The sequence below is a fragment of the Rissa tridactyla genome, chromosome 20 (genome assembly GCF_028500815.1).
Source record: "Rissa tridactyla isolate bRisTri1 chromosome 20, bRisTri1.patW.cur.20221130, whole genome shotgun sequence".
Taxonomy (NCBI): domain Eukaryota; kingdom Metazoa; phylum Chordata; class Aves; order Charadriiformes; family Laridae; genus Rissa; species Rissa tridactyla.
The window spans coordinates 6,169,385-6,239,489 of NC_071485.1; the positions used below are offsets into that span (position 1 = coordinate 6,169,385).

Consider the following 70,105-nt stretch of genomic DNA (forward strand, 5'->3'; position numbering starts at 1 on the left):
CACCAGCAGAGCCCTGTAGACCCCATAGGCATTGTGAGAGCCTCTATTGCCCCCATAGGCACCAGCAGGGTCCCTATAGCCCCACTGGCACCAACGGAGACCCTATAGGCCCCATAGGCATTGTGAGAGCCCCTATAGCCCCCACAGGCACCAGCAGAGCCCTGTAGCCCCCATAGGCATTGTGAGAGCCTCTATTGCTCCCATAGGCACCAGCAGGGTCCCTATAGCCCCACTGGCACCAATGGAGACCCTATAGGCCCCATAAGCATTGGAAGAGCCCCTATAGACCGCGTAGGCACTGGACATGTCTTTATAGCCCCTATTGCCCCATTGGCACCAGTAGGGCCCTGTAGACCCCATAGGCCCCAGCAGAGCCCTATAGATCCCATAGGCATCAGCAGGGCCCCTATAGCCCCATTGGCCCCAGCAGAGCCCTATAGCCCCCATAGGCACTGGAAGTTCTATATGGGAGACCCCATAGGCACGGGAAGAGCCCCTGTAGCCCCTATTGCCCCATAGGCACCAGCAGGGCCCTATAGACCCCACAGGCATTGGGAGAGCCCCTATGGACCCCATAGGCACTGGACAAGCCTTTCTAGCCCCTATTGCCCCATAGGCACCAGCAGGCACTGGAAGAGCCCCCATAGTCCTACAGCCCCCATAGGCACCCCCAGAGTGCCTGGGTGCATACCCGGTATCCCCCCCATAGCTGGTGTCCCCCATAAGACACATAAGGGGTACTGGGAGAGATACTGGGGGATACTGGGGGTACTGTGGGCACAGGGGGGATGCTGGGGGTACTGGGGGGTACCGGGGCTCATTGGGCACACGGGGGGTACTGGGGGTACTGGGGACATACTGGGGATACTGGGGGTACTGGGGGGTATGGGGGTTAATTGGGGGTACTGGGGGGATACTGGGGGCGATGAGGGTATGGGGGAGATACTGGGAACACTGGGGGTACGGGGGGATACTGGGCATAATGGGGGAACTGGGGGGGATACTGGGGGTAACAGGTAACTGGGGATACTGGGGGATACTGGGGATAATGGGGGAACTGGGGAGGATACTGGGGGTAATGGGGGGCCATTGAGGGTACTGGGAAGGATACAGAGGTACCAGTGGGGGATACTGGGGGTGCTGGAGGATACTGGGAGAGGTACTGGGGGTATTGGGGAGGGATCCTGGGGGTAATTGGGAGGGATATTGGGAGGACTGGGGGGATACTGGGGGTGCCGGGGAGGGATACTGGGGGTACTGGGTGTACTGGGGGTCGTCGGGGGCACCGGGAGCACCGGGGGATACTGGGAGCACTGAGGGGGTGCTGGGGGCTACTGTGGGTGCCGGGGGTGCCGGGGGTAATTGGGGGTTACTGGGGGTTACTGGGGGTACTGGGAGCCCTGGGGGTGCTGGGAGCCCTGGGGGTGCTGGGGTTACTGGGGGTTACTGAGGGATAATGGGGAAACTGGGGGTACCGGGAGCCCCGGGCGATACTGGGGCTGTTGGGGGGATACTGGGCGGTACCGGGGGGCACCGGGGGTTACTGGGGGCACTGGGGCATACTGGGCGTCCCGGGGGCACCGGGGGGATACTGGAAGTACTGGAGGATACTGGAGCTGTTGGAGGGCTACTGGGGGGCACTGGGGAAACGGGGTCACAGGGGCACTGGGGGCGCTCGGCGATACTGGGGGACAATGGGGAAACGGGGTCACGGGGCACTGGGGGCGCTGGGAGCTACTGGGAGCACTGGGGGGTACACGGCCGACCTGCGCGATGTCCCCGACGTGTGTGTCCCCACCCCCCCCCCGTGCCCGCTGCTGCCGTGTGCGCGGGGGGGGGCGGGTGTCACTGGGGGGGACACGACACGGGGACACACACGGGCTGTGCCGGGGGTCGCGCCCCCCCCCCCCCGAATTCACCCCCCCGGGGCTACCGCACCCCCATCCCGCATCCCCCCCCCCCCCAGCCCCCGGCAATTCGGGGGTCCCGGTTCCTGCCGCCCCCGCCCCCCGGGGCTGGCAACGGCCCCTCCGTGGGGCGGGGCGGGGGGGGGCGGCACAAAGGCTGTCACACACACACCCCCCCCCCCCCCCGGAGGGTGCCGGGGAGCGGGGCTGGGGGGGGGAACAAGGGGTGACCCCCCCCGGAGGGTGCCGGGGGACACACGCAGAGGAATGACCCCCCCGGAGGGTGCGGGGAGGGGGGAGACAAGGAGTGACACCCCCCCCACAGAGGGTGCCGGGGGGGAAACACAAGGAATGACTCCCCCGGAGGGTGCCGGGGGGGGCACGAAGGGTGACACACACCCCCCTCCGGGGGCGGGGCCGGCGCAATCGGGACCCAACGGCCCCCAGCTGGGGGGGGGGCGGGACTCCCCCCCCGGGCACAGCTGTGCCCCATCGCGGGGCTGGGCACGGCCCCCCCCCCGCGGCCTCTTAAACCGCCGGGGGGGCTGCTGGGAGCCACTGGGGGCTGCCGGGAGCCCTCGGGTGGCGCTTACTTGGAGCGACGGGGGGGCTCTCTGCTGGCTACTGGGGGCTCGCCGGGAGCAGTGGGGGGCTAAGGGTTGCCCGCTAGGCGCTGCTGGGGGCTTGCTGGTGTCAACTGGGCGTAACTGGGAGCTTGTCGCTGCCTCCTGGGAGCAGCGGGGGGGCTCGCCGCTGCCTGTCGGGGGCCGCTGGGAGCCTGCTGGTGCCTAGTGGGAGTCAGTGGGAGCCTCCTGCTGCCTACTGGGAGCCGCGGGGGGGCCAAGTGCTGCCTGCGGAGAGTCGACTGGGAGCCCCTGGGGGTTTACTGGGAGCGGGGGGGGGGCTCGCCGGTGCCTGCCGGGAGCTGCCGGGGGCCTGCTGGTGCCGACTGGGAGTAACTGGGGGCTTGGAGCTGCTTACTGGGAGCAGCGGGGGGGGGGCTGTTAGGAGCCACTGGGAGCTTGCTGCTGCCTACTGGGAGCTACTGGCCCCCCCCCGCCCCGGTTCTGGTGTGGTCTGGGAGTGCCGGGTGGGCGCCTGCAGGAGGGAGCCCCCCAAGGTAAGGAATGGCCGGGGGGGCCGGAGGGGGGGCCCTTCCCTTGTCCCGTGCCGATGGGGCTGTGCCTGGAGTTGGGGGGGGGGGCCCGAATTGGGTCCCCCCCGCCTTCCCCCCCTCCAGTGTCTTTATTCCCGGCTGGAAGGTCGGTGGCGGGGGCTCTGCTGGCGGATGCAGTGATGGAGCGGGGTGAGACGGGGGGTGGGGGGGGGTATGGCTGCTCCCCCCCGGGGCTGTGCTCGGCGGGGGGGGGGCTTGCTGTGTTCTCTCACCTCTTTTCTTTTTTTCCCCGCCAGGCCTCAGAGCAGCCCCCGGGATGGAGCCGAGCCTTGGGTCGGGACCTGCCCAGAGCCAGTTTTGGGTGGGGGGGGGGGGGCGCTGGGTGCTGCACCCGGAGTCGCCCCTTGGCCCCTCCAACCCTGGCTGGGTGAAGACCCCCCCCTGCTTTGAGCCCAGGGCTGTGGGGAGTACCCTCGGTGTGGGTCCCAGTGTTTCTGGAACCCCCCCCAGCGCTGGGTGCAGGGAGGCTCCAGGCACCCGGTGGTGGTGGTGGTGGGGGGGGGGATTATTTTGTGTATTTTATTTTCCAGGTGTTTGTGCCGGAGCAGCAGTGGTGCCGTTGTCCCCGCAGGTGCGTGGGGAAGAGTGCTGGGCCCCCCCCAAGAAAGAGTGTGTGAGTCAGGGGATGGTGATGGTGGGCAGCAGGGCGAGCTCGAGGGGGGGGGGCTGGCGGGCGCCGCGGCGGCCGTACTGGAATTTGAGGCGCAGGATGTCGGGGATCCACTGGATGATGAAGGGGGTGGGCCCCCTCTGCGTCGGGGGGCACACACACAGGCAGAGAGGGGCTGGGTTATTCCGGGGCTCTCTTATTTCCCGGGAAGTTGTGCTGGGGGAAAGTGGTTTGGTTTTGTGTTGTTTTTTCAGGGGCTGCCGGGGCCTGAAGCGGTGCCAGGGTTCGGTTTGCAGCCAGCTCTGGGTGTTTTGCAGCCCCCCCCAGGTGCGGGGACGGGGAGGAGGGAGAGCCGGGTGCCGGCCCCCAGGATTATTTCCTGGCAGGAAGGGCCCCTTCCAGGGAAATGGGTGAGTTTGAGGCGTTTGTGGGGGGGATGAGACCTCCTGGTGCCAGAGCTGTGAGCCCTTCCCTTCCCCTGCGTCCCACTCCTCATAGGGGTTGCCCCCCTGGTGTGTGTCTCAATCCTGTTTTTTTTTTTGAAGTTATTGTTAATGAAGGGACTTATTGAGGGTTACCTCTGCAAGGGGTTTCCCTTGGACCCCCCCGGGGTGGAGGTGGGTGCCTCAAGGCCCAAATGCCCCCCCCCAGTGTGGTTGTTGGTGGGTCCCTGGTGGAGGTTAGTGGTGCGGTGAGTGTTTGGGTTTGTTTTTTTTTTGGGGGGAGGGGTGGTGGAGGGGTTGCCCCTCTGTGAGGGTGTTGTGTTTAAGTGGTGTTTGGTTTGTGTTTCAGGTGACTTTGGGGGCCTGTGTCCGTGTGGCAGGTGCCTGGGGGAGCAGCTGGAAGCTTGTGGTGAGCGTTTGGGGTTGGTAGAGGGGCTCCCTGTCCCTGGGGGTGTTTGTTTTGCAGGCGCAGCAGCAACTGGAGGTGAGTGTTTGGGGGGGGGGGTTTTTTTGCCTTGGCCCTGGTGGCAGGGGGCTGTTTTGTGTGGGAGAGGCTATCTCAAGTGTTTGAGATTTTTTTTTTTGGGTGGGGGGGTGGGCATGGACACCGAGCTGTGGCAGCTGGGGGCACGGGGGGGTGGGACCCCCCCCGGGATGGGAGGGACCCCCCCGGGGTTGGGACCCTCCCCTGGGTGGGGGGGGGTGAGGAAGGGGGGGGCCCCTTTGGGCTTCGGGGCCCCCCTGGGTGGGGGTCTGGAGGGGGGGGCCCCTTTGGGCTTCGGGGCCCCCCTGGGTGCGGGGAGCAGCCTCATAGCTGGAAGAATGCAGCACTTAGAAGAATTCCTGGGAGGGGGGCCCCCAGGGCAGGCAGGCTGGCAGGAGGCAGCACTTAGAAGAAGAAGCCCTCGGGGGGGGGAAGGCCCTGGGGGCCCCCCCTGCTGTGGTCTGCAGCTCCCGCAGGGGTCTCGCTCTGGGCTCCTGGGGGGGGGCTGCTGCTGCTCCCACTCTGGGGGGAAGAAGCTGCCGGGGGGGACTCCTGGCCCCTGGAGGTCCTGGCTGGGGGGGGGTGTCCCAGCTTGGCCCCCCCTTAACCTTCCTCTGAGTGGGTTTGAGCTGCTCCAGGGGGCCGCAGGTCTCCACGATGCTCTCCACCTCCACCTTGGGGCACCTGAAGAGCTCGCAGGAGCCGTCCCGGGGCATCTCCAGCGGCAGCTGAGGGTAAGTGTGGGGGGGGGAGGTTAGGGGGCAGGTGGGGGGGTTAGGGGGCAGCTGGGGGGCTGCCTTCCCCCCCCCCCCCCTTACCTGCAGGACGTTGGTGATGTGCCCCTGTCCTTGGAGAAGGTGCCCAGGGGGAGGGCGTCCCGGGGGACGAAAGCTGGGGGGTGGGAAGGGTCACTCTGTGCCTCTTCCTTCCTTTTCTTCTCCCACTTTTCCTCTTGCTCCACTCTGTGGCTGTGGGCCCGGGCTGGGGGGGCAACTGCTGAGGATCAGGCTCTGCCCTTGGCCGGCTGCTTCTCCCCGGGACTCGGCTCTGGAGTAACAGCGAATAAACGGGATCCTGACTGGTGCCGGCCTCGGGAGAGCGGCTTTGGCTCATGCTGCGGGGGGGGCACGGGGGGGGGGCTGGTGCCGGGGGTCCCCAGGCCTCGCCGCTGCAGAGAGGACGACTCGTGCTCCCGCAGCGCCGACAGGATGGATTTAACTGCGCCCGGAGCCCCGAGGGGGTGGGTGAGTCTGGATTTACACCCCCAGGTAGGATTTACACCCGGGTGGGGGGAGAGAGAAGGTAAAGCAGCGAGGACGCTCGCCCGCACGGGGGGCCGCGACCTTCCCCTGGTGGGGGGGAAGCCTTTCCATCAGAGCCGGGGGGCGGGATGACACAACAAGGAATAAAGTCCTTTGGCTCTGAGCCTGGCTGGGTTTATTCGTGCAGCCCCGGCGGGGGCCGGGTTTGGGCCCTGCCAAGTGCTGAGAGGGGGTGCCCCGAGTCGGGCGTGGGGCTGGGGGCAGGCAGGAGCTGGCAGGGGGGGGCTGTGCACCCACTTACCTCTGGGTGCTATTTTCCTCTGGGCTGCAGCAAGGGGAAAAGCCGCTAGAAAGCAGCGGGAGGGAGGGAGGGAGCTTTTTCTAGGTGCTGCTGGGCTCTTCCTCCTGGACCTGGGGGCGAAGGGGTTTCTCAGGTGCGGAGTGTGTCGGCGTCTCACCCCTGGTGGAGTTGGGCAGCATCTTCTTTGCGCTCCCCCCGGACACCCGCTGCTGCAGCGCCTGGAAGAAAGCCTGAGAGATGTGGAACAGCAGCAGCTCCGGCTTCCCTGGGGAGCAGGAAGGAGAAGATGGGGGGGGGGTGAGGTGGGGGGCAGGAAGGAGAAGATGGGGGGGGGTGAGGTGGGGGGCTGGGGGGGTGGTGTTCGAGCCCACCCCTGCCCTGCTCAAGGGGTGAGTGTCTCCGCCGCTCCAGCCGGAGCACGCTTTATCACCTTTACAGTAAAGTATTTTCTCAAAGTCGGAGTCTGGTGCCTCTGGTCCTGGCTTGTGGCCCTGCTGCCGTGGCTCCCTCTGCCCCCAGAGAGGGTGGCCCCCCCCGGCGAGGGGCAGGGAGTTGGGCCTCCAGCCTCAGGGCTCCCTCAAAACTAGAGCCACTCCATTGTCCTCCTAAGCAATGCCAGCCCTGGCTCTCTGCTCCCCCCCAGTCCCTCCAGTGCCTCTGCAGCCCTGAACTGGACCTGTCCCAGTATGGCCCTGTCTCACCCTGGGCAGGGTCCAGTTCTGGGCTCCCCGGTTCCAGAAGGACAGGGAACGGCTGGAGAGGGGACAGCAAAGGGCCACCAAGATGCTGAGGGGACTGGAACATCTCTCTGATGGGGAAAGGCTGAGGGATTTGGGGCTCTTCAGCCTGGAAAAAAGACGACTGAGGGGGGATCTTATCAACGCTGATCAATACCTCAAGGGGGGGTGTCAGGAGGACGGGGCCAGGCTCTTCTCAGTGGTGCCTGGGGACAGGACAAGGGGCAACGGGCACAAACTTGACCGTGGGAAGTTCCATCTCAAGACGAGGAGGAACTTCTTTGCTGTGAGGGTGGCAGAGCCCTGGCACAGGCTGCCCAGAGAGGTGGGGGAGTCTCCGTCTCTGGAGACATCCCAAACCCTGTGCCACCTGCTCTGGGTGACCCTGCTCTGGCCGGGGGTTGGACAGGGTGGTTTCCAGAGGTCCCTTCCCACCCCGGCCACTCTGGGAGTGCAGGGAGGGGGCTGCCCCCCTTCAGCCTCATGGTCACTCATTGCTGCTGCTGCTGCGTTGTGGCAATATCATGGTGTTTAAGAGCCACAGAATCATTTGGGTTGGAAAAGATGCTGAAGATCATTGACTCCAACCATGAACTGAGCAGAACTGAGAGCAGCTCGTGGCCGATGCTGCCGGCAGTGTGCTCGCCTGCTCCCCGCACGGAACACGGCGCGGGGGGGATAGTGGGCAGCAGGATGGGTCTCTCTGTCTTAGGTGACAAACTTATAACACACTTAAGTTGCTTGCAAAGAGCTGCTTCCCCTCCAGCACTGTTTTGGGTCCCTCTCTTCAGGGGAGCAGCTGCCCAGCTCTCCCAGCAGCCCAGAGACACACAAAGTCCATCCCCAGTAAGGATTTTCACAGCCCCAACACAAGCTGCCGCCTCTCGGCTGGAGACCGTGCCCCGCTGCCGGCTCAGAAGCAGAGTGGTGCAGGCGACAGGTATCGCGGCCACGAGCCATCGCCCAGGGCCGTACGTGCCCAGGGAACGCTCGGGCCCTGCCTTCGGGGCACGCAGGGGGCCGGGGGGGAGGGCAGAGCGCTCCCCACAGCCCACAAAGTGGCCCCACAGCCCTTCTGAGTCGGGCAGCTCACCCGCCTTTGCCTCCCCGAGCTCGAATTCGAGCATCAACCACCTCTCAGGGAATTTCTCCCGCGCCTGGCTGCTGCTGAGCACTGAGTCCACTGAGTCCACTGAGTCCACTGAGTCCACTGAGTCCACTGAGTCCACTGAGTCCAGAAATAAATCCCAGGGCAAAATAGTTGCTCCAAACTGGGCAAAACCACTTCCCTCCCTGTTAACAGTTATTTAACGCTGCCAAGAGCTGAGCGACTGAGATGACAGTGCACGGAGGGGAGGGGAGGGGAGGGGAGCGGTGCAGAGAGGCTCCCCCCAGCCTTACCCTCAAACTGTCCACGCATGGTTTGATGGATGCATTGGGTGACACCGGCCAGTCCTGGAAGGAGAGGGTCACCTGCGCCTCGTCCAGCAGCTGGTTACAGCCTGCAAGAGAGAAAGGGCAGGAAAAGTCACAATCAGAATTAGAATCCGCACCCAAGTGAAGCACCAACCCGACGGGCAGGAGAAATAACTCAGAAATAACGACAGCCAGCCACTCGCCTCCCTGTTACCCCTCTCCCCCATAATCCTCACCCCCCTCGAGGCACTTAGGGATAACCCAAACCCAAGGCCTTCAAGCCTTAAACACGAGTTAAAGCCTCTCGGGTTCTGCTCAGACCCACGGGATAACAACCTGCATCTTCATAATCCAACCCAGCCGCTTTCATTAAGCCTTTCCTAGCCCGACGAGCCCGGATGCCCTAGAATTCCAGGGAAGAGCCAGATGCCTAAACCAGCAGCCTTCTCTCTACCGGACCCCGGTACGCTCGTGGCGTGCGCCGAGGGGCTTGCAGCTCGACCGGAATGGCCGCTGCCGTGGCCCGCTGCGGTCCAGTATTCCCCGTTCTACCCGCACCGGTTCCCCCAGCGGCGCCAGCCGCAGCTGCCTGTGTTAAACCGAGCCCCGAAAGGCAGCAGGACACCGAACGCGACCCCGTCCGTCAGCTCGATGGACGAGACGCCGCTGCCCCGGGCACCTCGCTCCCAGGGCCGGGAAACGCGGCACCGCTTGAATCCGCTTCCGAAGGCCCCTCTGCTCTCGGCGCCGCCGTACGGCGACACCCGGGAGCCGCCTCCGCAGCCCCCGGCCCCGGGAGCGGGACCCGACGCCTCCTCGCCCCCCGCCCAGAGCGCCGCAACCCCCCGGGCCGCGCGTGGGCATCTGCGGGAGCAACACGGGGAAAGAGAAGGGGTTTGTACCCCTTTCTAGGCCAACGCTAAAGCCGGGAGGAGCAAAAGCACTAAAGCACAGCCCCAGACCGCAACCAGCCGGGAGAGCGGCTTTCTCTGAAGGGCCCCGAGTCGCTTGTCGGGTTCCCGTGGCATGGGGCTGACCCTTCCCTCCCCGAACATCACGTCGGAACACACACAACCACCCGGCCGCCTGCTCAGAGACAAGGCACGACGCCGGTGCCCGCAACCACCTCCCCGGGGGGACCCCAGCTCCCGGCTCCTCCCCGGCCGGGCCGTGCTTCCCAGCAGGGATTTGCCACCAGAAACCACAGCGGCTCCGGCCACAACAAGCTCCCCCCCCGCCGGCAGCTCTGGCCATTCAGAGACGCTGCAAACACCGGCAAAAAACCAATGGAAACCGGCTCACAACTGTGTCTGACCCCATCCACCTCCTCATTGTGCCCGGGAAAGCACCTCGTGGCATTAGGAGACACCGACCAACACCTGCCCCCTCCCCAGCGGCACCGGCCCTACCAAAAGCCAACCTTTTTAAGCTCGCCGTGCCCAAAAATCCACCAAAGAGCCACCCTGGGAGGACGCCGGCATCGTCCTTCTCTAACAACAACCACGTCTACGGCCAACCGGAGCCACGCCGGACACACGGCTACCAGTAACACCAAGCTGCCCGAGCCCGACTGCCACCTCCTAGAGCCGGCGAAGGAGGGCGAGGGCTCGGCTGTCCCCCCCGCGGGGGTCACGGCGGCACAAACCGAAGGGCCGCGAGCGTCCGCCCGGTCCCCGAGCGTCCCGAGGCGCGTGGCCGAGGCTTACCTTGTCTCTTCAGCGAGGAGGCGACGGCCGGCTTCTTCAGGCTGCTTCTCCTGGCGTTGCCGTGAGCCGCGTCCTGCGCCAGGAGGGGGCTGGCCGCCCGCGCCCCTGAGGGATGGGTTCAAAGAGCGTCGGTGCACGAGTCCCGGGGGTCCCCGGGCACCCCATGCGGGATGGGACGGGGAAATCCCCTCTCTCCCCAGAGCCGGCTGTCACCACAGCTCTTAACATCGCTAACGATCCTTAAAGGACCCGCCGGACTCAGGGCAGGGGTGCGCCCAACACCCGGAGCCGCTCCGAAAGCCGCCGCCGGCACCGGACACGAGCCCGGCGGGTCACGGCGGGGCTGCCCCTCCGGCTGGACAATGGCTTACGGCTCCGGCCCGCGTCCCCCCTGTCCCGCAGACACTCACCCGGCGTGACGTCCTTTTTCCTCTTCTTGGCCTTGGCAGCAGCCGCCTCCCCGGCCTGCCCCGGGGACTCGGGGCTGCCCACCAGCTGCGGGACCGTCAGCCCTTTCAGCCCTGGGAGAAACAAGACTCCGGCCTTAAAAGCCCCTCAACCATGCGCGGCAGCACCGCGGGGGACGTGGGGGTCTCGTGTCCCCCTCCCCACGCCGGCATTTGGGCCCCAAGACCTCCCAGCACACCCCAGACATCCTAGGAGAGCCCCCAAAGCCCTCCCGGCCCCCCCAGACACGCTTCTTGGGGGGAACATCGAGGTGAATTCACTCAGGGCACTCTCCTCAGGGTGGATTTTCACCTTTGGGTGCCTAAAACCAAGGCGGCATTATCCAGGCGCGCCTATCGGGGCACACAACACCCCGGGGGACTGAACCCCAGAGGCTGCTGCCGTGGGGTGGGGGGGGGGGGTGGTGTGGTTCACAATGAGCTGGGCTCCCCCCAGCGCTGCTCCGGCCCAAGGGAAGAGAACACCCGGCTCCCCCCGCAAGGAGAGGAACCCGACTCACCCCGAGCACCCATCGGGATCTGGCCGCCCCCCCCACTTTGTCCCAGCTCCCGGGGGAGCGCAGGGAGCGCTCCGCTCCGCTCCCACACGGCAGGAGGGAGCTGCAGCCCAGGAGGAATCGCTCCCCAGGAAGCTCTGTCCTTGCAGAGGGAGGGGGCAGGCAATTAAACCCCAGCTAACGAGGCCCTGATGGCGAGCACATGCGAGGGCAGCCCCGGTGAAGCGAGGCAGGTGAGCAGGAGGGGAGTGGGCGGCATCAGCCCCACACATGGTTCCCCCCCCCCAAAAAAAATCCTCCGCGTGTCGCTTCCCCCACCTACCGCCGGCGTCGCAGGCGAGGAACTCGGCGAACTCCTGCGCCAGGCTCTCGTCGCTGGCGAAGGCGCAGAGGCAGGCCAAGAAGTGAACGCAGCGCGGCGACGGCGGCTCCTCCTCGGCCGGGCCGCCCTTGCCGGGCTTCGGAGCCTGGCAGGAGCAGGAGAACCTGTGGTCCGTCAGCGTCTTGGCGTTCACCTTGTGGGCGAAGGAGGCGTGCAGGTAGCCGAGGCTGTGCTTCTGGCTGGCCTTGCACTTCACCACCAGGATGGTCTTGGTGACGCGCTGCACCAGCGGCCCCGTGGGCTCGGTGGCCAGCTGCCAGATGGTTTGTTTGGTTTCGGGGGAAGCCTGCATGGAGTTGAGCACCGAGCTTTTCAAGGCCAGCGGGGTGGCCTCCGTCTGGCAGTTCAGGGCCAGTTTGACGTGCTGGCACTGGTTTTCCACCACCCCTTGCGTGGCCGCTTTCAGACAGGCCGGCAGGTAGCAGCGGCCGGAGCTGAGCTGCGTGATGATGGTGCCGTCCACCGTCTGGATGGCCGTCTCCGAGACCCCCAGCTCCACAAAGCACCGGGAATCCGGTCCCCGGTCCCTCTGCCGCACCGAATAAACCTGTAAGTCCGAGCCGGTGACGATCTTGACGGCGTCGACGCCGGGCTGCTTGCGGGCGCCGTAGCGGAAGACGGTGCCGCAGGTCTTGTTCTTGCAGATGAGGCCTTGGGTGCCGTTGTAAGTGCCGCAGCGGGGACATTTCCGGATGCCCCGCAGCGTGGCCTTCCCCAGGTCCGACAGGAAGGAGGGGACTTCGGTCCTCACCGACGCCGGCTCCATCCTCCGGGAGACCTGGAAGGGCAGAGAGCGGGGGGCGAGTTAACAGCCCGGGGAGGGACAGCGGGGACGCCGCGCTCGGCTGGTGACACCCACAGGTCCCTCTGCAGGTGGCGGTGGCCGTCCTCGGTCCCCAGCAGCCGCGGAGACGGAGGGGACAGAGCAGGAGAGGGGGAAGCGACGGACTGAAAGGACATGGCACGTAAATAAAGCTGGGTGGCCTGCCGCCATGGCAGGGGGGGATGCGCGGTGAGGGGACGCGCAGAGCAGCTCCTCGGAGGCACACCGGAGCGGCAGCCGCCATCCGAGGTTTGGACGGCGGGAGAGAAAAGCCTGCGTGGACGAGACAGAAACGGGGCGATTTCCCCCCAGATCCACCCGGGTCGGCTTTTGGCAGCAGGTCGGCAGCCGAGGAGCACGAGCGACTCCTGGCGAGCGGCCCCGGTGCCGCCGGACCCACAATCCTGCCCGGGTCACGGCATGACAGAATCGTTTAGGTTGGAAAAGACCTTTCAGATCATCGAGTCCAACCATCACCCCAACACTGCCCAAACCACCCCTAACCCACGTCCCTCAGCACCACGTCTGCCCGGCTTTTAAATCCCTGCAGGGATGGCGATTCCATCGTTTCCCTGGGCAGCCCGTTCCGATCTTTGACAACCCTTTGGGTGAAGAAATTTTCCCCAATACCCATCCTAAACCTCCCCTGGCGCAGCTTGAGGCCGTCTCCTCTTGTCCCATCACCTGTTCCTTGGGAGAAGAGACCGACCCCTGCTGGCTACACCCTCCTTTCAGGGAGCTGTAGAGCCAGGACAGAGACCCGAAACTCAGCTGATTTTTGGGAGATAACCCCGAGTGAGCGTGGATGGATGAAGGGGAGGAGAAGGGGCAGCACGCAGCGCGGCTGTCGCCTTACCCAGTCATTTCCAGTGTCTCGGTGGGGCTTCAAAGCCTCAGGGCGGCAGGAGAGGGGTTTTCTGGTTTGATTTGGATGTCAGGGATGTCCCATTTGGGAAGCGAGCGAACACCGGGGCGATGGGGCTGAGTGGGATTAGGGATAAAAGCTCAATTGCCTCCCGCAAGTCTCTTTTCGCCAAACGCTGGGAGGATAAGAAGCTGTCGGGAAAGGAGCGGGGAGCCGGGGGGCAGCAGCCTGGAGCTGGGAAGGGGATTTTCCCTGTCCCGTGTGGTGGGAGCTGCGTGCAGGATGCTGCCGGGCTCCGTCACGGGGATATCTGGCATTGCATGATCTCCATTAAACCAGTATTTTGCATCAGGCATTGACCCTTTTGGATGTTTTTTCCCCCCTCCCCGACACGAATAAAGCCTGCGCCGGCGGGGCCATGGGCAGCTCACTGGGTTTATTCTGGAAGTGTGAAGCCGTGGATTCATGCTGCTGGTTTAGGATGTGGCTATGACCCCCATTTGATCCGCCCCGGGACACCGCAGCGACATTCAGCCCTCCTGCATCTCATAAATATATAGATATATATAAAAATATACATACAGTCCTTCGATCCAGCCAGGCGCTGGATGCCCATGGATCCTGATCTGGGGATCCTGCACCCCTCGGGTCAGGATCGGAGGCGTTGGTGTAATTCAGACGATCCCGGGTGATCCCGTCGCTACGGAGCTGCCCCCCGATGCACCAGCAAACCCATTTTACCAGCAAGGGAATAGCAACAAAGAGCTGGGAACGCTTGCCAAGAGGGAGGGAGGGGGTTAAACCTCTGGAGCTCTCCGAACTTGGACTTCAAGGCAATTATCTTTCTGGGTCAATCATTAGTATTAAGATTAATTTGCTTTTTTTTTTTTTAATAATTATTTATTTGGATCAGATTTTGATGCTCAAACGCAAGTTGTGGATAGGAGAAGTCAAAATACTAACTGAGGAATGGCAAGAGGGTGAAAACACACAATTTCATCAATTTGGTTTTTATTCGACATAATAATAATAGTAATAAAGACCGAAATGAACATCTGTGCTGGGAGATACTAAGAAATATAAATCAGAAATGTATCTCAAAAGATTAGAGGCACTCAAAGGATTAAATAGTGTTCATAAAAAAGGGAACGCGCAGTGATGCGCACAGACCCTGTTTTCCAGTTGTCCTTAGGAAGAAAACCGGCGTTCATACCCTCCTGATGGCCGAGCACTGGCCTCCTGGAAGATCAAACCCTCCGGGAGCGGGAAGGGCCAGACTCCGAAATATTTGTGTTTCAATAAATAAATGCCCGCAGTCATTGTGTCCCCAAAGTCGCAGTGCTGGGGCGGCTGCGTCCCCCTCTCTCCTGACCTGCCTTTGTGACCGCAGGAGCTGCCTGGAGGGGAAGGACGCTCCGGAGACATCCCGCTCTCCGGGGTGGCAGAAACCCTCTGGATTCAGCTCCCGTCTGGGCAGAGGCTTGGCCCCGGAGCGGAGAGGGGGCTTTCCTCGGTGCTTTTCAGGCGGTCCTCACCTCCGCGGCCATCTACCAAGCCCTGATGCCCGCTTGCACGGTGGCTTGCGCGCAGGCGGGCTGGTGCTGAGCAGCGCTGGCCATGCCCAAACTCAGGTTCACGGCGGGGCTGCCGGGGGCGGCGCTGGGGGGCACCCCGGTGTAGCCCCCGCCATAGCTAGCACCATAGGGGCTGCTGCTATAGGCACTGTAGTAGGAGCTATAGGAGTACGGGCCGGCGGTGACGCTGTACGGGGTTGGGTACGGCTGGGAGCCCCCAAGGCAGGGTTTGCCATCCCTGACCAACACGGGCACTGCCACCCTCCGCGGGGGCAGCGGGTGGGCAGCCAGCTCCAGGGATTTATCCTGCCTTTGCCTCTTGCACTTGTACCTCCGGTTTTGGAACCAGATTTTCACCTGGGTGGAGGTGAGCTTGAGCGCGCTGGCGAGGTGCTCCCTTTCCGGTGCGGAGAGGTATTTCTGTTGCTTAAATCGCCGTTCCAGTTCAAACACCTGAGCTTGGGAGAATAAAACTCGGGGTTTTCTGCGCTGTCGCTGCTTGGGATGGTGGTAGGGGTCAGCTTTCTTCTCGTCTGCCTCCAAAGGGTGGGCGAGCAAACATTTTCCTGCAGCGAGAAAAATCCCAAGCAAAGTGAGACCCGAGTCCGGTTCTGGTCCTAGGGAGGGTGTTTCCAAAGGAGGGATCAAACTGGGAACGGGGCCCCTTGGGAGTAAGATGAAGTAGGGTTGAGAGTTGATAAATTTAATACGAAATTTCTTGTGGTGCTTAATGGGAATTTAAGAAAATTCCCTTTTTTTTTTTGGGTGGAATTGGAAGTCTGACTGTTATGTGAATTTTTGGATAATTCCTCCTTTTGGTCCCTCCTAACGATGCCTGTGCTGTTGTGGGTGCTGCCGCCGGGGCAGCCCCAGCCTGGAGGGGCACAGGAAAGTGGGGTATGCCGCAGGTTCAAGTACCCCAAAACACAAATCCCCTTCCCCCCATCCTGCTCCGGAGGGATGGAAGCGATTGCAGTCAGACCTCTGGCAGGATTAACCTCCAGCGCCGGAGGAAAGGGGAGTCCCGCTGAATTCGAGCAAACCCAGAAAAAACAAAGCAGTTGGGAACGAAGGAGGAAAAATTGCTAAATCTGAGAGAAGAGGCAAAGTAGTTATTTGTTGATTCTGTTTTTAAATTCGCTGGGGGTTTGTGTTGCGGGGGGGGGGCAGACGGGGGTCTTGCACCGCGATCTCTCCCCGGTGGGATGCTCTCAGGTACCCTGGCGGCCACAGCAGGGGCTCGGGGAATTTAAGAGGGGGCTGCGGGGAAATGGGGTGCTGGAGGGCTCCGTCTGCAGCCACAGAGCCCCCCCCGGGCTCCTCTCGCCCCCTCCGCTTCTCTTACTTCTCGTCCCAGTGCCGCCCAGCGCTCGTACTGGTCGTACTGGTTTCCCCGTTTCCCTGCTCTGCAGCCGCCGGGCGTTTAGGGAGATAGGAGCAAAGGAGACCCGGTGGGATTTTCGCAGCGGGGAGAAGGGGGCATCGTCCGAGGCACCCCCCCTCCTCCCACGGCGGCCGCCCCGGAGCAGCATCCCCGCAGCCGGCTCCGCTCCCCCGGCGGCCGGTCGCGCCTTGGTGCGACGGTCCCCGTCCCCAGCGGGGACAATTAACGGAGCATCGAAACGGGGTGTGTGGGGGTGTGGGTGTGTGTCATCGAAAACAGTGGCGATTTGTGCCTTTCGGCAGGAAAAAACCCCATCCGTACCCACTCCCCCCGCAACACACACACTCCTCCCCGAGCCGTTTCGTTTCCCCGAGGGCAGCCGGAGCGGCGGGGCGGGATGCGCGGCTGAGCCGGGGCTTGCCGGGATGCCAGGAAAATGCCCCAAAAAGCCCCAACCCCTCCCAAACTTTGGGAAATAAAAAGGAGGGGAAAGGAGGGCAGCGGGGAGGAAAGCGGGCAGCGGGGAATACTGGCTCCGGCGCGACCGGGGCTGGAGGGTGCGAGGATGCAACGGGCGGCTCCGCTGCCCTCGGTTTTCCACCCCGGGGGAACGAAAACGGCTCCTCAGGGCCCCCCCTCTCCGGCCCCGCCGCCCCCCGGCCCCGCGGGTCACTTACTCGGCGGCGGCGGCGGCGGCTCGTCCTCCCCGTCGGGGCCGGGGGCATCCCGGGGGCCGGGGGGGGCGCGGGGTCCCCCGGCAGCTCCCGGCCGCTCCAGGTTGAGGATGTCCTTCACCGAGAAGGGGGTGGGCAGCATCTTCCAGGGACCGGGGAGGGAGGCGGGGGGGGGGGGGGCCCGTCGGAGCCCGCAGCGGGGCTGTGCGCTCCGGGACCCGCTCCCCGCCTCTGACCCTCCCGCCGCCGCCGCCCGGCCAGGCACCACCCCCGGCCCCCGCCGCCCGGCCGGCCTCGGGGGGCTCCCCCGGGGTTGGGGGGGGGCAGGGGAAGGCGGGTCAGTCCCCGGGGCGGGGGGGGCTCTCCCTGCCGCCCGGACACGGGTCCCCATGGGCTGCCCCCCGCCCCGAGGAAGGAGCCAGACCCCTTCCCTTCTGTATTTCCAAAACAAGGGGAAGCGAGAAGGAGGGGGGGTGAGAAGGGGGGGGGATTTGGGCTAAGCTGCAATAAAACAAATCGAGTCGATTTTAGCTCCATTAAGGTCACATTAGCGAGTGGCTTCGGGAGATAAGGGCTGATAAGGGGCGCAGACCACCTAGCTCCTGCCGGCCGAGGAGGGGGGGAAGCTATAAGAGCCCCCGCCAGTGTGGGGTAGCCCACCGGCAGCAGCTCTGAGCCCCAGTTCCCTCCCAGTCTGTCCCAGCGCAGCTTTGGCGGGTGGGCATTGAACTGGCAGACTCCCCTGTCAGGGCACGGAATAGGGCCAGGCCCCCCCGCATGAATTTGGGAAGCGGGGTTGGGTCCTGGTAGCCCCGTGGGGCAGTGGGGTGCCCCACTGGCCATGGGGTGATGCTGGGCCTTATCTGAGCCCAGTGACCGGCTATTTCAATTAAAATTCCTGGCCGGCCTCGGGGGCTGGTGTTTGGTGATAGCCCTGACAGAGCAGAGCTCGTTTTTGTCTGGGTTGGGTCGGTATCTCTCGCACCACCGAAATAGCCAAACCGGACTCTTAGGGGAGGCTGAATAAATAAACTACCCAAATGCAGGCAAGGAAGTGAGGGTCTGGAACGGGAGGGAAAATAAATACAGTGGCTTGGGGAGAAAAGCGCTCACAGCTCCATGGGTCGCTCCTCATTTCTGTGTAATTCACAGGTTCATTCCCGGCCCCCGTAGTCCGTGCTTTTAGCTGTGTGCGCGTTCATTCATGCCCATGGGACATCCCTGCCTTTTTTGCCAGTGCAAAGTAGGAATTGTGACCAAATACATGGCGAGAAACACTGACCTCGCCTTCCCCGGGAGGGTTTGGCAGCGTGGGGCGATGCTTTTGCTGGGCCACGGCGCAGCCCTCCTTCAGCATCTGTGAAATCCCTTTGGGTGGGATAAAGCTCAGACCCTGCTCAAGCCCTTTCTCCCCTCCGAGGGAGCACTCACGCTCCTCCGAGATGGCTACAAATTGTGCTGTGCCTTCCTATGGGCCTGATCCTGTTCTTTTTACCCTTTCTCGGAGCACAAATTTCTCAGTGTGGCTTTTGCACGCTGGAAGGATACATGGAGGTATTTTATTTTTCACTTTTTTTTGGGGGGGGGGAGGCTATTGCACTTGCTGCCCAGACCCCAAAATTTCTAGTCCCGTGCGGGAACAATACTGCAGCTCACTTAAAGCCTCCTGCCCATGCCGGCCACCACAGTGCTCCCCACAACCCTTCGCCGGGGTCCCCACGGACGAGGTGCGTTCCTGCCATCCCATCCCCTGAGCCCAGGGCTGTGGAAAAGCCCTTTCCCACTCCCCGGTTGGATTCATTGCCACGTCTAAATGACTTGTTTGGGGCTCGAAACACCAAAAGGCGAGAGCAAACAGACAGTAACATTACACCTTGGCTTGTTGATGGCGGGAGGCAGCCGGCGCCAAGGTAAAATGCTTGGCTGGGATCGAGACGAGCAGGAAGGAATTGGGGTAAGTAGCTTTATCCGCCCCTAATGACTCGGTGTGGCCGAGATTAATGGAGAGGCTGGAGTTTGGCTCCGGGACCTGCGGAGGGACGAGGCACTGGATGGGTAGATTTGGGGGAGAGTGAAGGAAAATGGAGCTTGGGGCCAGGCAGCAGGGCAGGATCAGTGTCCTGCGCTGGCTGCTCCCCATCCCATTCCCTGTGCCCCCACGGCCGCATCCAGCCCTCCCTCGCTCAAGCCTCTGATGCATCCAGAGCCTTGGATGAGGCTTTTAAATCATCTCGGCAGGCAATTCCCTGCCAAAACCCGCTGCCGAGCCTGCCCAGCCCCGGCCCCGCTCCCTGCTCCGTGCCCGGGAGCTTTCCCGGTGGTGGGGCCATCGGCACCCGCCAGGGATCGGGCCCTTCCTGCGGTGCCGGGGATGGCCCGCAGCCCTCGGCCACCGCTTTTTGGCAGCCAGTGGCCACTGGGGGATTTCTGGGAAGAAGACTAAGAGGATCCATCACAAGTGATCATAAATCATCGGCTTCTTTTTGACTGGCAAGTTAATTCTGTTACAGCTCTCCAGGGACATTACTCCTCTGCTTAACTCGGTTAGATGAAATCGGGAGAAAGCGGCTTCCAGCCGCCGTCGGGCGTTTAAACGGGTGGATTTCTATGGCAGCGGCACAACCGCAGCTCCCAAAGTATCTGATTTCGGGCGGCTATCGCTGGGATGCATCAGGATCCCCCTGCGATGTCGGATGAGCATCCGAGGCCCTGGAAACCCGAATCCGGCCGCTGGAAGCATGGAGGGGCAGCCAGCATTCCCAAGGCAATCCTGCCCTGCCAGGAGGTTTTTGTTTTAAAATGCTGAGAACGAGGGAATAGTAGGAATATAATGGGAATAATGCGTGAGGTGGGTGCACCGGGGGGGTTGGAAGAACAGAGCATGTGTGTAGACGTCTCTAAGGAGTTTGTGAATGCTTTGATGCAGCTGAAATTTAAACTTAAAAGGGTTTTTTGCAGCCTCTTCTTTTTTTCCTGGCTACTTTCTGTCCTTTTTCATCCGTGAACTAAAAAGAAAAAGCAGAGAAGACGGCAGCAATGGCAGGCGGGTGAGGGAAAGCAGATTCCCTCTCCAAAGCTTTCTAATAAACAGAATAAAAAGGCAGGAAAAAAATGTGCTTCTTTTCAGAATCCGCGGGACAAAAATAACTTTGGAACTTCAGCAAGTTTTCATGGGGAATTCGCTTTCTGGCTGGCTCCAGGACGAAGGCCACGTCTCCGCCGCGCTGGCCCGGGCCGGGGCCGAGGACACCTCGACGTGAGGAAGCGCAGGCAATATGGGGGCAAGGCTGAACCACTAAAATTGGGGCGGGCTGTCATCTCCTGCCCTCTATTTATCTCTTCCCCCCCCCGCCCCAAGTTTTAGCCAGCTCTTCCCTTTTTGAGACAAGCCGACGCTTCCCTGGTGCTCCGCTCCCGGCTGCTCTGTTGGGCTGGGGTTTATCACCATTTTTTTTAGCTATTATTTCTGGATTTTGGGGGGGGGGGGGCGGGCTGTTGAAATCAGGGAAATTAAATGGGGGGAGGGGTTTTTTCAGCTGCCGCTGCAGCCGTACCTGCTGAGTGGGAGAGTGTTTTCGGTGCCAGAAGTTTGGGATTGACTTAAACCAAACCCCTGTAGGAGAGCCCTGGCCCAAACCATTAGGCAGCAGTGCCCTCTGCTTGGACACCGGAGAGGTGCAGCTTTGCTTTTCCCCAAAATTCCAAAGCTGAACAGTGAAAATGGGGGGTGGGAAAGACCCCCCCGTGCTCTCTCAGCCCCGCTGGTACAGGGGAGTGGGTCAGCGGTGGGTACGGGGCAGGAATTGCTGAGCTTCGGGGCTTCGCTGTGTCACGCTCGGGAGATAAAAATACCGCTGGGTGTTAAAAGTGTTCTCACCGTCTTTTAAGCAGGGGAGTTATTTTTAAATGGGATTATTTTGGGGAAGCGGCATGAATAATTCAGCGTCTCCCAGTGCTGGCAGATGGAGGAAATTTCGCCGCACAAAATTACATTCTGGGTACTTGTCTGACACTTTTTCTAACGAGGCAGCTGCAGGGAGCATCCTTCCTCAAACCGGCGGGGCTACCTGCTCCTTCCCCCGTGTATTCCTGCGCCGAAGAGTGCAGTTTGCAGCCGGCAGACGGATTTCTGCATGTGTGTCTGGGTGTGTGTCACTGGCGCTGGTGGCAGCACCTGGGCTGAAGATGCTGAGCAAGAGCGGAGTCTCCCCACAGAGGTTTCGCAGCCGCTGGGCTGCCCCTTCCCATCATTTGGACTTGGGAGTGTGAGGTTTACGGTTGGCCGCGATGACCTTAAAGGTCTTTTTCCAACCTAAATGACTCTATAACTGGATGTTTTGGCCAGGCCATTCCTGCTTCTACCCTCTTTTCCTGCAAAAACAGGTCTGAAAGCAGCCGGGGCGCAGCCTTGCCGTGCCCTCCTCTGCCCCGGCTGGCCGTAGGGATGATGACTGTGGTGACCACGGGGCAGAATGTTCTCATCTTTGGGTTTCCTGGGATTTAGCCAGATTCCCGGGGATGCTTTCAGCCAGGGTTGGGCAGGGGGTGGAGGTGGGAGCGAGGAGAGGGCAGGAGGCAGCTGGGGGATGGCGGAGGGGAGAGGATGGGTGCAGGCAGGGCAAGTGGGTGGTGGGTGATGGGCGGCGGATGGTGGGTGATGGATGGCGGGCGGTTGGTGATGGACGGTGGGCGGTTGGTGGTGGATGGTGGGCTATGAGTGATGGGTGGTGGATGGTGGGTGATGGGTGTTGTGGTGTGGCGGGGCACCCTTTGGTCAGCAGATGGCACAAGAGCCGTGGCTGAGCGCCTTGGGCAGGGAGCAGAGCTGCTGGGAAAACTTAATTGGGGGGAAAAAGAAAGAAATGCATCACTCTGCTGGCTGAACAGTAAGGGCAGAGCAGGAGGCACCGCGGGCCACCGGCGCTGGTCCCTTCCAGCCTCCTCCACAGCTCCCAGTGAGTCCCAGCAGGAGCCCAGTCTGTCGTCTCTCCCACCAGCAGCTCCGTTACTGTTGGAGCATCCCAAACTCGTCCTCCGGCTTCCCACAGCCGCGTCCCGCTGCTTCGCCGGGCAGAGAGACTGCCAGGCTCCCGGCTGGGTTATTCGGGAGGGAGCCGAGGGGTTATTTAGCCCCCAGGAGATGGGGCGTTGGGGGGCTGAGGGGGCTTGTGAGCACAGTGGAAACCAAAAAAAGATAACCGGCTACGGCAAGGAAAATAGGGGTGAGACGTAGTGGGAGATGTCTGGGATGCAAACGCTCCTCGGGGAAGGGGGAATTTGGTCTGTGCCTCTTCGATGCTCAATGTGCAAAGGAGCACCCCCAGTGGATTGTGGCTGATGTCCCCTCCACCTTCCAGTGGTGCAAGTGGGGTGTAAACCCCCCCCCCCCCCCGCTCTGATCCGTGCGGAAGAGGGGGTTTCGAAAACACCCATGAGCGGGATGGGGGTAAAACTGAGCTCGGTGCTTCCCCGACCTCCCCATTTCACCTCCCCGCGCCCCAAAATTCAACACCCTCCCCCTTAAAGAAGGGGGGTTCCTCCGTCACCCCCGCGCTCTCCCTACGCCCCCAGCGCGAGCTGCCCCGCGGTGCGCAAACACCCAGCGCTGCACAAGTGTTCTTTATTATCGGCTCCGACAGGCTGGGTTAAGTGGGCGGCCGGGGCCTGGCAAACGTGCCTGGGTTTGCTTTCGGCTTTGGAACAACTCCGGGGCTCGCCACATCTGTTGGGTTTGTATTTTGTTTTGGTTTGTTTTGTTTCGCTTGTTTTTTTTTTTTTTTTTTTTTTTTTTTTCCTAATGGGAGACATTTATTTAGATTGAAGAAAGATCGCTGGGATAGCGGGCCAAAAACGTAACTTAAAATATCTGGAACTAAACAAGCTCCTAAAATAAGGAGAATTGCTTAATTTTTCTCTCTGATGTCATCTGTGGCTGCCGCATGCCGAAATCCTAGGCGTGATAATATTTAAATAAAATGCAGCCTCGGATAATTCACAGGGCAGGGGGGAAATGCATCATGCGTTATCAGCTATTACATGTCATAGATTTCCTATTTGTCAATCTACCCACCCTTAAAATACATAAACTGGCTGTGAGCAACTTCCTGAGCCTGAGTGAAATACGTGCCGCAGCGGCTGGAGGTCACCCCGAGCAGCCCAGCTCGCGTTTGTGGCGTCCTCTTTGGAATTTAATTTAAGAAAAAAAAAAAAAATTTTAAAAAAAAAAAATTTAAAATAATCGTGATTAATGACAGGGCCATCAGCTCCGAGGGCGAGCTGTGTAATTTTCCGCTTTCAACGACAAGGTTGCCAAAAGGAAGAGCCTCCTTAAATGCACAAGTGTGTGAATTGTGCGTGTTCGAATCGGAGAATCGTGGAATGGCCTGGCTTGGAAGGGACCTTTCCGATCATCGAATCCAACCATCAACCCGACTCTGACAAAACCCATCACTAACCCATATCTCTAAGCGCTGCGTCTGCCCGGCTTTTAAATCCCCCCAGGGATGGTGCCTCAACCCCTTCCCCGGGCAGCCTGTTCCAGTGCTTGATAGCCCTTTCGGTGTAAGAATTTTTCCTAATATCTAGTGTTGAGGATTAGAAACTCCTCCTCGGGACGTGGCAGGGTGGCTGGGAGAGACGGAGCCCCTGCAGAGCCCAGTCCTGGACCGAGATGCCGTCAGGTCGCGGCCGTGCCCACCCTCCGCTTCTCCCAGGGGCACAAATCCCCACCGTTCACCCCCGTCCACCTTTTTTCCCTCTAGTTGCCCAGGGAGCAGCGTTGATTCCACTCCGGTAGGCTTTGCCCTCCTCTATTTCCACGTCACGGCAATAAATTTCGCCCTGGTTTGGCCTTTAAAAGTAATGGCATGCCGCAGGCATCTGTTTCGAACAACCACAGGCATCCGCTGCCCGCGGGCACCGGTTTCGCTCCTGCAGCTCCCCGTGCTCAGGGCCAGAAGGCAGCACGTTCGGTGCCCGTTCTGCGGTGTTTTCCACCTTCTCCAGCCCAAACCCGGACCCTTTTACTCTAGGCATCGTACGGCCACTCCATATAAAACCGGTGTTTTATATAAAACTGGGATTTACACCATACCCGCTCCCCTTTGGGCGCAGAGAGCCCCGAGCGGCGCTCAGCGGGAGCCTGCGCTGTGTCGGAGGGTTTTATTTTCAGGCTGGGAGCAGCACAGCTAAGGTTTCACTCCATTATTCAGTTAAGAGGGAGATGAGGTTACCCGGCGGCGGGACGGCGATGCTGCGGGGATGCTGCCGAGGGGTACCCGGGCAGCACGGGGAGGGGGGGAGATGCTGCCGCGGCCGTTCCTGCCACGGCACCCAGATGTGGCGACCAGCGGCCGCAGCTGGTTTCTGCCGCCGCCACTTTCACAATATTTATTTTTGCCTTTCCCAGTTTTCACGGGCTGTTTTTGCGCTCGGGAGCCATTTGTTGGCTTAAAAGCGGCCCCGGGAACTGCCGCTGGCTGGAGGGAAGACCCAGACCTTGTGTTATTTCCCTTCGTGCCATGAAAAGAGCCGGCGGTGGGACACCGTCCCCTCTCAGAGCCATCCCCTGGCTGGTGGCCGTGCCACGTGCGTGGCCCTACTGCGGAGCCAGGGGGGTGCTGGGGGATGTCAGCATGGGGAAGACCCCGGGTACCACCCGGCTGCCCCATGGGGACGTCTTCGCTCTGCTCGGTGCCACTTCAGGCATCCCACTGGGTTTTCCTCGACACCGGCTCTTGCCCATGGCTTTTGCTGGGAGGACGCTGCTCTGAGCTGCTCCCGGGGGGGCCGGGACACCCCTGCAGACCTTCCACCTCCCTCCCTTTGGGACGGAACTGTGTCCCCTTGGCCCGCACCAGTGGGAGAGCTGCCTTTGAGCAACCACAGTGACAACACGGGACCCTCCAGGGCCACCAGATCGCCGGGGTGTGGGTGCAGGCAGGCTTGGGGGGGGCGCGAGAGAAGAGGAGGGGGAGCTCGGCTCACTTAAAAGGCTTTTAAAAATACAGCGAAGTTTCTTTACATTATTTAAAAGCCTTTTTAAAGAGCAGCTGCCTCCTATTAATACCGCTCGGGCTGATAATCTTTGCTGGGATCTATCTTTAGAGCGCTGCCAGCATAAATGGGGGCTGGAGGTGCAGTGGGGGGGTGACGTCAGGCTGCGGCCGGACCAGCTGAAAACACATCAGAGCCTCCCGGGAGGAGGAGAGCAGGGAGGAAAGCAAATAACACCCCTGGCTTTTTTTTTGCCTTTGGGTGGGTTTTGGAGAAATCCACTTTCGGGTTGTCCCTTCGCTCCGAAATGCTTCTTTTTGTGACACTCAAGAGCGGTGGGAGACAGCGGGGGCTGCGCTCCCCCGGCCGGGATGGGGATGCGGATCATGATGTGCTTGGCTGGCTCAGCCGTGAGGTGGTTTAAGCCCGGTTTGGGGAAAAGTGTATAGACGAGGGTCTGTTTTCGTGCTGCCCAGTGCAATCACAGAATCATGGAATGGTTTGGGTGGGAAGGGAACTTAAAGCCCGCCCAGTGGCACCCCCTGCCCTGGGCAGGGACACCTCCCACCAGCCCAGGTTGCTCCAAGCCCCGGCCAACCTGCCCTTGAACCCCTCCAGGGATGGGGCAGCCACAGCTTCTCTGGGCAACCTGGGCCAGGGGCTCACCCCCCTCACAGCAAACAATTCCTTCCCCAGATCTCATCTCAGTCTCCCCTCTGTCAGTGTAAAACCCTTCCCCCTCGTCCCATGGCTCCCCTCCCTGCTCCAGAGTCCCTCCCCAGCTTTCCTGGAGCCCCTTTAGGGCCTGGAAGGGGCTCCAAGGTCTCCCCGGAGCCTTCTCTTCTCCAGGCTGAACCCCCCCAGCTCTCTCAGCCTGTCCCCACAGCAGAGGGGCTCCAGCCCTCCCAGCATCTCCGGGGCCTCCTCCGGCCCCGCTCCAACAGCTCCGTGTCCTTCTTGTGCTGAGGACTCCGGAGCTGCCATCCCCATGGTGGTGCTGGTGTTAGAGGCGGCAGCAACTGAACAAACCACGCAAGAGTTTGCAGAGATGTGTCCCTGCCCCACATCAGCCCCCACAGCCCTCTCTGCCCCGAATCCGGGCGGCAATCGAGACGATTCCCCATTTTCAGGTGCCATCCTTTGACGCAAGCGCAGCTTCAAAGGGGACCCTGAATAATCCCGCTCTCCGGCGTCAGCGCCGTGGGGGGAAGAGGGTGAGCGGGATCAAAACTCTTTGACTTGCTTTTATTTCCTTTGCTTTCTTAATCGCTTCCTGACAGCCCCGGAGCTGCATGAGAAATCCTCCGGAGTGATGCTGTGCTTTCGCCCCGTTCCCAGCAGAGCAGCCGGGAGGGGTTTCGGTGGGGATTAACACTGAGCTTCAGCTTTGCCATGATGACTGAATCCCAAACTTGGTGAGATTTCATCAGTAATTGTCTTAAAATCAAAGTGCAGCTGAGCTGGGAGCCCGAAATGCCTCGCCAGAAGAGAGCACCTCCGTCTTTTCTTTCCCGTCACTGCTTAAACCAAATCCATCCTCAGTTTGGCTCGGTTAGACTTTTCCCAGGGCAAAAAAGGACTTTTTGGGAGCTCAAATCTGGGCTGGGGGAGCTCAAATCTCAGCCAGGCGTTGGGATGTCGAAGGGGGGCAATAAGCTGGGCCAGTGGGCTCGCTTCTTTTTAGGCACTTAGGGGCAATGGACGTGGCTAACGGATCACTCAGCGTGCGAGAAACTTATTACTGCATTAAAACAACATTTACAACCTCAGTAAGGAACCGCCGTCTGCGTGACAAGCAGCCAGAGCACATCAAATCGCTCTGACCACACATGTAATTTAGAAAAAAACCCTACTGTATTATTCATTCCTTCGTATCGTGCCCATCAGCTGAATATCAGGGGATGCCGAAAAAACTAACGCTCGTCTTGGCAGAGCCTGGCTGTGCAACGGGACATGAGCTTTTGGTCCGTCTCTGCTTATCGAAGTGCTGGAAATTCAGGTTAGAGGGAAGTTGTTGCTCTTCATATGGGAAATGATGAGCTTTTTCTAGCAGTTTGACCGTCAGAGCAGAGGGGCGTTCGCTCTTCTCCCGTCAGTTGCTGCAAAATTGAGCAGGAGACGGTAAAGCCGAGCCGGGCACCGATTCCTGCGACACCAACCTGACTTTTTTTAGCTGCGCTTGGATGTGAAATCTGGGAGGTGTCATGGCCAGGTGCTCCTGGCGGCTCAGTTGCACCGAAACGGGCCGTGGGGGGTGGCTGGGGCTGGTGTTCGGGGTGGGATCATCTCGGCCGGAGCCGAGCTGCTTTTTCAGCCTTGTTGAACACCTGGGGCTGTGTCAGAGTGTCCCGAGTAGCCCCAAAAGAGGATGCTGGGAAAATCCCTGGGTTTTATGGAATTTTCCTCCGGATGCTGATCTTCCCCCGAGCGTCCAGGGGCGCCGAGGCTTCAAGCAAAAGGTCCCTCGTACTTGACTCCCATCAGTGACTAACGACGGGGTGAGCCTCGGGCTCCGCGAACTCCAAACCCCCCCCTCGGAGGAATAAAGCCGCACAATGCTGGGAGCCGAGCAGAACGCCTTTCCACACCAGAGGAAAAAACCCAATATTGTCCTTCTGGTAATCTCATTTTTTCGGCCAGAACGTACCACTCCCCATCCTTAAGGGAAGTTTGCTCCCTGACCTGGGAATCCAGCTCCGGGGCTGGTGCGTCTCCCCGGGGGCCCCGTGGGTGGATCTGCCCAGAGCCCTTTCCTCTGATGCAGCGATAAAACATCTGCCCTCCCTGGCTCCGTCCATCAAAGCTCTAACAGTGGCAGCGGCTGGGGCTCGGGTGTCCGTCCCCGCCAGCAGCCGGGCGAGTGACGAGGAGGAAAAGGCTCGTGCGTCGTTGGGAGTCCCTTGACTCACCGACGGCAGCTCCACCTCGCCAGGCACGCACTTTTCCCCGAGCTGCCGGGACACGCAGCCTCCTCCTTCCTTCTTCCTGAGGATGGCGGCTTTGCCCAGAGGAAGGAAAGATTTCCCTCGGGCAGGAAAGATCCGCGGCCGCCTGGATCTCGTGTCCTGCCCGGCCGGGGGACGGCGGGCGAAGGGGAAGGCTGTTGGGGCAGGGGGTTGGGCGATGCTGGTGGAAACGGGAGCACCGGAGCAAGCAAACGCCACGGAGGAATGCAAAACCCAAGAAAACATCTGTATTCTTCTCTTGTTGTTCAGAATAATTTCATTTTTTTTAAATTTTCACGCTCGCAGCTCCTCTGCGAGTCTACCCTAAGGGGATGCTGCGCTACTTTGCCGTGGCTGGAGGGACGAAGGCTTTTTTAGGGAAAGATCAAAGGGACCTTTTTCAGATAATTAGCCACGGATGTGAACTCGAATCCCACAGACGGACACCTCATTCCCATGAAAAATCGTGGCCAGCGAATAACACTGATTCTAAGAAACACATGTGGAGCAGTTAAGCAAACAACAGCTCAGAAAAAGATTTTTTTTTTAAGTCCTGAAAAAAAAAAAACCACCTTCTAGGATTAATTATCAGCACCGTAATAAAAAGAAATAGCTGGGCTCTCTCTGCTGGTTGGGACTGTCAGAATTCCCCAGTTGAGAGCAAAATCGTGCTGGGGTTTCGGCACGGCCGGCTGGAGATGGCTGATGATTTTATTGAGCCCGGTTGATTACTCCAAGCCAAGCAGCGCATCGAGAGAAGAGCAGGGATTTGTTTTCGCAGCACAAAACGCTCCAACCTCGCAGACGAAAAATAACCCCGAAGGAAATTCAAAGGAACCAACTGGAATTTTCTCCCGGCTGGAGAATACAGGGAAGGCAGTTTCTATAAAATGGTTTTTCTCTTTAAATAACCATTATGACCCATTTTGTGCGGCTGGACACGCAGCATCCGTCCCGGACGGGGGGGAAAGGCTGGAGGGGTAAGCGGGAAGGTGCAGGTGATGGGGGTCATCCTTTGCAGCCCCAGCCTGGGCTGCCCTGGCGTCTTTGTCCGCTTCAGAATAAAAACCAAAGCGGGGGGGGAAAAGAAGATAAAAAAATCCCCATCTGTGTGAAAATAATTACTTTGCCCCCCCCACCTCCATGAGCTCATACAGGTTTTACAAGTTTTTCCAGCTGTCGTCTGGAATAAAACTCCCCGTGTCTCTCGCAGGTATTTTCTGCCTGAGGTTCTCCAGCCGCTTGCAGCCCGGGTCCCTCCCCGGCGCCCAGATAAGGGGTGGGGGGGTCCAGCTAAAATTGTCTGACGTTATCTCTGACGCCTCGCTTGGCCTTTTCGAGGAGGAGCCCAGCCTCGAAAATACAACTCTACTGTGATCGAGGTGAGGAAGAGTTGGCTCCTTGGAAAATTCCGATTTATGGAAAGGAAGTCATTTTTGCGAGTGGTTTATGCCATCGGACAATATTGTCCGTAAGCTTTCCGTACGTGCTGAGTGTCCCTCCCTCCGGCCAGGCCTTGGGAAGAAAGGGATTTCCAGCAGTGTTACCCCCCAAAAAAACCCCATCAGCATAATTTTTGGTCTTTGCCCTGAAATATATGAAAAATCTCGCCGGCGTTTGTACAGTGCGGTGTCCTGCGGCTGCGCGTTCCCTGCTTTCTAATAAGGTGAAATCTGTGTCCTTTTGCATCCCTTCTGCCCTTTCCTTCTGCGTCTCCCCCATCCAACCTCCCACGAGGGGAACGACCACCGCGGAGGCAATTTGTTTGCACTTTGATTATATTTTTAGCTTCCTACTTCATTTTTTTTTTTTTTTTAAAAACCTCTTTCATATTCCCGATCGTACTGGCTGAATCATGGTGGCGAAGACAATGTCCTTTATTATATTGTGGAAGGGTTTGGTTGTGTGGTGTGGGGTTTGGGTTTGGTTTTTTTTTCTGCTTTTTATTTTTTTTCTAAGTTCACAGGAGGCAGGAAGCGGAGTTTGTTCCCAAATTTTATTCCCGGTGCCAAAGACCACACTCCTCCTCGCCTGCTCGCGCTCCTTCTCGCTCTCCCCCCGCCTCGCTCAGGACAGCGAAGCAAGCAGGAAGGGTGAGGGCCAGGAAAATCTGAAATTATTTTTTCCCCTTGTTTTGTAATGAAACTTTAAAAAAAAATAATAAAGAAATTAAAAAAAAAAAGGACAAGACAAGAACATCAGTCAATCATGTACTTTGGGCCTCGGCCAAATCAAATTAACTCCCGCTCTGTTTGTTCCATTCGAAGACGATGATAACCAGGACTTTAATGCGCCCCGAGCTCTGCGTCGTCACCGAGCCCAGATTTCCTTTTGCAGGAGCTGGTTCCGTCACAGGCTTCCCACCCGGCGGCTCTTTCCGTTAGACCCCCGGCTGCGGCCGGCTTCTGGGAATCCGACGCCTGGTTATTAGCCCTGCGCTAAACGGCGCCTCCGTGTTCTGACTCCTGGGGAGTTGTTGCACTTCAGAAATATTGTCGCGGTTGGCGACACCAGGTATAAATTTCCCATGAAATGATGATAATGATAATAATGATGATAATGATAATAATCACCATCATCATCATCGTCACCACCATCATCATCAAATAATAATAATAAACAACAAAAAGAAAAATAATAAAACAATAATAATAATAATCAAATAATAATAAACAACAACAACAAAATAAAAAAAAATACTAGAAGCCTCCAAACAGTCTGATTAACACCTTTGCTCTTCATAAAGAACTTGACTTGACCCACGCTGCCGGCTTTAGACGCTATGTACCTGAATTGTTGACATTATTTATCTATAGGGTACGTAATCCCCACCATGAGGTCATAATTCGGGAGGAGAAAGGAAAAAAAAAATAAATCGATATTATAAGGCGGCACTTTCTGGTGGAGCACAGTCATTTTGCTTTCAAAAGTTCTTGTGTCATTTACTCCTTTCGTTTCGGGGTCGAGTTTTAGGACTGGGGGCAGCCATGGGGAGAAAGAAAAAAACCAAAACTCCACAACCCCGAATTAGCCGGGTTTCAAACATCGTTTGTCGTGTAGAATTATTCTAGAAAAGTCCAGACTTACTGAGTGACTCCGCGCATTGGGGTGAGGCGCTTCGGGCCGGCAAAATCCACCCTCTCCAAGAGCGATTTCATGTCAGGGCTGTATTTGGCTGACGAGGGCTGAGATTTATGAAGATTTCATAGGAATAATACATTGTATTGGCAGTAATTATTTTGTAGCGGTTATTAATTACAAAATAGCCGCCACAGCCGGCGCTTGGCTTCTGTACTATGTCCAAGGCACTCTGCTTTGCCAGAGCAGCGGCGGTCACCGCCGTTGTTTCCAGCAGCGTGCGATTCAGGTTTTGTCGTTCCTGACTTAACGCCGCTCTCGGGCGCCGAGGCAGTGGGGGCCGGGGGGTGTTACTTACCCGCCGGTGATTTACAGGTAGGCGAGCGGATGCTCGGCAAGTGATCCGGGGACTCCTCCCGACGGAAAAGCGAGTTAAAAACTCAGCGGGTGACATCCATTTCCAAGACCCCCGGTTTGTCGGGTGGCGCAGGGGCACCCGCACGAAGGTGGGAAGGGGTTTGGGTTCCTTTTGTGAACTCGTCTGATTTGGTGCTGGCTTATGGAAGCGATGCCGACGTTTCTCAGTAATCCTTCTTTTGCTTTCCACTTTTTCATTTGGGGAACGGATTTTATGAGAAACCTGATCAAACCGGCGGTACGGCCGAGTGCTTCGGTTGACGTACATAATGACGACGTTCTGCATTATTCTGGTGAGGAATGATAAATTCCAGTTTTGGTAACTTACCGTACCTTATTGCGAGCTGAGTTTTTGACTAAAAAAGGGATTTCAGCAAAAGCAAAGTTTTAAAAGCCCCTTTTGAAAGTCATTTCTAAGTTGCTGGACGGAACAAGAAGGAAAAAGACGTATTTTTTTTTTATCCACCGTATCGCTAATATTTATTGGTTTCAGTTCTGTCAGACAAGTCTTACCCTAAGTGACGGGGGAAATCATAGTTTTTTAAACTTTACAGTAGCTTTTGCAGCAATGACTCTGAATTAGTCTGCCCGTCTTCCTCCGATGCGTATTAAACTTTTTTTGATCTTCCACTGGAAATTAGAGATTTCCTGAATGAAGTGTAAATGCACATTTCCACCTACATCAAAGCCAAAATCAAGGTATTTTCTTTTTCCTGCAATGCCGTTATGGAGGAGTTCATTAAAAAAAAAACGGTTCTGCTTTAATTTGGTAATCAGGCTAAATAAGAGACAATTGACAAGGTCAGGTCGCTGCCAAAGAGAACGTGGAGAAGAGCTTTACGAGCCCTGGGATTTGCAGCCGCTTTTGGACATCGCGGGGCCCGGGATCGGAGGGTTTGGTCAGATCAAATATATCCCAGGGATTTATTCTAGCGATAGATGGGGGTCTAGACGCCGAAAGGCAACCTCAGGAATCATTTACGTCTTTCTACCTATTTTTCTCCGGCCTCACTGCTGGAGCCTCTGCCTCCCCATCCCCGCCACGGCAGGATCCGAGCGCGGGATATCCAGCATCCCGAAGAGACGCAAAAGCTCCGCTGCTCCCTCGAAGGGAAATGCAACAACTGGCTGCGTGGTAGTATCGTAACCAGCAGTCACAGTAAGGTTCAATGAAGGAGTCAGACACTAAAAAGCCTTAAATTTGACATTTTATTTCGTTGCAGAAGAAAATCCAACATATGCCTCATTATGTTATGCATCTTTAATTATAAAAATAAGCAAAGAAAATAACTTGCATCTTTCTCATTACTATGATATGTTTCAAATAACCTTTATATGAACACACTGAGCTTTAAAAATGTAATTTAAACAATAAATAATGACATATACCAGATATGCTCACTGTTTATTCCAGTACTCAGCAAAAAAAAAAAAAAAAAAACAACAAAAAACCCCAAACTCTCTCCCCCTTCTAAGTATCTTTAAATTATAAATACATAATGCAAATTTATAATGGCACAAAACATCTAAAGTGCAAACAAATCACAATGAGAATCATGCAAACATTTCTAGATAAGCCCCTCCCCGCCCCCAAGAGAAATCATTTTGCCATGAACGCAAGATTAAAAAAATAAAGCGTTAAGAGATTAAATAAAACGTGAAATAGCTGGACTTAATATTGAGAATCCTTCCCCATCCCCAGGGGGATCTCTCTCACCTAAGTCACACCATCGAAAATGGGGCGTCCTTCCCAGGGGACGGGAAGCGCCTCTCCCGTCTCCATGTCCCCTTCCCGGAAAAGAGAAGAGCTTTACGTGACCTGCTTAGGCTGGATGGCAAAAGTTGGGCAAGGTGAACCCCCGGCCTTTGGATTTCCGGGATGTGTGCATGTGTGGCTCCCTTCCTACTTCAGCAGAGGCGAAAAAAAAAAAGTGCCATTAAAGCAGCTCAAAAAAATCTCGTGATGGAGCTGGGGCTGTCCCCAGCACGGAGCATCCGGCGAGACCCCAGCGGCGCGGAGAGGCCGAGCTTTGGTTTGCACAGGGGACATTTCCCTGTCATACCAGAGCAAACCAAAGCGGGGGGAATCATTTTTCCCAGTCGTCTTCCCACCCGTATTAAGGGGACAAGAAGTTCAAATTCCTACTGGAAAAACAAAGCTAATTATTACACCCAAAAAAGATAGCGCCTGGGGTAATCTAATGCTCCGCCCCGTCCCCAATTCAACTTTATAAACTTTCTTTGGGTTTCCATAGAGAGGGATGCGCAAAGCAACGAAGAAGCCACTTGCCAGGAGGAGCACCTCCATGGAAAATGGTGGCTGGTAGATATCCTCATGAGGAGCACCTCCATGGAAAGTAGTCACTGGTAGATGACCTCATGAGGAGCATCTCCACAGAAAATGGTGGCTGGTAGATGTCCTCATGAGGAGCACCTCCATGGAAAGTAGTCTCTGGTAGATGTCCTCATGAGGAGCATCTCCATGGAAAATGGTGGCTGGTAGATGTCCTCATGAGGAGCATCTCCATGGAAAGTAGTCACTGGTAGATGACCTCATGAGGAGCATCTCCACAGAAAATGGTGGCTGGTAGATGTCCTCAGCGAGCTCTGCTGGTGCCAGCCCCAGGGGCCTGGGGAACCCAGAGCAGGAGCTGCTTCGCACGGCCCAAAGCTGGGCTCGTAGCACCCATGCAGCCACCCTGGCGGGTGCTGGGACACCACCTCCAGCTGGGGATGGACCTTTCTGTAAATCTTTCCCCAAACAGCGATATGCGCTTGATGCACAGACCCCAGCAAACTCCCCATTTAGTGGTGCCCGTCTCCCAGCGGTGCAGCGGGGTGGGATGCTGCCGGGTGGCGAGTCGCACATGCACAGCTCTGGGATCGGTTTTTAAGCACAAGTCAAACTTTTAGGGTGAGGATATTCAAAGGGCCTTTGGTTTTCACCTTGCAAAACTTTGTGTTGGACTCTACATACCTGACTGCGATTTAAGAACGAGCAATATTGCATCTTGCTTGCCCTGGACGGCACGATTCAGAGTATTAAAAAAAAATAAAATAACAACCCTCTACCGTCAGCAACATTTTTTGCTGCTTACAATTTTATGACAGCACTTTTGGGCTACATTTAATGAAGACAGCAATATTAGCAATGCTGCCACTGCATCTGGTTTCAATATATTAGCAGCAAGTTATTGTTTAAAGGCTTTGTGGTTTTTTTTTTTAAAAAAAAAAAAAAAGTTATATTGCTTTAGATTTCGAAAAGAAAAATAGATCCCTCCTTTATTAGCTCTCTAACTAGTTGAGCAAGAGGCATCCGCTCCGCAGGCGGACTCCAACGGGATAGACTGGGAGCGTGGAACTGGCCTCGTTGATGGCATGCCACAGTGTGGCTTTTTTTGGCTCCCCGAAGCCCGGGCGGGCTACTGTGCAGAGAGCGGCCAGGGGGGGCCCAGCCACGGCTGCTCCGCTCCCGTGGGCAGAGCCGGCCGGAGAGGCGGATGGAGGAAAGGCAGAGCGGAGAGCATGAACGCACGTGTCCTCTCAAAGGCAGGCACACCGCTTTACTTCTGAAGCTTAAGAGAATGGAAGGATTTTTATTTTTTTTCCTGCCTTTCCCCGGAAATCAACTTTCTAAAGGAAGTTTTACCCTGTGGCAGCTCTGAGAACCCAAAGCAGCTTTTTGTCAGCCATCTGATAATTCCCCAAATAGCTCTCCAGGAGCACTCGTGCCTTGGGTATGACGACGTCTCACAGCAGCTCTGTGGAGATAGGACTGGCCAGTCTGAACTCTTTTTTCTTTTTTTCCTGTTTTTTTTTTCCCCCACCTCCATTTTCACTCTGAGAAGAGAGCCTTGTTTCTGGCCCTGTAATTTCTGTCCTAAGCGTTTTCTCTCTTTCATTATAAAAAGGCCACAGAGTAGAATGTGAATTCTTGAATACGACAGAGATACTGTTTCCCGGAGAAAAAAAAAAGAAATAGCTAACTTACAAAACTAAGTTTATGCAATAAAGTTATTATATTCTGCTTCTTTTAAGCAGACTCTCGTGGAATTTATGTACAGTACATGACAGATTTTAAAACTATTTATACCACAGTTAGAGCAAGACCTTTAATACTCTAGTCTTAAGACAGGGTTTGTTTTTGTTAGATTTCTTTTAAAGCTTTAGACAGTTAAATACAGTACATAGATGTTAGCTTTTAAATACAATGCAGGATTATGTAACCTTCTGACTAGCTTCAACCATCGACTGGCACCTCTTTTAATCATTTCCGTAGTACAAAATGTTCCTTTTCTGATTTGGTGTGTGTCGGGGGTGGTGGTGGGGGTTAGTTTTAACTCATTTTGCACTGTGGTGCCAGGTCACGGTAACTAGAGTCGTCCACAGCTAGTGAGTTCGGTAAATCAACGGGTTAACGGAGCTGTATTGGAAGGATTAGGACTGTATGACACTAAGAGACCAGGAATATGACATTCATATTCGTCCATGGCCAGCACAGATTCATAACACGAATTCCATTGACATCTTTAGGATGTGCAATAGTTATTAGTGCATCTATCGTCGCCTACCAGCTTAATACCAGAGAGAACAGGCTATTCTCCTTGGTGCCAAATCTTCAGACCTCAATGGTGTTAGCGCTACAGTACGTTTAGAGTTTGGTGTCTGAAGGCCTGACTACTGTACGGTTATATTTAAGACTAAGATTGTTCGGGGTTTATTTTTGTGGGGAAGAAAAGAGATGGAGACATTTTGACGGCGGGAAAGCTGAGACACTGAACACAGACCCATGCAAAAGTTTTGTTCGAGAGGAATAGAAAATATTAATGACTAAATCTAAAACCAGTTCCTGGTTGTTATTAAAACTAGCTACAGTACACTTGGTTTGGGTGCATTACTCTTCTAGAAGAGAGACTTCAGCTTTGGTAGTGCTTAGCATCCCTTACACACCCATTGGGGCTCCCCCGCGGCGTTACGCGCTTTCGGCAGAGCTGCGCTTTGCGTGGGCCGGGACGGACCCCTCACCTCGGAGGTTCCTGAAGTAGAGTTTTAGCTTCTGCGGCTCGGTGATACGTCTCCTGGCGAAGTCCGCACGCGGGTGGCCTTGGGCGCAGTGATCTGTCTGCAGCAGGTGGAAGAGGCTTGCCATGTTGGGCCCAATCTTCTCCATCAAGCTGTCCTTGATGGTGCTGACAGTCTCTTCATCGCACTCCAATAAGCTTCTCACCAGCTTGTTGTAATACCTGCACAAGAGTTAGCAGCCGTTATTCCAAGGCATCTCCCAGAAAGACGAAAGAAACAAGGTAAGAGCTGATCTCAACCAGTCCAAGTGATAAAACTACGAGAGAATCAGAATTTTCAAGTCATTCAGGGTGTGCTGGAAATTGATTTTTGACAGCGCACAATGTACATAGTCTCACTGCATCTAACAAATGCCCTGGCCCTGGAGATGCTGTGCCCATGAGGTACGGAAGGAAAACAACCTGTTCAAACTTCTAATTTAGTCCCAAATGAGCGGCTGCTCCAGCTCGGAAAGGTAAGGCTATAAGCACGAGTGAATTTGGTGTTGACTTGGTGGATCTGGAAGAAAGTAAGACCAAGGAGCTCTAGATTGTCATCTAGTAGTTGGCTTAAGTGTACGTTTTACTCTCCGCTAAACATCCCAAGTCTCTAGAGCTTCAGGAAGAAAAATAATTGCATCTTTCTAATGGCCAGATAGGGCCCATCACCAGACGGACTAAACAGACCTCTGGTTTGAGTCAGTACAACCCTTCCTACGAATGAATCCACCCCTGTGGCTCCATTCCCTTTCACCCCTCTCCCTTCCCCTTCAGCAAGGGCCCAGAAGAGGGAGAGGCAAGCTCAGTCCAAGTCAGAGCCTGACAGATGCGTGTACTCCCTGGGGACAGACCTTTAGGGGACACAACCAGTTGTCACTTCCAACAAGCTGAGCATGCATGAAATCACAAGTGAGGACCTTACGCTTTGCCCTGTTGCGTGTCTGCCTCCTCTACAGCCTGCTGCTGCTTTTTCGCCTCCCCGCAGCCTTGCGTACGCGTTCCTTGCTCAAGGAGGGAGCCAGGAAATTGTGCTGATCTCTTTCCCCAGCGCTGTTTGAGCAGAGAACAGGGCTCAAAGGAAGGATCCTCCGCGGGGCTGAGGCAGAACCAGCACAGCCCTGCGCACACGGCTGGTTTGGGCAGGGAGAGCAAAGCCGGCAAGGGGGACCCCACTGTACAAGATAACACCTTCCTAGGGAGAAAAAGTTGGGAAAAGAGGAGCAGTCCCATATTTGCTGGGCTACTTCTGCCTGAAAGGACGTCGGGGAACTTATTTTAAGCCTTTAAGGTCACCGTGACATTTTTCCACAGGATCGGAGAAGAGAATAACCTGCAGGTGGAGGAGGGGAAGGAAGAGGGAAATGAGAGTTCGCATTCAAACTCCTTTCCTAAGGCTCAGCTTTGGCCTTTAGAGCCGCCAGTGGAGGTCAGGTGAGGTTAAAGTTTCTGCTGCGTCTGAAGCACAAAAGGGCCAGGCTTTGGCACAGGGGAGCAGAGCGCGAGCGCGATTTCGCAGTGCGAATATTAGGGTCTGAAGCGTGCGCAGTGGTTGAGGATGAACAGAGCTGTGCAAGCCACGTGTCCAGCTTCAATCAGCCCCGGTCTATCAGGACAGGAGGAACAGATCCTACCCGCCTTCCTCTGCTCTGCCGACAGCTCCTTCACACAAACACAGCCCGGTGGTTTCCATAGCTGGGGCTGCAGTCAAACAGCTCACTAGTGCCGTTCGGTAGCCGGAGTGCAAGCAAAGGCAACAAGGCTTTCCTCTCCTCCTGCTCCTGCCATGAGATTAAATCACAGGAAGATGCTATGACCTTTAACTACTTCCTCTCAGTGTCCCCGGCCAAGTGGCACATTCTTATTCTGTGGCTATGTTGGGAGAGGGGCTGGGAAAGCAGGATGCTTTAGGAGACCTCAATGTAAACTATTAGCTGGGAAATCCTGCTGCTTTTGTTACTCAACATGTCATAATATCCTTTGGCTTCGGCGAGGGCTGGCGGCTGTGGGGGAGGAGTTCCCTCCGCCTCGGGAGACGGCGGCTCCGGTTCAGGCTCAGTCTTCTGGAGAGGAACATCCCCAACGCTGCTGCCATCTCTGCAACCTTCCTCCCTCAAGTGTCCACACGTCCCTCCTTCACCCCAACGCCCCCACAGCCCCACCAAGGGCTCTTTAACTCTACAATCCATCGTATTAACCCAAACTGCTCTTTCTGCCTGTAAAACACTGATGCCACAGTGCTGCCGGCTCCTCGCCCCGGCCCTCGGGGAAACGCTCAAGCAAACCTCTTCCAAATTCGCTTGGGGGAAGAGGGGAAAGACACACAAGTATAATTTTTGCCTTCCCACAAGTATAAATTTCTGGATATAATATCTACAGTGGAGTTTTCAATAATAAATTTATGCCGGTCAGAGATGCAACATCTATATATCACTTGCATACCTCTCCTAGGATAGGTCTGGAGGTTTAAGATGCTTCTAGATCGAGTCCAACAGCCAGCCCAGAGGAGCTGTGGCATTCGCCGCAGCCAGCCAACACGTTGAACTGCAGCTTGGTCTGTTTGCACTCCAATTCTAGAGCATATTTACTCAAACTGTTCAAAAAGATCCCTTTTATCCCAATCACAAGACTCAGCACTGATTGTTCCAGGATTTAGAGGAAGAAATCCCTGCCCTTGCAGCGTGACTGCGCAGACTGCAGTAGCTCCCTGAAGCTTCTCTCTGTCCCTTGTCCTTGGAGGATGGGGACAGGCCAGTTCTGTGCGCAGATAAAGGTGCCAGAGGGCGGCGTGACGTGCCCATTTCTGCAGGCAGCCTTTGCTATTGAGAAGGAACAGGAGTGAAAACCCGAAAAGAGACCATTAAGAATACCAGACTATCCCTGGAAATACTGGATCGTGGCAGAATAAGGTTAGAGAGGAGCCTGTTCTTCATGTTACCATGGTAAGGCCTCATTTTCTAGGGGCCATGTAAACCCAAAAACGGGGATGGCTGCAGTCTGAAGAAGTGAATGGAATTGCAGTAGGTTGAGAAGCTCTTCAGTGCTCAACGTGCCAGAGATGCTAGATTAATCAAACTGGTTTGGTATTTAAAAGCTCTGCTTACCATTATACTACATTCAAACTAAAAGAACTAACATTTAAACAAACTCCAGGCTTTGGAGTAACGTGTGTTTAGTTAATTTTATGATTCTCCCCTGGAGATGTTTGCGAGTGTATTTACCAAAAAGAGAATTAGAAGAATGCTGGTAAAACCTAACACAGATTTGAAAAGGCAGAGCGCGTTACTTAGGCTAAGCTATATTAGGACTTGTAAGAAGTCAGTCAACTTGGTTCCTCTCATTTCTGTCTCCGTGCTCCACATTTTTGCATTTGATGCATTTCAGCTGAGGAAAGCTTCACATACCGGTTTGAGAACTGATTTGGAAGCTGGACGACCTCCGTGATGGCCTCGGGATTTCGTTTGGCAATGCCGCACATGTCCAGCTTGCTGTAGCACTCCTCTTGCACTTCGGAGATCATTCTTTGGAAAGTGGAGCACCTCCGGATGGCAAGGAACACCTTGGACGTAACCCCATTTGCAATGCATTTCAAGCTTTCTTTCACAAAAGCTTTTCCCTGGAAACAGAAGCAAAAACCTTAAACTGCAACAGATTTCATAGAAAGGGATGTATTAACAGACACTCCGCTGTGGTTGGCTGTTATTAATTACCCTCGCTGCAATTAACAGACCTGCTGGAGGTCCCTTACCAAGCACGGCAGGGAATTGGACCCTAAATGCTGGCGACTAAGGCGTAGTTATATTCACAGCGGTTTCAGTCGGGATGCACACAGTCCAGGGAGAACAGGGAGCTCCTGTTCCCAAAAGATGTAGGCAATGGAAGTCTTTGCGTGACCAGACCTCGGAGTGCCAGCACCAGAGATGGGCCAATTCTGCCCTCCGGGAGGGGGCTGGCCGCTTGCTGCACACCAGCCATTTAACACACCAGCCCTCAAGATGCTTTAAGAGCTTTTAAGTTTGTCCTTGGGAGCGAGAGCGCGGGGAACGAGGGGGCGCGCACATTTTGTGAAGAGAGTACGAAGGAAAAGGGCCACAGTCCTCTGATATTATCCTATTGATTCTGCTGGGAGCGACTGCAGCTCCGGAGAGGCCAATCTGGCTGTGCATTCCCAAACCCGAAGACTTCCAATTCAAATCCCAGCCCTGCGCCAGCTCACACAGTCAGAAGACTTACTTTGTTAGAAGAACGTTTATATTTCCTCCTGAAGAGGAAACGTAGCTCTCCGCCCCACAGAACGCTCCTTGCCAAGTCCTCACACATAGCGTACAGTATGTGGAAAATGTACTGTAGAAAATAGCCCTGAAGGATGCGTTTGTAGCCAAAAACCCAAATCGTGGTTCAGAGTTCAGAGGAGTAGCTAAGCAGCAGGAAGGGCTGCAAGAAAGGAAGGGTTAAGCCTGCGCAGACCCCATCTCCATGAGGACACAGAAATTAAGGCATCCATTCAGCAAAGCATTTAAGCACGTGCTTTAGTGCCGCAGGACTTGTAAAAGCACTTTATTGAATCGGGGCATGAAAAGGGAGCTCTAACGGCGAGGTATTATTCTTGTCCCCTTTATACTCGTACCGTACCTGAGTGTCAAATTTAGCAGCACTGTAGAGGAAGGACTTGCAGATGTCGTACATGCCATCCGTGTCGCACGTGGAGTTCTCCAGGCAGGCAAAGGCCCCGCAGCCCACCTGGAGGGCACTGTTCAGGCAGCGAACCACCTCGGCTGCGGAGAGAGGCACAACCACAACATTACGTACGCGCCGCTCCCCGACACCCAACACCAGAAAGCCCTTCCCCAGCGCAACATCAAGTCATGCCCAACCGCAGTCAAGCCTTATTGCTTTTGGGGACTGGAGGGAGACGTAATGAAGAGAGGCCAAAGGGAGCTTTATTAACTCAAGTCGTGCAACAGATCAAGGAATAGAAACTGCAACGGCCGAAACCTTGAATTGGTTGCGTATGGATTAAAAGAGAGGCAACATCTGATAGCCTTGGATTAAATGGAGATTTACGGGTCCATCCCAACCTAATTCTGATTGCATGAATTTACAGCTTTATTGAGAGCTCCTCTAAAGAAGGCAGAAGGAATGAGGATGGGCCCATGAAGAGCACTGGGCGGTGAGGTCTCCTCCATGGTCCCAGACCGAAGGGAGGTCAGAGCAGCTCGGCACCATCTGGCTCACAACCCTCGTTTGAAAAATGAGACCGAAGCGATGGCGATTGCCAAGAAGCTGGCATAAAATTTGCACTTGGTGCAAGGAAGCGCTGGTTTTGCTCGCCTCGGAGGTATTTGTGCTATTCTAAAAAGCATACAGTATCTAGAAATAAGATTTTAGTTTGCGTATCAATTATCAGAACTGCAAAGGACTTGAACAAGCAGCATGGTGCTAAATACTGACCTGGTACCCAGCAGTTTGCAAGCATAGCCAAGAAAGGTCATATTGCTGAAGATTCGCAAAGAGAAGGGACATTTGGGCAGAGAAAAGTTAAGGAAATGGTGCTGCCCACGTCTAATTAAAATCTTTGAGGCAGTAGTTAGTCTGAACAGGAGGGTGTCCATGTCATCCCATCTTTTTTAGAGCAGATACTAAGCATTTTAACAATGAATCAGCAGTATTGCCACATGATTGCCGTGAAATTAGTAGGGATTAACCTTTTTTGGTAAGCTGAACATCTGTCCCCTTATGTGTCTGTGCAAGGCATATTCATTACTTTTGCAGATCATGTTACGAGACATTCTTTAGGAAGAAATGCAAACCCAGTGTCTCCCATCGAGATCCTAGGTGTGGGAAAAGTGAGGATTTGCATTTTAGCGGAAGAGAACACACCTTATTAAGAGCTAAGTTGTAGCCTGAAGACGTATCTATAGAACTAGGATCTTTACAGAAAAGAGGAGGAAAAAAAATATTTAAAAAAAAAAAATAAATCACCCAATTAACCCCTCCTCGTTCTCCGCTCTTGCTTACGTGCCTGAAGGGAGAAATATTTGGTAAGATCATCCTCTCCCCAGTTCATAACCTCCCCATCGCACAAGTCATTCCCATAATTATGTTTCCACAGGTTCAAATTATAACTTTGCTTTCAGCAGACTTAGTATGCATTAAGCTTTTATTGTTTTAGGCACGGTGCAATAGTGAGACCCTATGTTTCTATAGCAACCAAATACAAAAGGAAATTGAGCAAACACCCTAGTATAATGCTGCAGAGCCTTGCAGATCTAAAATAAGACATCTGTTAATGAGCTCCAAATTAGAGACCTAATATCTTTTCAGTATACTAGAAGACAGATTTTTAATTTCCATTGTTCAAGACAATGTGTCCAACTTATCTAAGCATCTATAGTGCACAAAGTAGAGACATCCAGAGCTGACTTGCCAGCAATTTTTTTATCCGTTGTAAAAGCAAGTTTGCTAAATGTCACAATTGTATTTTTATGGTACCATCTAGCTGATAGCAATCAGTTTTTGAAAATAAATGCTAGCAGTGGACAGTTTCTAGGTTACTGCATTCTTCAAAGTCACATATCTCTCTCCCCCTCTCTGAATAGACAGATGTTTGGCAGAACAATGGTTCAGTCAAATTTCCACGGATTTTATCAACTTCCTAAAAAGCAAGGAATTTAACACCAAAGTATGACTGCAACTGGAGAAGAGAGAAAGATACATGCAAGCAGGGGGAGGAAAAAAAAGAAAAAAAAAGTACATGGAACTCATTTAGTAGCTGGGGGAGGAGGAGAGAGAATGGATCGCATCCTGCAAGCAGATCACACACCGGTTCCCTGACCCAGCTCCTGAGAGGAGAAGATTTCTTCTCCAGCTATGCACCAACATCCTCCTGAATCAGACCCTTAAATTAATCTTTGTTCCTACCAGCCGTTAAGTTTATAAGCAAAAAAAAAAAAAAGAAAAAAAAAGAAAAAAAAAAAAAGAAAAAAAAAGAAGAAAAAAAAAAAGAAGAAAAAAAAGAAAAATCAGCAGTAGAGATATCTGAAACAGTTTAACACATCAGGGCTCAGGCTCAAAGCCCTCCTTGCTGGGTGTTACCTGAGTTCTGGGCTGCAACCCTGGGCTTCCTGGGGCTCACAGAGTCATTCTGTTCAGCTTCATAGGATGCAGATGCACTGATCACCAGCAGCAGGAGAAAACCAGACTTTAGGAGCATTCTCTGACAAGTTTCCGCTAAGTGTGTTTTTTGGGTGGGTTTTTTTTTTTTGGTTGATTTTTTTTTTTTTTTTTTTGGTGTACGTGTGTGTGTGTCTCTCTCTCTCCTCTTCCACTTCGGCTTGAGCAAAGATGTGGATCTGGATACGCGCTCCCAGGGAGAGAGAAAGGAGTCTGCCGAGGCTCGGGGACGCGCCGCAGCCGGGCTCTGCCTTGGACCCTCTGGCTCCTGCTCGGACCCTCTGGCTCCTGCTCGCTGGGGGACCAGGAGCAGTGCCGAGGGCTTTTATAGCCGCCCTTATCGGTCCCCCCCGCGGGCTGCCGAGCCAATCGGGAGGCGCTGGGCAGAGCCAATGGCAGACTGGACTCATTCAAGCCCCAGAAAACTGCAACTTCACAGGAAGAATATTTTCCAGCCAATTAAAAGTACCTGCCAAACAACAATAACCCAAAAGTTAATCTTTGGAGAGGCGGTGGGAAAAGGGGGGGGGGGGACACGACACACTTCCTATGGATAATTGAGCTTAAGGAAATGACAGGGCAGTCCTGAATCTTCCCCCACCCCAAAAAAAAAAAAATCACCTGCCCTTTAAGAAAAGCTATTTTCCCATCCGTTTAGCAGTTCTCCCAGGGTTGCAGCGGCTTGGAAGATGGGAAGGGGCATTTACGGGATGGGGGCTGGCAGCGAGCCCTCCCGCGGGGCAGCTCCGCACCCAGCCCCAGCCGGGCAGGGGGGGACGTACCTGGGTGCGTGCGGATGGGAGGCATCTCCTCTCGCCTGCCAAAGCCCGTGTGCGCAACACCGAACCCGTGGACAAACACACTACGCCTCACGTAGGCACATGCAAATACCCCTTCGGTGCCTAAAACCTTATTCCTCGTGCATTCCTTATCTTCCCCTCGCTTGCACAACTACATTAATAAAATCATGCGTTCGTACCTCACACTTCAGCTTAGTCTTGGTTTTACTGCTTCCCAGCAAGCTCAAGAAACGATTTTTTTAGGCGTTTGGTGGTTTTTCTCCCCCCTCAAGTTCAATCCTGTTTTTCAGATTTCATAACGGGAGGAGGCACCCTAATGCTTGATTTAATCTTCATTTTAATAGGCACATAATGAGGATTAACACACTAGAGAACTGATTATCCTGTATACCAGAGACAATTTAAGGCTCTGAGTATTTAAGGGATGAAAGTGTAAGCAGTAGTATTAAGCCTTAGAGCTGAAAGGAAATCAGGAAGGTGCACAGAGAAAGAAGATTTATAGATAAAAAGTTACAAGTTCCTGCAGCTTAGAATAAGTCAAAAGATTTAGATATCAGATATTGCTGATCCGAGACAAGATAGCTTCCTTTGGATCTTGAGCCTGTTTGATTCCCCCTCAGCTATGCCCACGATCTTTTCTTCTCGAAGGAAAAACGCTCTGATGTTTGTGGTGCCAGGCGAGGAAACGCAGCTCGAACAGATTCGTAGATACATCCACGCACAGAAGTTCCGTTTGGATGAACCCATTCTACAAATCTCTTTTAAGTGGAGGTGCAAACCCCCCTCGTCCTGTGCGCATTCATTCAGGTTTATGGGTGGCTAAATTTAAGTCAATAAGGAAACAATTTGGAGAAAAACAGAAGTAGCCTCTTCCTTAGCGAAGCTCCAGAAACAGTGCCCGCCGCTTTCCCTCATTCCTCTCTTTTTTTGCCTAGATGTGACAGCTCTGACGGTGACAACAGGACCGCTCTGGCTCCTCACCCCATCCCTGAGCTCCGATTTCTTCCGAGAGGGAGCCGACAGCCCGCTTTGGGCTGCACAGCCCCATCCATGGTGGCATATTTGGTGTCAGCTTCAATTGGAACAGGAACAGGAGCAGCGAGGTTGTAACTCCTGCCTTGGGGTCAAAATAACAGCTGGGCCAGATGTTCCAAGAACATTCAAAAAAAAAAAAAAAAAAAGCCCTGAAACAGAAGGGTTTCGGGTTTCGTCTCAGTTCTGTGACACCGAGCCAATTTCATTAAATGAAATAAATAAATAAATAAATAAGAAGAAAAAGAAGCAGCCCTGCAAGAGCGCTGCGGTTTCTCTACTTAATAGGACCCGTCCAGTTTGCAAGTGAGAATAATCCCATAGGGTTTGATTCTGATTAAATCAAAAGCAACTCTGGCATTGACTTCAATGGGGGGTGAATCACCATTCTATCTAAGTCCTATTTGGAGTGGAAGCATTGCATTTTCCACAAAATTGAATTTCAAACTCAAAGCCCGATTTCTCCACCCCTTCACCCCCAAGGTGAACATTCCTACTCGTCTTTTTTAATGTTTCAATCTGAACTGAAGTACTTTGCAAAACAAAACAGGTTGTCCTGGCCCTCTGAGCACGTATACATCCTGATTTGAGTCCAAGTGCCAGGAAAAATTAGCAGGGAGCAGTTCCTATAGATACTAAAATCCTTCCAGTACATTTTCTATTCTTTCTCGTATCATTATTCCAGGGCTGATTTACTCCTTTAGGGACATATTTAGTATTCGTACCTGCTGCGTATTTTTAAAGCAACCAGTTTTAATGACAGATAGCAAAACCGGGAGACTAATTGTAAGACGAGGTTGAGTTTGGCAGTGGGAACGGGCACTACACTACAGTGCGATATATTGGATCAGGATACATGTAAACTTTATAATATCAGAAAAACTTCATCGAGGCTCCAGAGAGACCTTGTGAGAGGGCAGCACCTTTATTAGTGCTTTACGAAAGTGGGAAAATGAATTCAGGAGTGAAGGACCCATACTGAGTTCCTGTCAAATTTGGCAGGAGACTTGTACAAGCAAATTTCTGCATGAGACATTTGAGTCCTTCGGTACCAGAGTATATTTGCATTACTTATTTTGCATACTGAAGGCAACAAGGACTGCAACCCCCCCCGTATCTTCCATTCTGCACTCACTTTATGATGGCAGAGGAGCTTGGGCTTCTCTCTTGTACTCAAGCTTTTAAAGGGAAAAAGAAACAACCAGCGCAGGAATCATTAGACTGTTCAAAGACCGATGGTTTGCTCACACCGGGGTCATACCGTTAAGAGCCGTTGCTAGAAGGTTTAGGGACACAAGAAGAATATCCATTATGGGGTAAGATTTTCCCTAAAAATCTTCCTTCCTCCTGTTCTCAGTTAATAGCTGGCCTAGACCCCAGAGACATCACCAAAGGAGAAAAAAAATAAAATAAAATAAAATCCCCAAAGAAGTTCCACTGTTCGTCACTAAAAGCTTGGTATAACCTTTAGCTAGAAGAATTTTCTCTGTAGCTTCCCTTACAGGGTAAATGCTGCCCTGAAGTACAAGGGTTTGTTTCCTGGCTCATAGACGTAAAGAAAAAAAAGAAAGGCACTGTCAGCCCTGAGCGAACCATCCCCTTCTTTCCATTTCCATTCAAGAGATCCTATTAAACAGAACAGTACACGCTATTGTACCGCTGGTAGTCTATTCCCAAGGTGTTACGATTTTTGTCCAACCTCAAGAAGAAATGTAGGAGGGGGGAAAAAATAAAAAAAAAAAAAGAAAAGAAGAAAAAGAAAAGCGGGGAACCCAAAGTCAACAACCCCCCCGCTTTGTGCTCAGCTGCTGGCTGGAAGCTGCTGGGAGGGCAGCGGCCCCCCCTGCCATTGTGTAACTGGATCCCTGCCCACCTTTCAGCCCCCCCCTTCCCCAGCACAGGACCCCTCCATTCGCTCCGCTCCGGAGGGACGTGAGCAACTGCATCACCTCGGGAGTTAGCAACGCTCCGCTGGTTCGTCCCTGCACGTCTGCTCCTTCCAAGCAAACCAACCTCCTCTCGCGCCGGCGACACTTTGGCACACACGTACGCAGCCACCCCACCCTTTCCTCGCGGCTCGGCCGGTTGACACACCGCACTTAACGCTGCTAACAGGCAAAAGGGACGGCTGCGAAGAGCCGCCGCCGAGCAGCACCGTGGGGTGGGGGGGACAGGTTTGCGTGGAGCAGGACCCACGTCCAGCAAAGGGCAGAGCACGCTCCCCTCCTCACTGCAACTGGAACGTGCGCGGAACCCCATGGGAAAGGCTCCGTGCCGTCGGAAGGATCAAACCTGCGCTGTCTCGAGGCCTTGAGAGCTCGCCAGCCGCCTGCACACATCTCGCCGGACCAGATCCTCAACAGGTGTACATTAGTCTAACCGCCGAATTCAATATTAGCCCTTCATCTACGCCATTATTCTGATGCGTCACCACACGCTGTCTGGATGCGATTCCCCGCCGTAGAGTTATAAACCAGGAGTAGCTTCAATTACACTGACAGTATAAAAGCAAAAGTAAGGGAGAGGCTAAGCAGAACCTTTTAATTTGCTTAGCCCAAATGAATAACCCCGGCTGCACCAGTGCAAGTGATGTCAGAACTTGTTCCAAAAAGCAGGATACAATTTAAGAGTTACCTGGGTGTCTGCCCCAACAAAACCACTTGGATCCATCTGCAGGCTTTGGCCTTCGCTCCACAAACCTGGCAACAACAGCAGCAAAAAACCTGCTCAAAACCTCCTTGTTAAACAAAGGGATTTAATATCTCTGGTTTACATGCAAAAAGTCAGAATAGGTTTAATTGTGTCACAACCGCCGCATGCTTAAGGTACAATTGTTTAATGCCCAACATAAGGTTGCAACTCTTGTCTTCTACTGTGTTTGAGTTAATCAGAAACATAAATGAAGGCAAGTTAAAGGTCTGCCCATCTTACTGTACGACATGATTTATTCACTTCGCACAATTTGAATTTTTTTAATAAAAGGAATTATGTATTTTAGTATACTTCTGCTGGGATTGTTTCGTATCTCGTAAAAGCAATGCATGATGAAAAGTGATTACTAATAATAACCCGGTATTACTTGTAATCCTACGCTCTAAATCCTGACTGCCTGTTTCAATGGGATTTTGATTAAAGCCAAATGTGCATCACATATCAGATACATAAAGAACTTTCAGCACTCAATTCCTGGTACCTTGGCCTGATCCAGGCAGTGAAAATACTCATCAGTGGAAGGTCCTCTAAAGGCACGGCTGTGGCAGGCTGCCAGCTTTACTCTAACCAAACACGGGTATTGTTGGCTTGGACTGGATTTGTACCCGAAAAATAAAGAGTCAGAGGTTTTTTAATCCTTCCGTTCAGTGGGTAGACGTGCCAGTCCCAGCCCCAAAGCACTGGCCAAGAGGAGTTACAGAAGCAGGACGTGGCCCACAGAGGCGAGGAAGTTGCGTTTGCAGGCGGCAATATGCTTTGGCAGGTTACCCTGCATCGTGCCGATGAGTAATGGAGTTTGGAAGATGCACATGGAGACAGAACGCCAGGTTCTGCACACAGCGGCAGAGCTGTTCACCTGAAGTGAAAGCGATCCGAGCTCAGAGATGCCGGCACAGATGAAGAGGGGGGGAAGCCCCCCAAAATTTTAGGGTTCTCGGACACCCATCACCTCTCCTCTCCACCCTGCAGTTCACCAGGCAGTTGATCCAAAATCCCCAAATCTTTTGCCTACAGCAAGAGTTAATCCCAATTTTGAGGGGCTGTGGGTAAAACCTTTACTCAGGGACACCCCCATCTACATGGGACTCCCACCGCAACACTCTTTGCCACAGAGACACCCCACCCTCACGCTTGCAATAAGTATTTCCCCCCCGCCGCTCCACAGCCTGATGACACTGGCAAATATCTAAATAGTTTCTTGCAAAGGCTTGCCTTAACCAGAAAGAGGATCTCTCATTAAAGCATAAAATTAAACACTTCAGAACAAAGATATTGGCACATTAATATGGAGATTCTGCCTCCCCCCCCCCCCTCATCAAAATGCATTAGCCCTTCATGTGCAATTTGCATTGGAAAGCGTAGGAGCCACATAGCATTAACAGCTGTGAAATTGGTGTCATTCTTAAAGGTTAAAATAAACCCAGCTATTCTCTAAAGCTGCCAAGCATTTCTTTGCAAGATCTATGGCCAGAGCCTTCATGAATCATGAATTTGCTTTTTTTGTGTGCGCTGCGGAAGGATCCTTGGGAAGATCTTTCCCCTGTTTACAGGCAGGCAAGAGCATTCCTTGCTCAGGCTCTCACAGGGTGACCTCAGTGCTAGGTGTGAAAGGAGGCAAGCAGGAATCAGCCAGCAATATACATTTCAATTTGCACAGCAGCTCGTTAAAAAAAAAAAAAAAAAAAAAAAAAAAAGGGAATGACATGGCAGCCTCCTCACTCCACTCTTGAGAAAGTCTCTTGAAACTTTTCTAGCCAATAGTTACTGGAATTTGTTTTGCAAGAGTGTCATTTTGTATTTTTTCTTTTTATTACCATAACAAGTCACAGATCCTAAAGTTAGCATATTAAATATTCTGGTTACCGTACTGACAAGAACATTTAACGTGAGAATCATTCTTCCCCTGTGATTTTTCAGAAAGACTATGCTCAGGGAAAAACTACCAAGGCCTCGCTAGATAAGCGGAGCTAAGTGAGCAGAGCATAATTCAAAACATATAGAAGCAAACGGGAAAGTCCCCCTGGGGATTACGGCCCCAGGCCTCCGTGCCAGAGGCTGACTTGGAGCCGATGGAACCCCAGAACTGCAGGGGCTGAGGGGCCCTTGAAAGCCTTGTCCCTCCTGGAATTTGGGCTAGTCAAAGCACAGGCCACTGGATGCTTCTTGTCCTAGTCCCCACCCTGAAATACCCGTATGCAATACCTGTTTGTAACAGCAGAAACACACACAGGGTGTTTTTAGAAGAAGAAAAAACCAGGGAAGTTTTTCATATTTTCTCTGAGGTTGCACATCAGCGATACAGCCGTTCTTCTCCTTTGAGGGCTCCTGATAAAAACCAGTGGCTCAGCATTGGGCTTAGAAGAAAAGGTAGCCCCCATAGCCTCACTCGCTGCGAACTCAACCACAGCGATCATGTCTCATTGCCCTCGGAAACTTTAATATTTATTACGCTAATTGGAGGGAAAGGCAGTTCCATACGCCTCTTTCCAAGCCTGTACAGAGAGTAACGGTGGGGCGTTCTCGGCCATGCCTCACCCCTATGAAGTCCCACTTGTGATACCAAGCCAGGGGAGCGTCCGGCGCCGGGGCTGAGCGTAGTGTTCAGACGGGAGGTTAAATCCAAGTGGAAACGGGCCTCGAACAGCTTGTTCCCAACCCTGCTCCGCCTGCCGCCCTCCACAGCGCATGCTATCCTCCCCATCTGCTGCTTTGGATGTTAAACCCCGAACATTGCTAAATAAGTAGGGCTGTGAAGAGTCGCGTGTATTGTCTGGCTGAAGTTCACTGCGGGTTGGCCTCCGAGGGAGACGATGATTAACTCGCCAGCACAGTTGGGGCAGTGAGAAAGGCTGGGGTTTGGAGAGAAGCGAGTCAGCATCTCCGGCCCTCCGCTTGCCGTCTCCTTCAGCAGGTTCAGCTGGAGCAGGGCATTTCGTCGCTACACCTCACACCTCCCTTTGCAAACGAGCAGGAAAAAGCAGCAGGGAGCTCTGAATAATGTATTGTGGTTTCCAAGCTGACTTTTTTCTTCCCCCCTCCCTCTCTCTAACCACCCCCCCTCCTTTTTTGATCAAAACTGAACTTAAAATAGAAAAGGAAAAGGGCTTGCATAAATATCTGACAGCTGCTCCGAACTTTCTCGCAAGGACGGTAACCAGCAGAACAGCGGAGAACCCGATTTTTTAGCTTAGTCAGAAGACCTGTTTTGGCCCATTTATTAGGAAAAGAGACAGAAGAAGGTGTTACCAAAGCAGCAAGTCAGGTGAGGTCTAGGGACACAAGTGAAAGAAAGAAACTTGAATCTATGGAGTGGACCAAACAAAAGGGAAAAGGATAAAGGACCCCAAGGGGGTGACAACAAAGAAGCTAATCTGGGTTGTCCCCTACCTCCAAGGAGGCTTTATGGATTTGCCATGGGAAATTTCACCTCCACCCGTTTCCTAACTGGGCACGCAGCAACACAGAAGAGATCACAGCTCCAGCGTCCACATTTTTAAAACAGGCTTTTGCCTTTTTCATACCATTCACTGAAAGCGGGAGGAAAGCAGATTTTACAGAACAGGGTTCCAAACACCCATATCATGTCAGGGCAAACAGAGGAGTTTTTGGGAGCCTGCAAAGGTGAAGGGAGAAGAGGTGGGATAATTAACGGTCCGCTCACAGCAACGATCTCAGCATCCACAACCTTGATTTAGCTCGCTTTTCAGCAGCTCCTTCTGAACCAGCTATGGGAAAATAGAGACATCACTAAACGGGACAATCAATTTTCACGGAAGATAAGAGCCTGGCCGGCAGCGTGTTATCTTCTGAGAGAACAATCCCTTTGTAGTCCTAAATTAAGATTTGTCTTCCAGATTGCAGTTGCATCAGATGGAAACGAAAACCAGAGCAGCCACAAATTGATTGTCTTTTCTAATTGTCACTTATCTGGTGTGCAGCCATAAGAATAAGCATTTAAAGGCCTTATATGAACTGTGAATTTGCTCCAGTTCAAGCCAACACATTGAAAGATTTGGCCAGATATTTCTAGTTTATGTCTCCCAGCACAGCAGCTTTGTGCATCGCAAGCACCTAAACACCAAGGGTCTTTTTCTGGGAAACCCCATTGTCTTAGCTCACAGTTTTAATTTTAAATAGAACAAAGGAGATCTTTTACCCCCATGTAACAGTTGGGAAACCGATACAGAGACTTTACGGCTTGATCCACAAGCAGATGGCCAATATCAAGAAACTAACATCTCGGCTAGATCATAAAACAAAAACCAGGACTTCAGTCCCGCTCTGCCTGTACTAAGAAAGACAGGACGATGCCCCAGTCCTCATTTCAAGATTATCAGCATTTAATCTTGCATGCTTTTCATCCAAAAATTCAAGACCGGGCTCTACATAAAAAGAAAAATCTACCACAAAGTGAAAAAAACCCTAGCTCATAAAGCAAAACCAAAAAAAACCCCAAACCACTAAGTTAACTCAAAACCAATGAAGTTTATGAAGCCTGCCATGATTTTCAAATCCATCCTTAGTAATTTTAGCCTGATTTAACAGGCTGATAATTCTACAAACACACTGTATATGCACGGGTGTGTGCACATTTCTGACCGTTTTAGTTCTCTGGGCACCTTCACCTGCATTTGACGGGGGCATGAATACCTCTGAGTTCCTCGTCACCTTTGTGAAAAGTTGTTAGAAAGGACAGTTGCCAGAAGACAACCCTCAAAACGTCTCCACTCGAACCCTACGGCATCTGGTCCCCCCTCACTGGATACCACGGACTCTATGGGGGAAGAAGGGGGAAGGGAGATGTCGAATGCCCCAGTTGTGGGAACAGCTTCAATCGCAATTAACAATTGCCCACAAGACACAAATCTGTGGGAAACCAGGCTTTGTTAAGTCCTGCGCTCAAGGAAATACTTATTCGGACCCTGAGGAAGGGGCCCGTTTCCTGCCAGCTGCCTTCCCACTGCAGGGACCCGGGTGGGTGTCTCCAGCCACGGCCACTCAGGACCCCCGTCCGCGCCATGGCAGCATCCAGCCACTCACTAATTGCTCATTTAAGATCTAAATATTTAAGACCTGGCTGGATGAGCTACATGAGTAATTTGAAGCTTAATCTCTTGTGATATTTAAGACATGGCTGGACAAAGACTGAAAGAACTGGAAACCAGCCCACGCTATTCAGAAAGATGGCCTGAAGGACCGGATAGGTTTTACCAGCATTTTTATCCCTGCTCTTCTACCTTTTGGGCAGTTTGTTTGGAAATGCCCACTCTACCCCCAATACACCCTGCTTTTCACTATAGTAACCATGCTTTCAATACAGTGTCAAGGCTTCGAAGTCTCAGATGTTGCAGATTGCTACAGCCAGGGAACTACCTATGGGGCTGCATCCAGTCCGGCCCAGATGGAGCCAATTGCTCCACAGTGACCGTAACTGCTACCGAACAGCTAATCCCAAGAGTTTACCAAAATTTTGAAAAGCTTTTAGTAATCTCATACCAGAAAGCTCATGACTTTTCAGCTGCAATTGCCTCTTCTTTTGGAGAACTCCTTATGGCGTACGATAGGTATTTACAAATATTATTTTGAGGGATTTCAGAGCTATGCTGGAAGCCTCCTGCTTACCAGAGAGAGAAAGGGGCCTGGAATAATAAGTGAAAATTGCTTAGATCTTTTCCAAAGATCACAGGCGAGAGGTGTGGTCTCGCTTGGAAATGCTCGCCATGGCCCAGATTCAGGGTAGCAAGAATCTCTTATAAGCTGTAAGATGAAGACGGTTAGCTAATTAACAGCACTTAATAGCTGGCTAAAAGAGGTAGGGGTGGAAAAATGTAATTCTAGAGTCCATGTCGCAGAAATTGAGATTTTTTTTCTCTGGGGCAGGTATGCTTTTGGGGCTACTCCTGGAGCAACAGCGTAGCCCAAAGTAGTGAACAATAGCGGGGGGAGGCAGGGAAATCAAGGCAGGAAGCTTTTGAGAATGCTCTAGGTCTAAAAATAGTCTGGAGTTTTGGTTATTTTAGTGTACAATGCCACCAGGCAGCCAGCTCACACAGCAAAATCTGCAAACTCATTCCCTTCACACCAGCTCTGCACTTCAGCATGGCTTCCGGGAATAAAAGTGCAAATTTGGGCAAGGATGCAAAGAATGCGGAGTTGCTCAGCTACTCTGGTTAGGAGAAGCAGTGAAAGGCCCTAATAGAGGCACAGAATCCCATCTAAATATATAGCCAGAAACTGAGAATAGCCTGCGACAGCCCTGCTCCAAAAGCCCACTCCAAGCTCTCGGAAAGCCTCTCTGACTTCAGCAGGCGTTGGGTCATGCCCCATCCATACCCAAGGGCATGTTAAATTGGGTTTACAATAGCCCTTTTCCATCCAAGCTGCCCAACGGGGCAGGCAACGCCTCCAGGACCCTATTGACTTTTCAGAGGCTACAAGAATAAAATTACAATTTGGAACTGAAATCGCCGCTGCGACTGTGATGGAGACCAGAGCTATTTAGGGATTAGATTAACACAGAGACTTTATGAAGCATCAGCTGTATGGCCACTGTGAGTGAATCAGCAGGCTGTTAGCCTGGGGACCAACTGTTAATTGAAAAGGGGGGATGGGGCGGGGGGGGAAGAAAGGCTGGAGTTTCATATCTAACGGTTAAATACATTTCAGTTGCTGGTCCAAACTGTTCAAAGGATTTGCCAGACTTGTGCCTGCCTTCCCATCCCCCCGGCAGCCTTTTAGCCTCAGCTTCCTCATTAAAACGGCTGAATAGAGCTGCACTTGTTCCACGTTTCTGCCTGCAAAGGGAGTACCAGGCTCAGCATCCAGGCAACCCTGCTCCCTTCCCAGATTTATCCACGGGGTCTTTACCTGCCTGGCAAAAGGCTTCTCATTGCAGCAAAAGTGATCGCTCATCTTTGGGTAGATGGAGCGGGCGGCCGTAACCCAGAGTAGAACACAGCCTAACGCTTACGGGTACTGCTAACCACGGGAGCGGGGCACAGGTTGGGCGCAGGTGTCTTCACCAGAAATATATGGCGTAAAACCTACTGCCTTATATTCACTGCCAGTCTAGCGTGTTGGTGAGCTGCACTCTGCTCCAACATCCTTTTCTAATGGGAAGTGAACGGGTGACGGCACACGCAGGAGAGCGCACGGCCAGAGGGCCAGCAGGTACTCTCCGGGTGCCCCAGTAAGTGGCAGAGAGCAGGGAACATACTCACTTTCGCAAGTTGGTAAATAAGGCGAGGTTTTCAGCACACTTGCGGTTAGAAACAAGAAGCAGCAGAACAGGCTGTGAATTTCTGGGCGAGAGATGCCTTGCATAAAGTTTTTCTTGCAATATATTATGTAGCTGCCTGAAGGCTCTATGGGTTATATTAGAGCCCTAGACAGTTGTCTGACAAATTCCTGGTAAACAAAGACAAAGCTGGAACTCAAGCTATGTGCAAGTCTATTTATGTTTGTTAGTTGCAAGTTACTTCTTTAGTAAACGTTTCCTGTTTAAGAAACATAGATTTTTAGTTCAACATGCTTGCAACAAAATGCCCAGGCACCCCTAGAAAAAGCAATTGTCACTTCCCAGGTTATGCTGGTCAGATACAGCCCTTCTCACATACGAGACGTTTAAAATGTATCTTCAAGAGATTTTATCTTCAACAGCTTTCTTCCTCCCCACCCCCCCCTTTTTTTTTCTTTTTTTTTTCTTCTTTTTTTTTTTAAATAAAAGAGGGCTAACCAGGAGTTACTGCCTTGAACACGTTTCCAGGGAATTGAAAGCATTCAACACTGCAAAGTTAATCTCCCCAAGCATAAACCATTTCCAATTAAGTTATTATATAAATGCACAGTATGACGGACAGGAGCTACTTAAACATACATTAAGCTATATGATATGGTAAGCACATGTTACTGCTGAACATGCAATAAAATTTGATTTTCCCCTATTTACATCCCTGTGTTGATTCAGTTTGCCTTTTTATTTCTAAGAGGATAAACACAAGCCCAGCTGACAAGTTAATCTTCACCACACAGTGAAAAATCTGCGTGAACACAAGAAATAAAAAGGCTAGTATGTTTTCTCTCTCCAGCACTAAAGTTTAGTTCATTAATGAGGTCCCACAAACTTTTTTCAAGGGGAAGCCTTCTGTACTCATTCTAGAGCGGACAACTGATGCGCAGATGTAATCAGAATAAGACGGGGACGCAGGCAGCCTGGCTTCCGACTCTCACCAGTAGATCAAAATCCTTTCCTAGAGGCATGAACAGAACCCTGCAGCCCCATTCCCAGTCACTCCCAGTTAATCCCTGCATCCCATTTTCTTGCAAAGCGGGAGCAGCTTTTTTGGCATCCCAACTGCTGGTCTCCTTCCTCCCTCGCCCTCACGACAGCGCTCCTCGTTGCTCTGTGAAGCGCCAGCTGCCTCGGCCTTATCAATTCCAAAATCATCGCCGGTGACATTATAACAAAGCTGTTTGCCTTTGCATCCTCGAGCATATAAGATGCAACCCCTCCCACACGCACTTTTGTTCCAAGCCAGACAATATCTGGGAGGAGAGCGAGCTCTTTAGCCTCCCACCCGGCGTATTTCTGCGGTCCCTGCTTCCTCCCAACATAACGGCATGAAAGGAGCAGGGCGGCAGCTCCGCGCTCTGCCTCGTCTCTCAAAGGCTGGGTGACTCTTGTGTCAGCAGAGCTGTGGTGAGCCACATACCGCTGCTCCAGTTCAAAGCATCTTTCCCGGGAGGATGGCCAGCAACATCCCAAATTGAAACCACATACTTGATAGCTAGCACCCTAAGCAGCTACATCTCAAACTTAGCACATATTGGCTCGTTAAAAAAAGAAAACTATATAGAAAGGCGACGGGGCTCCTTCCTTGGGGGCCCAGTTTGGCAGGTAGTTCAGTGCCTGCTCGGACTTATTATCAGGTGGAAACCAACCACTTCCCAAGGGCCAGGCTTGCAGCATAGCAGAGGCTCCTGCTTTCACCCAACATTTGGGGCCACAGAGTCCATGTCCTTCACCAGGAGATACCCACAGTAGGAAAGATCTCTCCGTACAGGGCTGCAGGTGCTCTCCCTCTTGCGTAGAGCACATTTTTGGCAGTCAGGCCACTGAGCAGCACATGTGTGGCGTATTAAAGATGCAGTCTTTCACACCTACTCGGTTCTAGAAATTTTCTAAATAAAACATAAAAGCCCTTTTCGTTTTTATCTGAGGCCTTAGGAAAATGTGCCAACAGAGGACAAAACACAGGTGGTATACAATGGACTCTCAGCAATGACTTCTCATTTACGAGATATTTCTTCAGGAGCCAAGCGATGCGGACACGCTATACCGCATACTGCCCTCTCCCCTTCAAACATAGTGGGGCTGAAGCTGAACAGCCCATTCCTCGGAAGCTGGGAAAGCAGCAACCTGGGTAGACATCTCCTTCAGGCAGAAGCGAGAGGGGCTGGGAGGAGCAGCATGGCGATCTGGGAGGTAGAAACACACCAGCTGTGAATTTGAATGGAGCTGCTTTGCAAGAGAGCAGAACGCTGCTGCTATATTTGGCTAGTCCCTGAGAGATTTTGCTGGGAAGAAGCATCTGTTTCATTTGATGCAGTGCCCATCACCCCCTAAAAGACAGCATCTTGCAACCAGCCATCACCAGGGGCAGTGCAAAAGGGGACAACCTGTCGCCAGTCTAAGGGAGATGACTGGGACCACCCCTTGGAGAACAGGGATGCTCTTGGCAAGATGGGGAGGCTTGTGTTTGTGTCACCGTAAAGCCCCCTTCCACCTACGTGAGCTGGGGGGATCACTACAAGGCAAAGCAATACGTTATATCACACCGGCAGCACCCACTGGGCAGGGTGGAAAACGCCGAGCTGTACCTTAATCCTCACCTGGACAAAGACGTGACCTAACAGCAAAACCTGTTTTTCCATTAGCTTCGTGTTGTGATGAACGTGTGAGCGATATCATTCCCTGCTCTACCTATTTCATCTTGGGGCAGATCCAAGGTGCTAAGTGTCTTTAAATTACAGTAGAGAAGAAAGGAGCAACCACCTACAGAAACCCGATAGCCGCTTCCTACAGTTGGAAACCTCCCAGCCAGGGCACACCGTGCTGCCAGGAGAGCAGCACACCCACCATGTGCACACACGGCTCTCCCTCTCCAGAGGCCACAGGTTTCTTTCCAGTCACCACGGGGTTTTTTTTCAAAATCCATCCAAAATAGCGACGCAGAACCAGTGCAAGGGACCAGCTGTTCTGGAGCATCCAAATTTAAGGTTCCTTGCTTCCAAATACTTTCTATGCATCCAACACTTGTTTCAATCACAAGGTCATTCATTTCAGCATAAAACCATTACACCACGAAATTAAGTATTACGGCAGTATAGATGGAAGTGTGTGTTGGATGGGGCTTGGAGCAACCTGGTCTAGTGGGAGGTGTCCCTGCCCAGGGCAAGGGGGTGGAACCAGATGGTCTTTAAGGTCCCTTCCAACCCAAACCATTCCATGATTCCATGATTACCCAGTGATGCTGGCGCTGCCTGACTGTGCCACCAACACTTGGGAGTCCAGGAGGGCAATCTGGGGCTACCACACAATTCACAAAGCTACAAGGAGAGCAATGTGTGTAGAAAGGATGTGCCCTAAAACCCTACAGGTTGAAGATCCCACATCAAGGGGACACCTCCCTGCCCATAGCAGCTGGGGCTGGAAGTCCCATGCTCTTCCCGACATGCGGCTCCGCGGGGGAATCGGGGTGAGAGCGAGCCGATTCCTCCCAATAGATGGCAGCAATGCATGGAGACACAGGCACTTCTCCCAGCCCTGGTCCAGCCTCAGGCACAGGTGAGCACGGGGCAGAGGCGGCCACGCAGGCAGCACCCCGGGGTGCAGAGCAGGACCCTGGATACCACCAGCCTCTGGACCACCCTGCCTTCCCTCCTCTGCTGCCGCTTCTTTATTCGTGCACTTGAATGCAGGCGGCTTCCTCCCCCCAACCTTCCCCTCGCCCTCCCCTATTCGCTCCTCCGCTACTTTTGTTCGGTGGTGGAGGCTATTAAATGCCGAGTGAGGAAGAGGCCCGTAGCAGCGAGCACAAGCACTAGATGTACTCTGAAAATAGACCACGTCAATGGAGCTGGGGTTTTGTTACTAAGTGTCCCTAATCGAACTCTTTGTGACTTAATCACGCTTTTGGCAGCGGCATAAGAAACAAGTAATGAATCAAGTTATTGTATTTCCTGGATTTTACTCTGCTATTGTAGTGTGCGACCCCAATGAACATGCCGATTCCACTTCTTACCCTTGGTTAATTCCTCCGGCCCTCCAAGCCTGGCCAAAAGGGCTTTTTTGGAAAGAGCAGTTTCGCTAACACTATGTGGTATATAATGGTTTAAAAAATCTCATCTAGAACTGTTAAATCACTGCAGAAGGAGCAGGGGCAAGAGCAGAAAGGGAAAACGGAAAGGGTTCAGTCATGTTGGGAGCCGGGAAACCGGGGAAAGAAAAAGCAGTAAGAAGTTGCTTTACAAATACAGGCCTCCTACTTTGTTAACACATTTAAGTAATGTTAATTGCAGTGCACTGCGGTATAAAGAGGCATTTGTAATTGATTAATCTATGTTTGCCATTTTCTAATTAAAGAGAAAAGAAACCCTAATTATTCCACTCTGTACTAGGCAGCGGAACAGTCATTATGGAATAAGCAATTTTCCCTCCTCAGACACTGGGTTCCCCTATTCTCCCACGTTACATAAAGCCCTCCCCACACAAGGCTCCCCGCAGCATGGCCGATTTCTGCTCGTTAGGCACTACCAGCATTGCTGACTTTCACAGCATCCCACTGCGCGGCAGCGGACGGCGAGCTTCAGTTGAAGCTCCAAACCTTGCAAAGGATGACTATGTGATGTTCTCCGGGCCCACCATCCCCACGGAAAATCAGATCAGAGAGAAAGATGAATTTTGGGACCCAGTCCCATCACTTCGCCCGTACTGATGCTGGTAGATTAGAAAGGAACCAAGGCAGCCATTGGGAAGATAACAAAAGTAAGCCCTAACAGATGGCCTGTGTCAGGCGGAGGTGGAAGGAGATGACACCAAGCCTGAGCTGCTGATGGTTTGTTCTGCATCACTTGAACAACAGAGAAAGGCAGAGAGAGCATTTGCTGTACTCAGGGTGCAAACCACAACCTGTGGTCCAGAGTGATGGACTCACCACTGTTGCAGCTCCCAAAGTTCTCTCAAGAAAGAAAAAAGCCCGTCCTGACTCCAGCTCCCAGCGCTGGCCCCTTCAAATAGCTCCATGCCCTCTCCCATTCCCTTCTCCACATCCCAGATTACCACATCATCTCCCCTTGCTCGGGGAGGGCAGTCTGTGGTCCAAGAGGAGCAGACACGGGAACAGCCTCCAACAGTGGTGGAGAAGCTGAGTCTCTCTCTGCTCACTCTGAAAGGTTGATGTCTACAATAAAGTTGGGCAAGACAAATCCAGAGCCAGGTAAATTTGTTCAGTGACATAGAGGCTAGCTGATGGAGAAAGATGTAAGGAAAACAGGCTCCCCTCTCCCTTGCATGAGGCAGGATGGAATATTTTCTCTCTAATTTGGAATACATGCTGGTAACACGGTTCCTGCTGATAAATCCCAGGCCATTGCCTGACTCGAGAAAAGGGGAAAAAAACTACAGTACACTAATTTGCTATAATCACACACCTGGCACACAAGATGCAGTGGCTTTAGAGCTGGTCTCCAGAAATAGTGAAATTGTACCACTTTGCACTTAAAGCGAGTGTTCAGGGCAGGCGATGCCACTCCCTGATCTTATTCAAGTGCCCAGTGCAGTGTTTTTGCCTCTGGTTTCTGTAAAGGAACAGTTGCTGATAAACTGCCGAGAGAGGATGATGCTGATGACACGCAGCCCAACTCGGAGCAGAGTTTGGAGTTCTTGCAGCAGACATACAGTGGGGCTGGATTGTAACTTTTTCACTTTTCATGATTTAAAAAAAGCTTTAAGAGGAAAAAAAAATATTTCATAATTAGACAGTGGGACTCATTATTCCAAGATATTGTTGAAGACACGTAGGAGGATTTTTAAAAAGAGCTTAGACATGAATAAAGATAAAGAATATGCAGTTTTAAGCCAGGCAAGGGTTTAAAAGAGAACATAAACCCCTCATGCTTCAAATTGAGACAAATAATTGAGGGTTGAGAAGAGTATTATTTTCTGCCATGTGCCAATGTCCTCCTCCTTGCTAGCACATCTTAACTGGTAGAAGAAAGTTGTTCTCCATCTCCCATGGAATCATTATTCCCAGTCTCAAAGCAGACCCAATACGATTACGTACATCAACCAAACCCAACAGAAGTGGCAGAATGGGAGGGTTTAAAGTAAAGCCCTTTCAGGGTAGATGAATAAAATGCCATGAGACTAAGTTTTTGCCCCTTGACTGAAGCAGATCCTAAAGCAGAGACCCCAGAGGTGCAGGCAGATGACAAGGGTGGAAACAGCACAGCTTAAATGCTGGTTTTCTCCCGTACTGGTATAGCAGAGGCCCAGATCATTGCAGGGATCTGTTGTGCTCAGTGCCATACAACCTCCAAGACATCGCTGATAAGATTATTTTGGTATTTACTGTGCGATAAAGTTACATGAGCACAGAGGTGCTTCCAAGTTAGAAGTGGCCAGTTCACACACCGGAGACTGAAGATCCCTTTCCCCGTATCCATACATATGTATTTAATTTTAAGCACTAGTAATCCTTTAAATCACAGACTTTAAGGAACCACTCATGCTTAAAATTAAGCACGCATGTGGATGTTTGCAGGGTCATGTCTGGAAGATCATTTGCCTCAGTTTCCACCTGTTAGGGGAGAGTCCCTTTTCACATTGTCATTTTTCCCTTTTTCCCCAGTTTCAGCTGCACACTGTAATAGCTGGGTCTGTGGTCGGTACAGCAGTTTAAGGACATGCTGGTCCTCACACCGGGGCCTTGAGATGTTTTTTTTTATACAAGTAATAAAATTAGTCCATTATCAGAAATCTCCTGAAGAAGCAAAAAATAAAATTGAAAATGCAGAAAGTTAACCAAATATAACCTCTGCCGGTCTTATTCAATGCCAAAGGAGCTCAGAGGTGAGCAGCATGTTTTTCCCCCCAGCAGCTGGATTTATCTTTGTTGTGCATAGATGGAACGCATGGCATCAACCCATAGATGAGGACAAAGCAAGATATAGGTAAATTGGCAAAGCATTAAGCTGAGCGTTAGAGATACACGGCCTATTTTTAACTGCAGTGCACAACCCTTGGCCAGTTATATCATTTTTTGTGCCCTTGTTTTTCCCCTCCTTTCCTTTGTTTTGTCTGTTCTCAGTTAAAGCTGTTCAAGAGACAAGTGAATTATAACAATTCTTAGAGATCCCACCTGAGCTCAAGGTTAAATTATACCAGGTCCCAGACAAGGCAGCAACAAAAAGAAGCACCACGCAGCTACTCCGGGGCCTGAGAGTCCCTCACAGCAACAGGAGAGCCAAAAAAAGACCAAAGTTCTTTTGGAAACCATCTTTTTCCTTATGTGAATCAACCCATTCAGTGTCACAAACACATAACAAATCAGATGCACCTGAAAGCCTCACACAGAGCTTTGCATATCACTCAAAACCACTCCAGATAGTTACTTTTGGGGGCCCACCCTCTTCTTTAGGATAAAAAGGAGAAGAAGAACAATCATAAGAAATACCAGAAAACCCTCAAACTTACCGGTTAGAAGGGATATAAGCCTATAGGAACTGGGTGGCAAGCAGCTACCCCAGCAGAAACACGCTTTCTTCCTTTCCCACCTCAATTTAAAGGGACGGAGGGCAGGTAAACCGGGAACTGCAACTCGGGCTCAATTTTTATTTCTGTAATAAAACCAAAAAGAATAAAATGCGTAATTCTGAACCTGGTAGATCTTTCACTGCATGTTATGAGACTATAAATTCCTATTTTGCCCAGGGAGCACAAGACCAGTTGAAGTATGATAGATACATGGCTAACAAACCTGAGGAATGTAAGTGAAGGAGGAAGACTTTATAATAAAGTCTTTATAATAAAGAAGACCCTGGAGGTAATTTTCTTGTATGACCCTTGTTTTAGTATTTAGGTAATTGCATGTAGACACTGCTCTGGTCTGTTGAGACACTGCATTGATCCTGGAGCTGGAGTTCTTTAACTGACACTAAATTTCTCAACGGAGATGGCAGATGTGTGTCAGCCCTGCCCAGGGGGACGTGTCCTCCTGTCTTTCTAGTGGGAGCTGTGCTTCAACCTCTGGACAAAATGCTTCTAAACACTTTTAGAAGTGAAACGGATTTCCTTCATCCCAGTGTCACACCAGAGCTAGATGTGTTGGGATGTGTGATGGTACTCCATCCTTGTTCTGCGCTCAGTTTGTTCCTTTTACTCTGCTCACTACAGGAGAATCTCCCTGCCCTTGCCTTATCCCCATGCTAAAGATAAGAGGATGCAGGAATGAGGGGGAAAATTAATGGAACTAATGTCTTTTTAATGATTTGGCGAAAGAGCTAAGCTGTCGAAATCCTCCCATTGTTAATCAGGTGATTCATCCCTTACCCACCAGCATATGAAACGTCAGGAGGATTTTCTCCTACCTGGCGTTCATGTTCAATCCGATGACCCGACGGCCCTCCCGAGCAGATGTAATCCCCAGGTACAGCCGTGCGAGCGGTTGCTCTCAGCAGGATCTGTCTGTGACTCTATTTCATAGCGCTGAAATGTCACCAAGACATAGTTGTCTGCAGAGGGAACTAACTGAAGGAAACCACCAAGAATTTGGCTCCACATTATCACCCAAATCACTAGTAAATTATCTACTTTGTTTTAAGAAAGGAGTACTTGGAGCAGAGAAAGACAAGGAAGTTCATCCAAACCCCTTGATCTGAATCCCCTTTGGGCACAATAAAAATATGTTCTGGCTTTCTATTCCTTTATAGATTGTAGGCAATGAAAGCTTCAAGTTCACCAACCCTCCACAGTGCTTGGCTTCAGTCAGCATAGATGGTATCTGGGGCTTTTGGAAAAAAATTAAAAGCGTTGGAAGATGTCTGCAGCTCTGACACGATTATTTATGGGCCTTCAATGAGTGTTGGCTGGAAAAATAATCAAGAATGGGAACTGAGGGGAAAAACAAAACAATGAAGCTCCATAGGCTTCTTTTTGCTAACAGGGAACCCCTCAAAATAAAGGGGCTTCTGAAAAGCTGTAGGTGTCCACAGGATTTGCTAAAAGATCATTGCAGGAGTTTAAACCTACAAAAAGAGACAGGGCCAACATCTGACCAAAGGGGAAGATCTCAAGCAAAAAAAAATAATCACTGGTCACATTTGGAGAAGAGTTACTTGAGGTAGCCTGGCTGAAAGCCCTGAGCGCGTGTGTGTACAAACCAAACCGCCCTCGACTTTTCAATTTAGACGCTTTATAGCCCGAAATGACAGAAAGGGGTTTATCAGCTATAGAACTGGAACTAGCCCTTTTACAGCTGCCTTCCGCTTTTCAAGGGAACAGCAGGGGCGAAGATTGATCCATATTATCTCTGGTTTGGTGCAGCCGGAGGTTTGGCCAGGCCAACACTACCTTTGTTAAAAGCGGGTTTGAGCAATGGCAGTGCCCAGCAGAAGCTCCACCTGAAGCAGGGCTGAAAGGGGACAGATACCTTGTGCTGTTCTTCTCCCCGGAGACGCACCTGCCCATGGAGAGAATGGCACCTAAAACAGCAGAAGGAATCTTCCCATGGTCTCCCAGCAGATTGGTGGTGGAGGAACAAATTAAAAAAATCAGATTTACGGCCTCTGCTCCAGCAGCCCTTTGGTGACTTCTCGTTGAGTCCCAGGCAAACTGGTTCTGAGCTCATGCAGGAGTGCTCACGGCGGCCTCATGTATCAGCGAGACTGAGCACGGAGGACAGCACAGACCAAGGCAGAGTGACAGAAGCTGAGACTACTACGGACAGGATCCTCAGAGCCTACAGAGGTGGGGCTGACAGTCCTTCCAGAAAACTGGAAAGACTTTGGCAAGATAAACAAACAGTAGTTATTCACTTCTTGGGAGAGACTTAAATGGGATTCAAGAGTTTTCTCATGGTTCCACAAACAACTGTCGTTATCCATAGCTCATCTCTGTGTAAAACTGAGCTTTCTCCTCCCACCCCCCCAACACGTTGAAAGAAGAAGTGAAAAGGTTACACATTTATCTTATTTCTTCATCCCCCAGGACTTGTCTTTACTTTTCTCCTATTTCCTTAATGCAGGGGGAGAGAGGGAGAAAGAGAGAAAAAGGAAACAAAAAAGTTCTCCATGGAGAATTCAATTCAGCAGAATTACACAGCTCTTACGTCCGCTTCGCGGCTCTCTCCCACGCACAGCCTGTGGCTTCCAGCACAATATCTGCACAGCCCCAGCACTGTGTCAGCTTTGATAAGAGCCCCTGTGTAATCAGTGCAGTACCAGTTATCCGGCTACAATACTGTATGATTTCCTCTTGTGGCTTCTTCATTCCTGTTTATAATTAAAGAAGGACTTCTTGCCATGCCAAAGGCTATATAAAAATAAGTAATAAGTAATAAAGCGATGGCATCGGTCCAAGAGCTTGCTGCTGCCGCTCTTATTCTTGCAACACAGTAATATCCAGCAGTGGTTAATAGCATTAAGGTTTTGGTGTTAGATTCAACTATTTGCATTTAGCAGTTATAGGAGGATGCAGCCAGCCTAGTTGAAGAAAAGGGCTGATGTGGTTTAGGGTTACTTATATTTAGAAAAAAAGTTGAATCATTTGCTGGGTTTTCTTCACCGCATTGTGTTCACTCTGCTGCAATCAAATTGGCCTAAAGTCATAAGCAGGGCAGGTGGTTAGAAGCTCAACCCTGGAGCCAGAACTTGTTCCATCCATTAATTATTTGTGTTGGATAATTAGCACAAGCGCTATGGAAATCGTGGCCCCATTGTGTAAATACATATGGTGCCCCCAAGAGCTTCAGACTTAAATAGTCGGGAGAGACAATGGGCAAATTAGCCAGTGCTACACAACAGGTCATCGAGAGCCAGCGGTCCCACCCCGACTTCCCATTTTCCAGGACAAACTGTTCTCTTCATTAGCCCATGCAACTTCAAAGTGCTCCAAATCACAGCCCCAAGCTTAAAAATTCTTTATCTCCCTCCAAGTGCCTTCAGTCCCTGTCCCTCAGTCAAAGGGACGTAGGGATGAGGAGGAGGTCTCTTGTGTCCCTGTATTTCTTTTCCCTGCTTGTGGAGAAGCTGTGTCATACAATCTCCTGCACAAACCAAACAATCTTGCTCTCTTGCATGTGGGAGAGAAATTCTCTTCCTAACCACGTACACTTGTGGGGCGCAACTATTGAGCAACGTACTGTTATTTAGTCTTTGTTCTTAAGCAACTTAAGGAGGCTCTGTGAAATCAGCGCAAGGCTGGGGACTGCAGCCACCCAGGCAAGTCACTTCTCCAGGGACACTGCAGGTGTTGCCGTTTGACAAATGAGGCTCTCAGGTGGAAGGACTCGAGTCATGCGGGATGTCTGTGGACGAAAAGGGTCCTGGATTAGCTAGCACTAACCACACGGCCATTTGATTGCATTCAGCATCCTCTTGCTGGTCAGAGAACCAAGCTGAGAACAGACACAGCACAGGAGTAAGCCAAGCAGTACTAAAGAAGTATTTAAAAACACAAGTGTTAAAAAGTCAGAGTGATTTCTTCACCTGTCTCTGATATGTTTTATCCGCTGACCTCACTGGGATGAACTCACTTAGGGAGTTGCAAAGGTTCCCAAACAAAGGCTCCTACCCATTCCGGATTCCACATGAAAAACATTGCTCCCCGTCACTCTGAGTCACTCCTGGGCTGCCGAGCCAAGCCCAACCAAACCCAACCAGCCCAACAGCCTGGGGAGGGGGCTCCCTGCCTTTGATGTCTTTGGCTAGAAACAGTCTTACCCTTTCTTACACCTGAGAAAACATTCTGCAAAGAACCTCCTTTCCTTTGGCTTTGATGCTGTCTTTCACACTCTCTTTTCTTCCTTCGCTTCATCCGCTTTCCTTAAGGAGAATGTAAATAAGGTACTGCTGTGTAACTCTGAGAACCTCAAAACACTTAATGAAGATGGATCAATTAAACATACAATCCTGGATGAGACAGAGAAGCATGGAAATGCTTCTTGGAGCCACCTTCTATTGCTCTGTAACAGAGCCATTTCTCATGTGCTGTACGCATTATGTGGGTAACGGAGAGCCCCCAAACGTGGCCCACCTCAGACGTACCTTAGTGCCCTCCTCCCATGAAGTCGCCCTTTATTTGAGCGACTCATCTAGAACTTGGGGTGTGTGCAACACACCCAGAAAACTTTCACATTCCTTTGTTAACTGTTTCAAATGATCACCCCCCCAAAAAGGTACTTTCTAGGTACATTCCCTTTTTAAGAGGAATTACGGTCACCCAGGGTGAGCAGCAGGCAGAAGGGACTGGATGAAACTGGTAACAGTTTGGATCATGCCTTTAGGATGGCTCTTATTTTATTACCATTATTATCCCTCTACTTCTGCGTTTAGGAGGCTCTGGAGTATCAGTTTGCTTAGAAAAGTTTCCATCATTAGGGCCTGATTTACTACTCATTTAGGAAGACACAATGCTGAAATTGTTGGAGCTACACTTCTGCAAACCCTTCTGGAAACGCAGTTCAAAGCCCATTGTGGTCAAGGCCTCATCCACTGAAGCCCACTGATTTCAGCGGGCCCTGCATTAGACCAGAGGTGTGATGAGAATCTGCCCTGGCTTTCCCTTAAAGGACTCTGAAGCCCCATTTGGCTACTTGTTTCCTGTCCCCGATTCATCCTGATGTTCATGTGCGTTAAAGCGCTCAGCACCTCACCAGTCAGCCCTGTCCTCGTCGGCGCAGCGCTGGAAATGGGGGCTGTTCTCTGCCGTTGGCAGACCTTCCGGGGAAGCTGTCAGTCCAGGCTGTTTCCAATTTCTGCACTTTGAGCAAGATTTCCACTCCAGTGTATCCAGCTTGGGTTGAGAAGATAGACGTTAGCCACAGAGCCTCCTTTTTGTGGTTTCCTGAATGCTTTGGTTGAAGACTCCTTTTCCTCCTCCCCCCCCACCCCATAGATGCAATTTTATTCTGGAGATATGGAAATGCGCAGTGCAAGCTTGTTAAAATACCAGATGGTTTTTGGTGGTGATGGTGGTAGAGCAGAACAGATACTTACAGGCTTGACTGAAGTTTTCCCAACTAAAGCCTGCCACAAATATGCAGCTGCCTTCCTGTGAGAGTGATCTGAACGAGACTGGATGTGGGGATCCGGCCACTGAATGCCCTGGACAGAGGGCTCATTCACTGGTCAATCACAAACAGAAATTACATACTTGGTTGCCCACTTCTCGCTTGTGTATACTCTCCACCTCTCTCCCAGCCATAGGGCAGGTGATGGCCCAGTCCAAACCTCACTGAAATGAAGAAGAACCGTTCCCTGGATTTCACTGGCCTTTGGGTTAGGACACAGTGTTTTTTTAACCAGCTATTTTATTCTGTTTCCCACCTCAACCTTAAGAATCCAGCACGTCCTTGAAAGAGGTTGTTGTGATGAAAATAACAACCCAAAGCTCCATGTGGGATTTATCTGTCACGTGGATTTACAGACATGCCAGGCTTTGGCCATATCTATCCTCACATCACCCAGACTAAGACCACGAACGCCCTCTTGCCTGGAATTGCCTCCAAGACAGGCTTGAGGTCAAACTTGCTCCCTAACCTCATTGCTTACCTGCTGCTCATCTTCAGATCTGCTTCTGGGGCGTCTCAGCTGCTGCCTCTGGGTGGAAAAGCCTCAGCAACACCTTTGCACAGGTCCTCAAATTCTACTTGTGGTTTTGAGTGGTTGGAGCGAGCGTTGTCACATCACATCCTCCTGCAGATATTCTCAGTTTAGCTCTTCCTAAACATAAAAAGGACACACAGAGATAGAGTTACGGCAAGGCAAACTGCCAGCAAAGCCAGAGAGCGTGTGGGTCACCGGGTGTGCAGAAACCCACACGTGGGCTTTGTATTGCCACTAAAATTTGACATTACCAGAGAGTCTTGGCAGACAAAGGAGGAGCCCAATGACATATTGCTGTTTGCAACAAGGAGTAGTAACAGTGCGGAACTGTAAGAGCATTTCTAGCAAGACAAGCTCTGCAAGGCAACATGACGAAAGCTGTGTCAGGTGAAGCTTCAGTCTGGCCTTAGGCTTTTTTGACTAATACCGAGGTGAAGACATGTACTTGTCTTTTTGACCCGGTTCTTTTAAGTCTCATCCAGCTGTGCAGATAAAGATGATTTATGGAACATTTCATTACTAATATCACTTATCTCATACTCCGAGAGACGATACCGTGTTATCTTAAGCCTTTTTTCATACCTGATCACCGTGTCTTTCAAACAGCTGAACTAGTGAAGAGGCTGAGGCTGATGGATAAGTGCGGTGGGTACCGGCTGACTCAGGGAAGTACAGAAAAAGCAATAATACCAGAGCACAGGCTGCAATTTTGTATTTTGACTCAGAGACAGACATATTTTATTAGAAAATAAGGAATTGCCTGGAACAAGAAGAGCAAGTGGGTTTGTCACCACTTGCACTGCTCAGTAACAGGATTTTGGAAAGATTAGAGGCTTGATTCTCTTTATCATGAAATGCCTTCCCTGGACCTCTGATTCCAACGCTATGTTTTCAAAGATGATGAAACCAAGTGCTACTAATCAGAAGAAAACAGAGTGACTATGGAGCAGGACTATCTACTCTGGGTCTTGCGCAAGTACGAACAAAATCTGAACATCTGCTACATTAACCCTGACCACTGGGTAGGCATTTTAATGACAGACATCATGTCTTGCTCTAGCACTGCAATATGTGTGAAAAACTGAGAGTAGGATGACAGACATAAGACAAATCTGACTCTTCAAGACAAGTGAGGTGAGCCAGAAAGGCCTGTTTCATTCTTTTGTATTAAACATGAAGCAAAGTGCCACTTCTATATATCACACTGACAGAAATTAATTACAGCTTCCTCCAGCATGATCATAAAAGAATCTAAATCACAACAAGGTCCCATGTTACAAAGCAACTTTATGTTTCACGTGTGA

At 52.5% G+C, this 70,105-nt stretch overlaps 3 protein-coding genes across 3 annotated transcripts; all 3 read right to left on the minus strand.

Moving 5' to 3' along the window:
* Positions 1 to 3,702: 3,702 nt before the first annotated feature.
* LOC128900158 (uncharacterized protein C2orf42-like) lies at positions 3,703 to 12,155 on the minus strand. The gene is given in 10 exon segments (XM_054180938.1): positions 3,703 to 3,834; positions 5,143 to 5,349; positions 5,440 to 5,468; positions 5,471 to 5,512; positions 6,342 to 6,449; positions 8,323 to 8,370; positions 8,373 to 8,423; positions 10,044 to 10,148; positions 10,454 to 10,564; positions 11,330 to 12,155. Coding segments are annotated over 10 exon segments (1,659 nt in total).
* A 2,469-nt stretch (positions 12,156 to 14,624) lies between these two features.
* On the minus strand, positions 14,625 to 16,851 carry NKX2-6 (NK2 homeobox 6). The gene is made up of 2 exons (XM_054180939.1): positions 16,713 to 16,851; positions 14,625 to 15,217 (listed from the first exon to the last, which is right to left on the minus strand). The coding sequence occupies exons 1-2, from the start codon at positions 16,849 to 16,851 to the stop codon at positions 14,625 to 14,627; spliced, it is 732 nt and encodes a 243-aa protein (XP_054036914.1).
* A 15,877-nt stretch (positions 16,852 to 32,728) lies between these two features.
* On the minus strand, positions 32,729 to 43,784 carry STC1 (stanniocalcin 1). The gene is given in 6 exon segments (XM_054225026.1): positions 32,729 to 36,387; positions 39,606 to 39,817; positions 40,834 to 40,976; positions 43,297 to 43,501; positions 43,504 to 43,722; positions 43,725 to 43,784. Coding segments are annotated over 6 exon segments (1,110 nt in total). The 3' UTR covers positions 32,729 to 36,116.
* Positions 43,785 to 70,105: the final 26,321 nt, after the last annotated feature.

What these genes read in the sequence shown, in the direction of transcription:
- NKX2-6 (XM_054180939.1), bottom strand. Translation starts at nt 16,851, where the DNA reads ATGCTGCCCACCCCCTTCTCGGTGAAGGACATCCTCAACCTGGAGCGG. An exon ending in GCCGCCGCCGCCGCCGCCGA is followed by an intron (nt 15,218 to 16,712) that starts GTAAGTGACCCG and finishes TTCTCGCTGCAG; the next exon opens with GAAAATGTTTGCTCGCCCAC.